The sequence below is a fragment of the Pistacia vera genome, unplaced genomic scaffold (assembly GCF_008641045.1).
Source record: "Pistacia vera cultivar Batoury unplaced genomic scaffold, PisVer_v2 Contig646, whole genome shotgun sequence".
Taxonomy (NCBI): Eukaryota; Viridiplantae; Streptophyta; class Magnoliopsida; order Sapindales; family Anacardiaceae; genus Pistacia; species Pistacia vera.
This window is the reverse complement of record NW_022196497.1, coordinates 199,598-271,686: the sequence shown is the minus strand read 5'-3', so window position 1 is coordinate 271,686 and position 72,089 is coordinate 199,598. Positions and strand designations below refer to the sequence as shown.

The 72,089-nt window shown below is 37.8% G+C and overlaps 1 pseudogene; it reads left to right on the top strand.

Annotated features, from left to right (window-relative positions):
• Positions 1–33,720: 33,720 nt before the first annotated feature.
• On the top strand, positions 33,721–65,473 carry LOC116111614 (annotated as a pseudogene).
• The last annotated feature ends 6,616 nt before the right edge of the window (positions 65,474–72,089 follow it).

Sequence of the window (72,089 nt, the reverse complement as noted above, 5' to 3'; positions counted from 1 at the left end):
CACATTGTTGATGCCACCATTGCTGGCTCTCATCACCTTAAGGCAGACATTAGAAGCCTTGAAGCCCCCGTGGAAGCCTTTTGAGGCCTTGTGGTTGTTAGGAAACACTTAAAGTCTTATAAGTAGCGCCAATAGAAGCCACTGTCTAACCTCACAGCACTGCCAAGGCTCGATGTGGCCTTTCTGGCACTAAGAGGTGAGATGATGAGCTTCTAGGCCCAAATGGGACTTTGGTTGTGCAAGAGTTTTTATTGAAGAATCAAGAAGTCCAAGCTTTGCAAGGTGTGCACTAATCGGCCCAATCACTTAAGGAAGTCCACAAGCTTGTCCATGGAGTGCTAAAGATCCAAGACATTTCTCAAGGCCTTTTATTGCCTCAAACTGTGGGCACAGTGTAAAGAGGTTTATTTGGCCCAAGCCCAATGATGAGATGTTATTTATTTTTATTTTTTTTGGGTAAGTAAGCTTTTATAAAAAGGGGAAAGAATGTACAAAAGGCCTAAAAGTCGGCCAACCTACCTCAGGACAAGCCCTGGGTTAGGAGCAAATGAATGATACTATCTAAGTCTACCCCTAATCTTCTATTTTTCCCATTCCGCTTGTCAAAGGAATGGAACCAAGCAGAGATTAAAGAATACAATGAATCCCACCTACCACAGGACATGCCTTGGGTTAGGTTCAAAAGTATCAGAGCACAAAACCCATATGCGTAAGCATTATAAAGAAGAATTCCATAAAAATAAAAATTAACAAGGTAAGGCCCGTTAATGACACAAAGACAAAGCAATAGATCAACACCCCAAGTCTTCCAATTGTCAAAGTAGCCTCTTCTTGTACAATCACCCGTCGGGATGTCATAACCAAATCCCCTTACACGACAAAAAACCCATCACATAAATACAAACCATATAATTACCTCTCATGGGATGTTTTAAAAATAGACATGGGGAGACCCCATTTCTCGGCAAGTCTTCTATTGTAGGTATTCTTAATGATCTTACTAAGGTCCATAGCCCTCTCCCTCACCACATTCTTGATAGAGTTGTAGAGAGTATGTGCATCCTTGCTTTCCCCACCAAAAATCTGGCTATTCCTCTCTCTCCAAATAGAGTAAACGGTTGCTCCCAAACTTAGCTTCCCTAAAGAGTACTTTAGCTTTTTCTTCCTCCACCTACTAGCTATGTGCTCAACATAAACGTTCAAAGGTCGGGTGACATACCCAAGAGAAGAGAGCTCAAGGATTGGGTTCCAATCCTTTGGGTGAAAGGACAAGCAAAAAAGAGATGATCGATCGTTTCTTGCCCATGATTACAAAAACAGCACGCATTGCTAGAAGCTATTCCATACCTCATTAGTTTGTCCCTGGTCTGAAGCCAATCCTTACAAGCCATCCACGTGATCATGGAGTGTCGTGGAATAGCTTTTGGGAACCATACAAGGTGATGCCACTCCACTTGGTGTTGGTGCACACGAGTAACCTCTCAAGCCAATTTAATAGAGAACTTATCGGATGTATTAGGCTTCCAAACAACCACATCCTCGCCGTCCTTTGGATCAAAGTTGATAGAATCCTTCATGTCCATCAAAGCCCAAGAATTAGCCGTTGGCCATCTCCACCTTGTCCCATCCAAAATCTCACACACCTTAGCAAGATGATGTAGTCCCGAATCATACACAATGCAGCTGCCATATCTATCCTTGAGAGGGTCTCTTGGGTGCCAATTATCATGCCAAACATAAGTTGCTTGACCATTTCCGATGATGACTTTGATCTGCTCTCTAGCTTCCATTCTAAGCTTCAAAATGCTCTTCCAAGTCCAAGAAGCATGCGAAGGTATAGGAATCTCCCAAAAGCTCTTCCTTGCCAAGTAGGTTGCTTTGATCCACTCAGCCCATCCAAAGCCACTACGTACCTGATTAAGATTCCAAACATGTCTCATCTTGGCTGCCTTATTCCAATCCGTAGCTCTCACAATCCCTAACTCGCCTTCTTCAAACGGGATACAAACCTCTTCCCATGTAACTTTGGCCTTTGAGGTTTTCATGTCACTCCCAGACCATAGGAAAGCCCTTAACTTAGCATCAATTTCATTTAGGATCTTTGAAGGGAGCACGAAAATAGATGACCAATAAACTTGAATGCTAAAAAGAATGGCTTTAATGAGAGTTTCCCGACCAGCATAGGAGAGGAATTTGCTTCGCCAAGATTTAATGCGAGCCAAGATTTTGTCCACCAAAGGTTTGTAATCAGCAAGGGAAAACTTTTTGGTAATGAGAGGGACACCCAAATACTTCATTGGAAGTTTTCCTTCGTGATACCCAATGATCGGCAAAAGAGCTTGCTTGCTCACCTCACCCACCCCGGAGAAGAAAATGTTGCTTTTTGAGGGGTTTGCTTCTAACCTCGCCCAAAAAGTGAAACGATCCAATGCTTTCCTGACAATGCCAAGAGAGTTTTCATCCGCATGGCAAAAGATCATTAAATCATCTGCAAAACAAAGATGGGTTAGGTTTAACTCTTTGCACCTCCAATGGCACTTAAAAGAAGGCTCCTCCGTTGCTCTATTTAGAACTCTTGATAGCACCTCCATGGCAACCACAAAGAGATAGGGAGAGATAGGGTCTCCCTGCCTAAGCCCTCTAGAACTGCTAAAGAATCCGGTTAATTCCCCATTAACGGCTACCGAGTATTTAGCAGTTTTGATGCACTCTTCTACCCACCCAATAAACTTAAAAGGAAACCCGAGAAGCTCTAGAGCTTTAATAACAAAATCCCATCTTACAAAATCATAAGCTTTCATAAGGTCTACCTTCATTGCACACCTAGCCCCTTTTGTCGACTTCCTGTCATAGTGGTGGAGAAGTTCTTGGCTCAAAAGGATATTATCCACAATTTTCCTCCCCCCCATGAAGGCACCTTTGTTGACGAACTGCGGCAAAACTCTTTTAACTCTGTTGGCCATTATCTTGGAGATACATTTGTAGATGGTGTTACAACATGAGATCGGCCGAAACTCACTACAAGATGAGGGGTTTTCACTTCTTTGGGACTAACGCAATAATGGCACAATTCACCTCTCTAAGCATCTTCCCAAACTGGAAGAAATTTTGGATTGCTTTAACAACATCATGACCTACAATATCCCAAGCTTTTTTAAAGAAAAAAACTTCGTAACCATCTGGCCCCGGTGCTTTGTCTTTACTCATTCCAAACATGGTCTCTTGAATCTCTTCTTTGGAAAGCTCACAAATCATGGAGTTGGCCTCTTCCTCCAAAATAACAGGGGTGATAAGTTCCTCCAGGCCCTCATAGGAAACACCCGCACACTTGTCTTCGAAAAGATTTGAGTAGAAAGACACAAACTCCTCTTTGATTCTATCTTGATCACTTGTAACCGAGTCTTCCCCAATTTCCAAGGACACAATCTTCTTTCTATTCCTCCATCCAGCAATCGATTTAAAGAAGTAAGAAGTGTTAGCATCCCCTTCCCGTAACCATTTAACCCTAGACTTTTGCTTGGCTAATGATTCTTCGGCTTTTGAAAGCTTGACCATCTTTTCCACCTTAAGTTTCTCCTCTTGCAAAAGAGCACCATCAACCGGATCCACAACAAGCCTTTCTTAGACATGGGCTAGATCATCTCTTACAAATTTCACTCTTTCCGAAATGTTCCAGAACTCCTTTCTATTTAAATTATTGCTACTAATAAGATTTCTTAACTCTTTTTGTTTAATGGGGGAATTAAGCCCCCTAACATTCCACGCGACAACTTTAACCATGGCTATGAGGTTGCTTCGGTGGAGTTCTCGCCTACTTCGCAAGTTTCTTCCTTTTACTCTTAGAAAGACTTCCCTTTTCCTTCTCCAACTTTCCTTTTCATCCACGTGTACCAGGTTCCCAAACGGTTGATAAATTGGAGAGCTAGTTCCCACGTCATTGTCCCCAAATGTATTCAAGAAAACAACATTGGTAGTTGGAGTTCTCTCCTCTCTATCCTCATTGGCATTTGCAGCTTCCTCCCCCAAAACCACTCTACCCAACTTTGTTTCACTTTCCAGCCCTTCCTCAATGCCATTCCCGCTCTTCCTCTCCTCCCCATTGGCAACATCTCTCTTTTCCTCACACTCTTCGGATAGCACCACAAATTGGTTCACACTCTCACAAGGTTTAGGGGCCTCACCTTCCTTTTTTCCCTCTACCCTTTGCTGACTTACTTCTCGAGGGACACTTATATTCTTCTTGCTAGCAACTTGTCTCCGTTCTTGCACATGAGGAGAAGTCGGCTTTTTAGGTAACAAGGGTTCTGTTTCCTTAGGAGCCCAATGACAGTTTCTTTGGACATGCCCAAATGTTTTGCACCAAGCACAGGTAAATGGCTTCCATGCATACTCCACCTTAACTATTGCAATCTCACCACTCGGCATCTCTAACTCAAATTTCTCCTTAAACTCGGCCGAAGAATCCATCTCAATGCACACTTTAGCAAACTCAAGCCTTTCGCCCGACTCGGTAATATTGTCCATATAAAGAGGGGTGCCTATTACACTTGCTATATGGCTTAAACCCTTGGGGGTCCATAACTCAAGAGGAATACCATAGAATTTCGCCCATATGGGTACCCTAGTAATCCCATTCATGCTTAATGACAAATTAGGAGTCCATAACTTCAAAAAGAAAGGTTGTCCTCCTATGAACCATGGACCACCGTCTAGCACATCCATTTTAGTAACCTCATCTAGGAGCTTGAGCAAATAGCCCCCATGCCCATATGAAGTGACCCCCACAACTCCAAAACGACTCCAATTTCTATTAACCTAGCTCTTTACTTGGTAAAACGGCAATTTCCTCCCGAGGAAAAACCCGACTAGGCAATTACTCCATTTGTCTATTCCTAAAGCCACAATTTCAGTAGGGATTGAAATTCTAAACTTACCACCTTCCTTGCTCATATTTGGTTTGACATATTCAAGGGAAATATCAGACCTCTTTGAGACAAGAACACTTGTCCAAGCTCCTTTTTCCTCCCCTTTCACTTGTTTTTGATCACCACAACCATTTGGCTTCTCAATTCTATTCACTCCATCCACCACTTTGCTTGGGAGAGGGGGGTAATCCTTAGAAATCTCATCAACCTTCGCTACCACATTTTCAGAAAATCTCCCCTTTCCATCAGAGCAGCTCCTTAGCTTCGGTTTGAACTCACTTTCAGCTAATGGCACATCATTCTGACCTGATTTTTCTATAGCAATAGGTGGCCTTACAACCTCACGGCCCTTATCCACACCATGGCAGATTGTGTGCTTCCCATTTTCGCCTACCCTAGAAGAAACACGGGTACCCTCCAAAACACTCTTGGATTCAGCACAAACAACTCTTCTATCCACCCAAAAAATTTCACCTTCTTGAAATTCGGAATTCCCTCCATTAATAGGTTTCACCAACCGGACTTGGACAAACTCTCTATTAGAAATGGTGGCCCCTTTCCAGACTCTAGTAGGCACCAAAGCACCATTCTTAGCACTTTCAATTTTCTTTTCTTCAATGTTTGGATACTGCTCACTCAAAACACAACTTTTCCCACATTCAACAGCCCCCATGGGTGGCAAGGAGCAGAGGTAGCAGAAAAAATTGAATTTTTTTTCTTTCACCTGATGACGTGGCACCACGGGTGGCGTGGCACACGTAAGGGGATGAGGGATGACAAGGCAGTGAGGTGGCATGACAAGTGTAAGGATAGGATGATGTGGGGATTTGTTAGATAAGGGATAAAGGCAATCACAATAACCAATAGGAAGAGATGAGGTGGAAAGAAAATCACTTATGGAACTTGCTATTAACCAGTCCAAAGGAAATGGATAAAGCAAAATCCACCAAGCCAATAGGAGAAAAGGAGAATCTTAGCCAAAGATAAAAGGGGAAAGAATTCAAACAAACAACCACACTCACATTCTTGAAAAGGAAACAAGGAGCAGCCACACCGGAAAAGCTCCAGCCAATAAGATGAACCAAACTCTGGCAGCACAAAAACAAGCTCCGGTGACAAGCACAACTAGCCCCAAAGCAACACCCTAGCAACAACATGTAACACCTACTGAAAACTAGTACAATGCATGCAATTAACAATGGAAAATTTGGCCCAAAAAGTTTCTTTTCATTACAATTCACATGTCTTTTATACACAAAAGTTACTGTTTACAAAAGTGCATTTCAAAAGACAAAATAGGGGAACAGTGTAGCTATTCCTCTTCGCGCGCCGACGCCCCTCCAACCGCATCAACACCTAGAACCTGCATCCACAAAGGAAAATAACGGGGTGAGCACAAATAATGCTCAGTAAGTAAAACTCTCTAACTGTCTGTCCCCGTGTGTGACTCTTAATTCTTTCCTTGTCAATTCTGTTTCATTTTTTTGTTTTATGTCTGTTTCTATTTTTTGTTTATAACATCATGGCCTCATCTTACGGAGGTACGGCCGAATGGCGTTCACACAGCACCATCTCATCTATGGCTATCGGGTGGAATTACACAGTACAACCGTTCTTAGTGACTACCGAGTGAGGATCAAAAGCACCAACTCGGTTCCTCCTAACTATCGGGTGGAGATCACCTAGCACCTACCCGTTCCCATGAATTTGGGTAACGATCACCAAGCATTTACCCGTCTCTAGTCACTATCGGTGATGATCACAAAGATCAACCCGCTTCTACTAGCCATTGGATGATCACAAAGCATCAACCTACATATCTCTTAACTAATCGGGTAGTGGTCACAAAGCATCTACCCATTTCTATACTCATGGGTGACAATCACAAAGCATCAACCATCTCTAAGGCTATTCGGATGATGTTCACAAAGCATCAATCCGATTCCCATAAGGTCGGGTGATGATCACAAGCATCATCCCAACTATACTACTCTTCTAACTCATTCTATGTTGCATTTTTCATGTCTCTACCTTAGAGTAATTTTACCCACTAAGCTCTCTACCATAGGGTATTTCTAAACACAAAGTTTCCTACTCTTCCTTAGGTCACTCTTCAATGCATATACAATGCACATGGAGTTCATCTCTACTAATGCACTTGTGAAATGCCAACATGCAAAGTTGCAAGAATTAAGGTTCATACTCACACTCAATTCTCTATTAGACATTTCATCAAACAACTCATGTGCACCATAAAACTCTATCATAGCCATGAATCTAAAACTTCTCCTAACCATCCAAATGGGAAAAACCCCTTCACAAGTCATAATAACCTGTCAAAAAACACTTCCAAAAGGGTTCCATAACACCCCTTCAAATCCATCTCAACTATGCCAAACAACAACCCATTTTCATATTTGCAAAGTAATAACATTCACAAAGCATAGAAGTTTCTATTTAATCCTTCATACATGCCTATTACATGTATATCACATACATACATCAAATCTATCAAAACCTAATCAAGAAATTTCATAAATCTCAACTTGGGTTGGGTTTTACTTACTTGCTATGGAGAGACTTCACCAAATCCTCTTTCCACTTGGTTTCTTGACTATTTCTCTACTCTTAACCAAAGAATGAAAACCCTCAAATTTCAATATGGGTTAAAACTCCCAAACACACAATTAAGTAGAGATTCTTACCTTAGAAAGCCTTAGGTTGCTTTTTATACCCCCAATCACTCAAAATCCCTTGGAAAACCTTGATCAAGAGAGAAGAGAAGTTGAGAGGAAGAAGAATGGAGTGCTGCGTTTGAGGAGAAGAAATGAGGGGTTTTGTTAATTCTAATCCCTTTTAATGAAATGTATAACAAAGCATTCCCATATTGCCCTTACTCTTCTTTGGGAATTCCATCTATACCTTTGGTTCTTACAAACTCACCCCCATGTCACACATTCTCCATGAAAATCCTTACAATTAACTCCCCCACTTTTCCTGCTAAAAAGGGGTAGAAAGGTCAAATTGTCCTTAGGGAAGAAAATGTCTAAAACTCAACCAACATTTTATTGGCCTGTCGCCGCGGCGAAGAAACATTTGTCGCCGCGGCGAAACTGTCCAGAGAGTTTCACCCTTGGTTCAACCCATCTTCGCGCGGCGAAGATTCTTCTCGCCCCGGCGAAGCCTGGTACACTCAAATTCTTCTATTTCAACCAAGATTCAGGGCAACAATCAAATAACACTCAAACAACAATATAACAACAACCAACTCGTTAAGGGCGAAAGAGGAAACAATAACAACGTACCTCAAGCGGGGCGTTACACAACAACAGCAAGGACGTCCAGTCTCCCAAACAGAACTAAAAGTCTTCAGCTCGGCAGGATGAAACTCAGGCCAAGCAAGCCCAACTCCGGCCAACACACTCCTAACACCAACCTACACCACACAATCGCACCCAAACCAACTAGACTTTCCTCCCAAAACACACCCACTCCAGACGTTGCAACACCTCTCACCACTCAAGCAACAACAAAACAACCAGAAAAACCTAGAAGAAAAACGAAAAAAAAAAAGACGAAAAAGATGGAGGATGGTGGTAGATAAGAAGGAGTGTTTACTGGTAAAGGTGGGGATGGGTGATGAAGGTGGAGAGAGGAGAGGTGGGGGGAGGGGAAAAGGATGGAAGGTGGGCTGTTTCACTAATCCTAGAGAGAAGAGAGAGCATTTTATCTCACTGTTCTCATTCCTTTGCTTTGGCGTGAATTGTTGTTGTTCTTTATGAGATGTTATTTGATTCAAGTAGATGAAGGTTAGCTAAGAATTAGTTGATAGAGACATAGATCATAAAATTAAGGGAGTGGTTGTACTATTGCATTAATAGGTATGACCTTATATTTTGAATTTGTGTGGGGAATTAAGCCCTTAAATTATGTGTAATATTTGCAATATTTGTAAAGGCATTCCCTTTATTTGTATGCCTATATAAAGGCAACTCTCCCATTTTTGAAAGGTTAGAGTTAATGAATAGATGAATGGTATTTCAATGGAAGTTGAATCTTCTTGTATTCCCTTTATCCAAGTTTCGGCTAAGCTTGGTGGTGGATAAATTCAAGCTGGTGGAGTCTCCTTAAAGTTTGAATGTCCCTTGGCCATTTATCCTATTAAGTTATTTTCATTTTGGTTCCCATTTTCCCATTCTCAGTTTTGCTTTATGAGTGTGAAATCTTTGCTTCAATTTTTGAAGTGTCTTGATTGGTGATTTGGGATTCTTAGCATTCTAGAATTGATGATTTAAGGTGTTAAAAGAGATGAGAGTGCTTGATTGTCTTGGCCGAATTAGTGTTGAGTTGGTTGAATTTTGTGTGTTTTGATGTTAGATTGTTGTGTGTATGAATGAAATGAGATGAAATAGGAATTGAAAACTTAATTTCGTATCATGAGATATGGCTCACAAAGCCAGTAAGGCCAAATACGACCTCCTTGGTCCAAATAAAATGATAATAACAAATTTTTGTGATTCCAGTTAGTTTTAAATAAAATTTTAATGAAACGAGGGTTAATTTAGTTGAGCTAGGTGCTTGACCAGCAGGTGAGGAGTTGAGCCAACAACTACCTCTATCAACATGCATGACCCAACATATGAGCTTGACTGTGAGGGAAGTGTTGGCGTTACAGACCGACTAGGCACGCTCAAGCCTATTGGGTTATAAGAGGGGGTAATCCTCCATTCAACAAGGCCTTATTGGGTGAGAAGTTAGGTCCACCTCAAATTCTATCATAGTATCAGAGCTCAGGTTCAGTTGAGCTGAGTGCTTGACCAGCGAGTGAGGAGTTAAAGCTGACAACACCTCTAATAATAGGTATGACCCAACATATGGGCTTGACCTTGAGGGGAAGTGTTGGAGGCCCACACCGACTAGGCAGCTCAAGCCTACGGTTTATAAAAGGAGTAATCCCTATTTAATAAGACCTTATTGGATGAGGAGTCAAGCCCACCTCAAATTCTATCAGATCCTATTTACAAAACTAGTGGATGCTTCATACAATTACCTGAAATGCGTGAGGGTTACGGAAACTTTCCCATTAAAGTATCAATAAGTCTATTTTGATAATACCAGATGCAAAATTATGATTGAAAGATAATAAAATTAATGGGAAATATTAAGATCTCCTAAATTAGAGTATATCCGCCTTTCATACAAATTTTTTAAGAAAAAAAAAAAATAAGATTTGAGTAAATATGGTGATTCAACAAGTCATCATGCTCTTATTTTGATGATAACAAACTAATTTATCCAAAGCATGATGACTAGTGTTCAAGTGTTGTAAGAACAGTGAAGTTTCCCAAAGCAACGCAAAAGCTTATCAATGGAGAGAAAGGACAAGATTAGGTTAGAACATTCAGCATTTCAAGAAGTTTAGTCTAGGTATAATTTCCTTGTAGGTCTTTTTTTTTTTTTTTTGGGTAAAGCACGAGTCTTAGTTTTGAATTGAATATTTTCTCATGAAAGCTCATCAAGTTATTTTGGGTTTATATTTGTGTGCCTAAACTTTATATTTTCTAAACCGTTTCTCTGCTATATCAAACTCACCGAATCCAATCTGGCTATCCCTTTCCTTCAATGCGCGAGCCTACCAGTGTCGGAACCCGCAGTCCAGTACCATTGAGTCTATAGGACGAAGTGGAAAGACTGGAGTCATAGCCTCGTTCGTAGGTGGGAAAACCTGTATCTTTCTTTCTTCATAGGTCGAAAAGTCTCATATGAGAGTGGACTTTGTACCCAAAGACCATGACGGATGTTGAAAACTTATAGTTAACTAATGAGATAGCATTGAATCCTTCAATCTTGAAAACTCGTCAAAGTTGATTATGGGTTTATATTGTGCATAAAACATTATTCTTGAAACAGGGTTAAAAGTGCTTTTAAAGTTTTTTCTAACATTTCATTTAATCCCAAAGGTTTAAAAATTTCACTTTAGCACATCTTGTCAAACAGATGTGTATCTGGATTACTGGCGGAATAGAGTAAAAAGCAACCTATGTGTTGCTCTATTATTTGATTGATGGATAACCCACAAGATCAACCAAATAGCATATCCGATAAATTGGATGACCGTTGTGAGCTGTAGCGACTAGTTGCCATGTCTACACAACTAACCGATCCTCTATACGTTTAACCAGATCTGAAGAGTTGCTTCAACTAATTTTTGGCATAATGCCTATTTTTTTAGAACCTTATATATATAGCATATTTCAATCGTTTAAGATGAACTTTGTCAATCCTAAACTGGATATATACAAATTAAAAGTGTTTCAATCATTCTTTTAATTTTCATTTGGGTTATGAATTAGTCATGCATTTGCATTTATGTTGGTTTTCAATCAATCTATTTTGACACATCAAAACACATGAAGACTGAACAATTTACGCAACTATAAAACCCTTTCAAATTACCACTTATTTTATTTGTCTTAAAGAACTTATCTCAAATATGTTACCGATTGATTCCCATTTGAAATTTTGTAATAAAATCTTAATTTGAACGAAATGGGGTGAGAAAGAAGAGCAAGAATAACTGTGTTGCAACTATTACTATTCTTTTTATTTGAGTTTTATTTCTGTTCATAAGCGAAGGATTTTGCACCTTTTTCAATGGTTAAAAATGAAAATGATAGATGCAATCCATAACAGCGCGACACCTACTCAATCTGTAAAATTTAGAATTAGTTTTAAACACCCAATTCACCTCTTTCTTGATTAGGCTATCGATCCTTTCAAAATCATCATGACTTCAAGTTGAATCTAATGATGAATGCACCATCCAAAAAAAAAAAAAGAATTTTCAACAAATTGAAACAAAATACTCAGGAAACATAGATAATGAAATGTTATCTACCGCCAGAGAGGTGCATTTTGCACAAACCAACTCTATATTTTAAGTTTGAGTTTCAAAAGATTTGAAAACAAATCAAGAAGTTAAGAATTGATTGAAAATTAAAATTAGGAGGGCGTTAAGAAATTACTTGTGATTTTAAAACTAAAAAAGAGTTAGACTTTGTAATCGTACTTGTGCTAGCATAAAAGTAATGGTTGTGTTAGATTAAGGAAAATTCATATATTAAGAATAAGTCTGATAGCCCTTGTTATTTTTTTTTTTTTTTTTAAATATAAAAGAAAAAGAAAAAAGAAAGAGAGTCAAAGTTATTGTAAAGGGAGTGGCGACCCTTTCACTGAAATTCTTTTCTTTATTATTATAAAAAAATTTACTATATTTATCTTGTCGAAATTGTTCTCATAAATTATTTTTCTTTCATTGCAAATATAAAAAAATTAAAGCATTTATAATATAGTGTTTTCTACCTTAAACTTAAGTGGATTTTAAACAACAACAAAGATTGGCTCACAACAATCTATAAAATTTGCTTTCACAATTCTGACCTGTCAGTTTGCAATTGGGTGACCGAACTCATAGAGAGATGAGTTGAAAATTGCGAACTGCCATGTTGGGATTGTAAAAGAAAATTTGTGAGGTTAGGTTGTAAATATAATATTTTATTAAACAAATATGATGAAGAGACTAGTCAAGTTTGAAAATTTTCCATTTTAATTAATTGCAAACAACATATATTGGTTAGGCATATGCCTTAGATGCTAGTTGTTTTTTGATGATAAACATTTGAATAATGGATAAAAGAATCTTATTCATGATAAACCATACAATGTATCAAATTACTCGATAACTAAATCAACACAATGTCTAAGGCTCTTGGACTCAGATTAATGTAATGAACTACTTATATGAGGTGGTTATATAGTGGAGACATAGTTCTTTATATAAGCCTGAAAGTTGTTCACAACCATAAATAAGGTTGAGCATTTTATTTGGTTATGGTTATTGTGTTTTTTGCCTTAGTGGGGGATGATGAGTCTCGAGTCATTAAAGTGAAGACTTTAGGGTAAAAACACTTGTGTCTTTAAAAATACATTGAATCCAACTCTATGTCAAATAGATGCGCCTTTGTTCTTGATTTCAAGTATTCCTATGTTTAATGGGTTTTTAACTCATAGGCTAGACTATACGCCCTAGTTAGTTTTGTGTTAAAAATATTAGGTTAATCCCGAACGTCTTACGGTAATACCTTGATTTAGTGAATGCGAACCCTAGAGACTGAATTGATTGCATGATGGTCTTTGTATGAACCAAAGTGCATTATCTTTTACCTATCCCCATTAGTGCTTTGATCCATCTAAACGCAAGGTAAAAAGGTTGGGATGAAGAGTTTGTTGCTCTAAATCTGCTTTTGAGCAACAAACTCTTCATCCCAACCTTTTTACCTTGCGTTTAGATGGATCAAAGCACTAAATCTGCTTTTGGATGTTTAAAGAAAGTAAGGTTAGTGAGAGAAAATGCTATCTCTTCTCTCTAGAATTAGTGAAACAGCCCACCTTCCATCCTTTTTCCACCCCACCCACCACTCCTCAGTCCACCTTCATCACCCATCCTCCACCTTTACCAGTAAACACCTCCTTCTCATCTAACCAGCCATCTTCCATCTTTTTTGTTTTTTTTTTTTCGTTTTTCTTCTGAGCTTTTCTGGTCAATTTAGTTGCTGTTTGAGTGGGGAGAGGTTGTTGTTTGGAGTGGGTGTTTTTTGGAGTGGAGAAAGTCTGGTCGGTTTGGGTGCGATTTTGTGGTGTTGGGAGTGTTGTTGGCCGGAGTTGGGCTTGCTTGGCCTGAGTTTCATCCTACTGAGCTGAAGCTTTGTGGTTTTGTTTGGGAGAGTTGGACGTCCATGCTTGTTGTTGTTGCTAGGGTGGTTCTTTGGGGCTGGTTGTGTTGTCATCGGAGATTGTAATTCTGCTACCGGAGTTTCATTTTTCTTGTTGGCCGGAGCTTGTAGCTGTGCTGCCGGAGTTTGGTTCATCTTGTTGGCTGGAGCTTCTCTGGTGTGGCTGGTCTTGGTTTCCTTTTCAAGAATGTGAGTGTGGTTGTTGGTTTGAATTCTTTCCCCTATTGGCTAAGATTCTCCTTTTCTCCTATTGGCTTGGTGGATTTGCTTTATCCATTTCCTTTGGACTGGTTAATAGCAAGTTCCATAAGTGATTTTCCTTTCCACCTCACCTCTTTCTATTGGTTATTGTGATTGCCTTTTTCCCTTATCTTACAAATCCCCACATCATCCTTTCTTTACACTGGTCATGCCAATTCGGTTTCAACCCATGAACAAATTTATCTCTCCTTAAGACCAAAGTACTAACAATTCGTGGTGCAAATCTGGCAAGGGCATTGAATCTCACTAAATACTCTTTAACTGTACTGGATCCCAGCTGCAAACCAATAAACTCTTGGACCTTCTCATGAACTCGGTCCTCTGTTCTATACCTGGCCTCAAGCTCTCGCCTGAATTCTTCCCAGGTCATTACTGTAACATCATGAGTATCTTCTATTAATTCCCACCAAATTCGGGCATCACCCCGAAATAAGAAACTCACATACCGGATCTTCTCCCGGTCCATCATGGGGAATAAACCTGTTGTACGCTCTACAGACCTAAACCATTCTTCTGCTATTATTGGGTCTGTAGTACCCTTAAACTCTGAGGGTTGATGTTGACTGAGAAGACCATAAATTGGTTCAACTCTATTCTGTACTGGTGTAACGCCCCACTTGAGGTACGTAGTTATTGTTTCTTCTTTTGCTCTTATTTGAGTTGGTTTCTTGGTATTATTGTTTGGTTGACCTTTGATTGAGTGTATGTTGAAGACTTGCCCTGAAATTGGTTGAAAATAGAAGAAGTTCAATGTTCCAAGCTTCGCCAGGGCGAAGAAGAATCTTCGCCGCGGCGAAGAGGTGTTGAAGCCACGGGAAAGCTACTGGACAGTTTCGCCGCGACGACAGAAGTTTCCTCGCCGCGGCGACAGGCCGACCAAAATGTTTGTTAAGTTTTAGATATTTTCTCCCCTAAGGGCAATTTGACCATTCTACCCCTAATTAGCAGGAAAAGTGGGGAGTAAAATGTAAGGAATTTTCATGGAGAATATGTTGATATGGGGGTGTGTTTGTAATGAATCAAAGGAATTAAGACATTGCAAACCCTTCATTCTTCTTCTCCAATGCCACTTTCCTCTCTTGCTTCCTCTCAATTTCTCTTTCTTTTGATCAAGGAGTTTTAAAGGGCTTTTCGAGTGATTTGGGGTAGAAAATCAACCTAAGCCATCCTAAGGTAAGGATTCTTGCCTTGGTTGTGAAGTCTTCTGAGTTTTTGTATATATTTGAGTATTGAGGGTTTTTGTTCTTTTATTTAAGAGTAGAGAAAAAGTCAAGCAAACCAAGTGAAATAAAGAGTTAGTGAAGTCTCTCCATAACAAGGTAAGTAAACCCTAACCCAAATTGAGATTTGGGAATTTTCTTGATTAGGGTTTTGATAGCACTTATGTATGTATGTTATATACATGTTATATGCCATGTTATTGAGGCCTAAATAGAGATTTCTAGTGCTTTGTGGTTGTTTATACATTGCAAATATAAGAAGTGGCATGTGGGTTGGAAAGGTAGTTTGAGATTGAATTAAAGGATATTGAGAAATCCTTTTTGNTTCATGCCCAATATGACATCAAAGTAGGGCATATCAAACACTATTAGATCCACTACTAATTCTCGTCCATGGATCACTACTAACTCTCCTGATAACATCTCATGGGTCACAACACTAACCCCATTGGGTAACTCTATCTTAATAGGTTGGTTCACTCTAGTATGTTTCAAACCTAACCTCTCTATCATCCCATAAGATATAAAAGAATGAGTGGCTCCAGATCAATTAAAGCATATAAAGGAATAGCATGGAATAATAACTGACCAGTTACAACTGATGGACTAGCCATTGCTTCACCTTGTGCCACTGTAAACACTCTGGCACTAGTACCTCTAGAACTCTAAACTATTGATGGGAGAGGAGCTTTACAATCCCTCCTCAAGTGCCCTGGCTGTCGGCACCGAAAACACACGTTCTAGTCTCTCAAACACTCTCCTGAATGGTTCCTCCCACCTTTAAGACAAGTGGGAAACCCTTCTGTCCGAGGTTGTTTACTCCTCCAATCCCTTATATTCTGTCTAAGCTAAAACTTCTTTTTATTACTCTTCATTTCTTTGCTCTTTCCACCCTCAACTTTTTCTCTCTGCGAGGCTGAAGGTGGTTCACTCGATCCTTCTATGGAGGGACTTACGAGGGTGATCTTGTTCTCAAATATCTCCGCCCTCATTGCTCGTCTCAAGGCCTCAATATAGGTTTGCGGGGGATCGACACCAGCCATTATGCCCCGGGCTATCTTCGGTTTCAACCCATGAACAAATTTATCTCTCCTCAAGACCAGAGTACTAACAATTCGTGGTGCAAATCTGGCAAGGGCATTGAATCTCACTAAATACTCTTTAACTGTACTGGATCCCGGCTGCAAACCAATAAACTCTTGGACCTTCTCATGAACTCGGTCCTCTGTTCTATACTTGGCCTCAAACTCTCGCCTGAATTCTTCCCAGGTCATTACTGTAACATCATGAGTATCTTCTATTAATTCCCACCAAATTCGGGCATCACCCCGAAATAAGAAACTCGCATACCGGATCTTCTCCCGGTCCGTCATGGGGAATAAACCTGTTGTACGCTCTACGGACCTAAACCATTCTTCTGCTATTACTGGATCTGTAGTACCCTTAAACTCTGAGGGTTGATGTTGACTGAGAAGACCATAAATTGGTTCAACTTTATTCTATACTGGTGTAACGCCCCACTTGAGGTACGTAGTTATTGTTTCTTCTTTTGCTCTTATTTGAGTTGGTTTCTTGTTATTATTGTTTGGTTGACCTTTGATTGAGTGTATGTTGAAGACTTGCCCTGAAATTGGTTGAAAATAGAAGAAGTTCAATGTTCCAAGCTTCGCCGGGGCGAAGAAGAATCTTCGCCGCGGCGAAGAGGTGTTGAAGCCACGGGGAAGCTACTGGACAGTTTCGCCGCGGCAACAGAAGTTTCCTCGCCGCGGCGACAGGCCGACCAAAATGTTTGTTAAGTTTTAAATATTTTCTCCTCTAAGGGCAATTTCACCATTCTACCCCTAATTAGCAGGAAAAGTGGGGAGTAAAATGTAAGGAATTTTCATGGAGAATATGTTGATATGGGAGTGTGTTTGTAATGAATCAAAGGAATTAAGACATTGCAAACCCTTCATTCTTCTTCTCCAACGCCACTCTTCTCTCTTGCTTCCTCTCAATTTCTCTTTCTTTTGATCAAGGAGTTTTAAAGGGCTCTTGGAGTGATTTGGGGTAGAAAATCAACCTAAGGCATCCTAAGGTAAGTATTCTTGCCTTGGTTGTGAAGTCTTGTGAGTTTTTGTATATATTTGAGTATTGAGGGTTTTTGTTCTTTTATTTAAGAGTAGAGAAAAAGTCAAGCAAACCAAGTGAAAGGAAGAGTTAGTGAAGTCTCTCCATAACAAGGTAAGTAAACCCTAACCCAAATTGAGATTTGGGAATTTTCTTGATTAGGGTTTAGATAGCACTTATGTATGTATGTTATGTACATGTTATATGCCATGTTATTGAGGCTTAAATAGAGATTTCTAGTGCTTTGTGGTTGTTTATACATTGCAAATATAAGAAGTGGCATGTGGGTTGGAAAGGTAGTTTGAGATTGAATTAAAGGATATTGAGAAATCCTTTTTGGAAGTGTCTTTCTTTGGCAGGAATTGTGGCTATGTGAGGGGGTTTCTCCCCATTTTGGATGGTTAGAGAAAGATTTAGAATTATTGTTATAGTAGAGTTTTATGATGCACTTGAGTTGTTTGATGAAATGCCTAATAGAGGTTTGAGTATGAGTAGTGAACCTTAATTCTTGCAACATTGCATGTTGGCATTTCATAAGTGATTATGGAGATGAACATCCATATGCATTATTTGTGCATTGAGAAGTGACCTAAGAAAGAGTAGGAAACTTTGTGTATGCACTTGCTCTATATGAGTAGAGAACTTTCTGGAGCAACTACTTAAGGGTAGAGAGAAGAGAAGTGCTAGAATAGAGTAATGAGAAGAGGATTAGAAAAGGGTGGATGCTTTGTGATCATCCCCGAAAGTTATGAGAATCGGGTTGATGCTTTGTGATCCCACCCGAATAGCCATTAGAAATGGGTTGATGCTTGTGATCATCACCGATAGTTAGTAGAAACGGGTGGATGTTTGTGATCATCACCTGGTTAGTTATGAGAAAAGGGTGGATGCTTTGTGATCATCACCCGACATTTATTAGAAGGGGGTGGCTTTGTGATCATCACCGACAGTGATTAGGAAGGGTTAATGCTTGGTGATCGTTACCCGAAAGTAATGAGGAACGGGTAGGTGCTATGTGGTCTCACCGAAGTTACGAAAACGGGTAGGTGCTTCGTGATCCCCACTCGATAGTCACTAAGAACGGGTTGGTGCTATGTGAATTCACCCGATAGTCATGAAGAGTGAGATGGTGCTGTGTGAACGCCATCCGACCGTACCTCCGGTAAGATGAGGCCATGACGTTTAGTAGGAAACAACAGAAAGTGTGAGGAAAGAATTAAGAGAATACATACGGGGATAGATAGATAGAGGGTTTTACTTACTGAGCATTATTTTGTGCTCACCCCGTTATTTTCCTTTGTGGATGCAGGATCTAGGTAATGATGCAGTCAGGGGGCGTCGGTAAGCGAGGAGCATAGCTACACGTGTCCCTGTTTTGTCTTTAACGGCACTTTTGAAATGGCGTTCTTGTGTATAAAAGACATATGACTTAATGAAAAGAAGTTTTTAGGCAATTTTCTATTGTTATTATGCATGCATTATATTAGTTTACAGTAGTTGTTACAACTGGGGGAGGTACTGGTTGTTCTCTTCCAAATTAGTAGTCGGTGGTACCTACATGGGGATCTGAACTCTCCCTGGCTTTCTGCCATAACTTGTTATACAATTCCCGAATTCTAGCTTCACCAAGGGAGGAGGCATTGATTCTGGGGGTTAGAAGGTTTCCCTCATTCATCACACCTTTACCACGATTCGGGTTCTATGCCCATCTACAAAACACCACATTTGATCAATTTGAGAACACTCACAGTAAGGAAAGAATTAACTCACACAGTCGGCTATCAGACATCGTAGCGATGAGAAGAGTACAATGTCAAATCCCAAAATCTCTGCTTGATACCAAAAATGTAATAACTGTTTGATACTATTATACTCAAAAAATACGTATAATGAAATACGAGTACTAATAAAAATAGTTAGGCCCAAATTTTCTTTTATTTATACATATCTTTTACAAAGTCAGTATCCTTTACAAAAGTTCACAAAGTGTGGTGGACAGTGTAACTACTTCGCCTGGCCCGCCGACATCAATCCAACTACATCCTCATCTAGAACCTGCAAAAACATAGTAAAACAATAGGGTGAGCAAAATAATGCTCAGTAAGTAATCCTCTACTCGTCTATCCCGTAACTCTTTCTCTTAATTCTTTCCTTACGCTATTCTCTTCTCATTCTGTTCTCTTTCTATTTCTGTTCATACTATTTTCTATATACTCTCTGGTGTGTTCACGGTATCTTACCGGAGGCACGGTTGGGGGACTCAACCGTGACTCTACTCATTTTCTCTTTTTGTCTTTTCTATTTCTCTGTTTTCCCATTCTACTCATGGGAATGTCACAGCCTCATCTTACCGGAGGCACGACGGGAACTCTCCCGCTCTACGTGACTTTTACTTATTCTGTACTGATCGAATTCGGTTATGCATGGATTCGGAACCTTTGGCCATGTGAGTGTACATTCTTTCTCTCTATCTTCGAATGTCACGTCCCTTCTTACTGGATGCACGGCTGGAACTCATGTTCCACTCTTCGTGACGGTCCACCTCATCTGACCAGAGGATGGGGATCACAAAGCACCCACTCTTGGACTTACATCATCTCATGGGTTCCCCATATACAACCTACTCTATTCTCTTCTTAAGAGTAATTTAAGCACAAAGGTCTCTACTCTTTTATCAGCTATACTCATAGTGTAGAAATTCTCTACTTATTCTCAAGCTACTTCTTAATGCACAATTAATGCTATGGTGATTTATACTCATTAGCACTTAGGAAATGCCAATATGCAATGTTGCAAGAATTAAGGTTCATAACTCATTCTGATACTTCTTTAGGCATTTCCTCAAACAACTCATGTGCATACAAAAACTCTTCTCTAACTACAATTCTCTTTCTCTTTGTAACCATTCAAAATGGGAAGAAATTCCCTTTCTATGGACATAACTCCTATCATAGAAGAACACTTCCAAATTATACTCAATCTCCCCCAAATTCATCTCAACTCATCACATATTAACACTTCACATAAAGAGAGCATATCCAACACCCAACATAAATACTCATCTCAACTTATTTCTAACAAACAAAGATATATCTCTACTCCATTTCTCAACAAGCATCATTTATACATCCATAAAGAAATCTCTACTCAAGGATTTAGATTCTTAAACTTTAGCTTGAGTTGGATTTACTACCTTGTGATGTGTGTGATCCACTAGCACTTCTCTTTCTTTTGGTAGATGCCTTTTCTCTACACTTGTAAACAAAACACAATAAGACCTTAACACCTTTATAGCTAAATTTCACATCTAGAATAAAGGTTCTTACTTAGGATGCCTTAAATCACCTCTCTACCCAAAACTACTCAAAGCCCTTTAAAATCCTTGAAGGATTAGATGGAAGTAGAGAGAAAATGGTGAATGAGTATGGCGGTGGAAGAAGAAGAATGAAAGGGGTTTCTAAGACTTAACCTATTTACTCATATTTTACACCTTCTTTCCCAATTACCCTTACTCTTCTTAGGAATTCACCTTTGCCCTTCTTCTTTTTGCAAATGCACCCTCATTTAAAACTATTTATGCATTTCCTTGATTTCACTCCCACTTTTCCTACTAATTAGGGGTAGAATGGTCATTGTGCCCCAAAGGAGAATTCTCTAGAACTTATTAAATTTTTCAACTGACCCATCGCCGGGCGGAAGAACTTCCTGTCGCCCGGCGAAAACTTACAGAAACGACTCACAACTCTAAACAACGTCGCCGCGGCGAAGACGAATTTCACAAAATTCACCAAGTCTCACCAAAATCAAGGCAAACACTTAACCAATCAACTCATCAATCCAACTAAGGGCCAACAATGGAAAATAACAACATGCAAGCTCAAATGAGAAACAATCAATAAACATTTAAGCAATACAACACAATTGAACTCATACCTCAAGTGGGGCATTACAGGTTTTGAGGGTGATGCTGTTCGCTTGTGGATTCCCATAGCCAAGAATGGGGTGATCCCTCCTCTAGGGTTATATGTGCTCGAATAAGGATCATACTTCCTTTGCGGTTGTCCAGGAAAACCATATGCTGCATCATTTGCTCAAGGGCTCCTCTGAAGAGTTGGGCACAATACAGTTGGATGCCCTACTACCGAACAAATTCCACAAGCCTTCACTGTTTGCATGTTACCTACAGCCATTTGACGAACAAGAGAGTTAGACTCAATTTGTTGTTCTAGGGAAGACATATTTACCTCATATCACGCCTAGATGGAAGGTCAAGCCTACTTCCAAACTGTTGAGAATTGGCCGCCATATTTGCAATCAAGTTTTCACGGCCTCAGGAGTCTATCCCAAAAGCTTCTCCACTTGCATCATCAATCATGCTCCTACAGTGTATGTAAGGCCCTCATAGAAATACGGGTAAGAGTTGCTCACAATCTGATGATGGAGGCAGCTTGCACACAATTTCTAAAGCGTTCCCAGTATTCATGTAGGGACTCTCCGTTATGCTGCCTTACACCGCAAATTTCTTTCTGGACATTGGCTGCCCTTGAAGCTAGGAAATATTTCTCCAGAAATAATCTCTTCATCTCGTTCCATGGGTTATAGTTCCGAAGGGTAGATAATAAAGCCAATCCTTAGCCGAATCCTTCAAAGAAAACGAGAAAGCTTAATTTAATTTGCTCCTCGGTCACCCCCGTAGGTTTCATACTCGTGCAAACCACATGAAGCTCCTTTAGATGCTTGTGAGGATCTTCACCTGCAAGACCATGAAAAGTGGGCAAGAGATGTATTAGTCTAGATTTTAATTCAAAAGTAGTGGCAACATCTAAAACAGAAACGTTATGCATAAAGGTGCTTGATTCAATCAGGGGCAGCAAGCTCTTTCAAAGTCCGATTTCCAGCCATGACGCTCCTCTTCTAAATCAAAATTGCTTTCCTCAGAATCTGTCTGAGCTTCCTTCCTTAACCTGCGCAAAATGCTCTCAATTTCTATGTCGAATGTAAATCACCAAGATGAGAGGACCTGGTCATAAACAACAGAATTTATAAAAGGAATAAATGACAAATAATGAAAACCAACCAGAAAACTAAAAAAAAAAAAATAATGAATTTTTTTTTATATGACCAGAAGCACAAAAACGCCAAAAACCCTATCAAAACAATCGAATTTGGCCTCAAGAGGGGGGGCTAGAATCTTTTTGTGTAGCTCAAAATTTCGTTTTCTTCGAAATGGATACTGCAGCACTCCTAACTCAACCAAAATTTCCTTATCAAAGTACACTGTTCATCCGGAAAAGTACTACATTCACGGTTTTTTTTTTTTTTTTTTTTTGAAAATAAAAAAAATCACAAAAACGCAATAAAAAATCACAAAAACACAAAAACAAAAAATCAACTAGAATCATCCCCGCCAACGGGGCCAAAATCTGGTGTGTTGTCGTAGGCAACCAAGATTAAAAACCTTCCAACCTAACTACTGAATTGTAAATAGGGTAAGCAAGGTCGATCCCACGAAGAGTGTCTAGCGAATTTTCGATGATGTGAATAAGGCTGGGGTTTTGAGTAAAACAAAACAATCTTAGCAAAACAAAAAACATCTAGCAAAAACAAAAACATCTAGCCAAAAACAAAAAACAAAAACAATTCAATTCGAAATCAATTAATATAACAAAAATGGTCTCTGTCAACATCCACCACGGAATCTTACAACTGATCATGATGCAAAAGTAAATCAATCCTTACTTTGAATATTCACCGTTGGAACTATTTCCTATCTCTCCTTAATTGTAATTAATTAGGAAACAAGCGATCTTAATTAATCTTACCATTAAACAGCCCTAGAGAGCACTAAAGATTTAATCTAATGGCAACCTTAAGAATTAGAGAGATCGATGAAGCTAAAGAACACAAACTCAAGCGGTTGTATTTAATTTAGTCGAGTGTTCCTTTTAAGATTAAATTCCTGACCAGCAAATTAATAACCCTAATTGCTTCACAAGTTAGAGGGATCAAACAATTACGGATTTGATGTCTAACTTAGCAGCAGAGTAGATTGTAAAATAATAACCTAGTCGGCCACCTAGCAATTAAATGAAACAATCATGAAAATAAGCATAAGGAACATACAATATCAAAGCATAAAATTGAACACTGAAATAAAACAGATTAGATTCATAGTTATTGATTCTGAGGACCCGTTTCTTCGACCAATTATAAAAATTAGCCTCTCATGGCCATCACGAAAATTCCAAAGGAAAAAGTTACAGAGAAGACAAGAGAGAGGCGTGTGTCCCCCAAACCTAATATGACTCCTTAAAAAATATCTAAATTCTAATTCTAATTCTACTCAATCTCCTCAAAATATTCTAATATCCTAAAGTAACATTTATCCTAATCTAATTAATGGAAATAAAATAATGAAGTCCTAAAATAAAATAGGAAAGTGGTGTTTTCCAGCTGTAATTTGCGTGCAATAGGTCTTCAAACTTCTTGTAATAATCTGCCTATTTGAATTGCATGACAAGGTGGAATGTTCCAGAACGTCGGCAAGCAGGTGCGTCAAATTCAAGCTCGATTACAACCTTGATTCAGCGAGTATCTCTCTAAACTCAAAACATGGAAGTTGTAGATATCTTTCTTAGCGTTCGAAACGATTTCAATCATCTCAATCAGAGCTCGGACGAGAGAGTTATGCCCAGATTACGAAACAATGTCGAAACTATTTGAATCACTTAATTGTTCAGTTTTGCAATAACGCCTCCATTTGCATCCTAAATCAAAATAGAATAATAATGCATACATTTAGGCAGCAAATAAGTATAAAAGACTAGCATTAAGGGGGGCAAATAAGACATTTTGCATTCTCATCACTAAGCAAGCCAATAAGGGGCGTTTGAAGGTTTTCTTCCAACCTGAGATTGGGTTTGGGGCACAATATGTAAGGAGAGGTTTCCCACACAAAGGAAATCAAAATTGCAGCCTAGAGGGATGGACCTTTTCAAGTCTTCGAGCGGATCAATGATCCTGCCTACAAGCTAGATTTGCCTAGCGACTACGGTAATGTTAGTGCAACTTTTAATGTTGCTGATTTATCTTTGTTTGATGTAGGTGATTCGAGGAGGACGAATCCTTTCAAAGAGGAAGGGAATTATGGAGATTGAGGTGCAGACCAAGTTGATGTTCCCAAATATTCCCAAGATCCTTTGCAAGGAATTGGTGGTCCAATGACTAGGGCAAAGACAAAGAGGATGAAAGAGGCTTTGCAAGGCTTGATCACGGAAGTGCAATACAAAGAGGCTGTACTAGAAGACTCTAAGACGAAATTCAAAGATTTAAAAGCTTCACCAAGGATGATCTATTATCTTTTTACGCAAGGGGTAGATTTGAAAGATCAAGTTGGATGCGAGGATTAATTTATAACTCAATTTTCGTTTTTTAATCTTGGGCTTTTTTCTTTGTTTTAATTATCATTAGATTCTTTGGTCTTTTATTTACTTAAGGCTTATTTAGGCCCAATTCGCTTTTACTTAAGCCCAACCTGTTTTTTTCAATTAGCCAGGGCTTTTTTTTAGGGTTTGCTGCTTATAAAAAAGGGCAGCCGTGTTAGTTTTGGGGGACATATTATTGTCAATTGAAGTTTACTTTCAGAAAGCAATTTGCTTGCCTTCTTGTTTTCTTGAATGAAAGCTTGAATCTCCACTTATCAAAGGGAGTGATCAACCTTTGTGGCATCTCAAAATTAGGGTTTTAAGGACTTGGTTTCCTTAAGATTCTAATTCGATCATCCTCAACACGTTCCTAGCAAACTAACTTATTCCTATTCGATTGAGTTCGTGGGTTCCTAGGGTAATTCGCCTAGAGTGTCTACATCAAAATGTTTGCCACATATTGAGTTTGCATATAATAGGACCGTTCATTCTACTTCTTCATTTTCTCATTTTGAAATTGTTCATGGCTTTAATCCTTTAACACCTATGGATATTTTACCTTTGCCTCCTAATGAGCATGCTAATCTTGATGGTAAGAAAAAGGTATATTTTGTGAAGGATTTACATGCCAAACTTCGGGCCAACATTGAAAGGAAGAACGAGCAATATGCTAAGTGGTGTGTTGTCGTAGGCAACCAAGATTAAAAACCTTCCTAACCTAACTACTGAACTGTAAATAGGGTAAGCAAGGGTCGATCCTACGAAGAGTGTCTAGCCGAATTTTTGATGATGTGAATAAGGCTGGGGCTTTTTTGAGTAAAACAGAAAACAATCTTAGCCAAAAACAAAAAACAAAAACAATTCAATTCGAAATCAATTAATATAACGAAACTTGGTCTCCGTCAACATCCACCATCGAAATCTTACAACTGATCATTGATGCAAAAGTAAATCAATTCTTACTTTGAATATTCACCGTTGGAACTATTTTCCTATCTCTCCTAAATTGTAATTAATTAGGAAACAAGCGATCTTAATTAATCTTACCATTAAACAGCCCTAGAGAAGCACTAAAGATTTAATCTAATGGCAACCTTAAGAATTAGAGAGATCGATGAAGCTAAAGAACACAAACTCAAGCGGTTGTATTTAATTTAGTCGAGTGTTCCTTTTAAGATTACTAATTCCTGACGCAGCAAATTAATAACCCTAATTGCTTCACAAGTTAGAGGGATCAAACAATTACGGATTTGATGTCTAACTTAGCAGTAGATTGTAATAAATAATAACCTAGTCGGCCACCTAGCAATTAAATGAAACAATCATGAAACTAAGCATAAAGGAACATACAATACTCAAAGCATAAAATTGAACACTGAAATAAAACAGATTAGATCTCATAGTTATTGATTCTGAGGACTCCGTTTCCTTCGACCAAGTTATAAAAATTAGCCTCTCATGGCCATCACGAAAATTCCAAAGGAAAAATTACAGAGAAGACAAGAGAGAGGCGTGTGTCCCCCCAAACCTAATCTGATCTCCTTAAAAAATATCTAAATTCTAATTCTAATTCTACTCAATCTCCTCAAAATATTATAATATCCTAAAGTAACATTTATCCTAATCTAATTAATTGGAAATAAAATAATGAAGTCCCAAAATAAAATAGGAAAGTGGTGTTTTCCAGCTGTAATTTGCGTGCAATAGGTCTTCAAAAATTCTTGTAATAATCTGCCTATTTGAATTACATGACGAGGCAGAATGTTCCAGAACGTCGGCAGTGCAGGTGCGTCAAATTCAAGCTCGATTACAACCTTGATGCATCAAGTATCTCTCCAAACTCAAAACATGAAAGTTGTAAATATCTTTCTTAGCATTCCGAAACGTTTTCAATCATCTCAATCAGAGCTCGGACGAGAGAGTTATGCCTAGATTATGAAACAATGTTGAAACTGTCTGAATTCACTTAATTAGTTCCGTTTTGCAATTAACGCCTCCATTTGCATCCTAAATCAAAATAGAATAATAATGAGTACATTTAGGCAGCAAATAAGTATAAAAGACTAGACATTAAGGGGGGCAAATAAGACATTTTGCATTCTCATCACTAAGTAAGCCAATAAGGGGCGTTTGAAGGTTTTCTTCCAACCTGAGATTGGGTTTGGGGCATACATGCGTAAGGAGAGGTTTCCCACACAAAGGAAATCAAAATTGCAGCCTAGAGGAGATGGACCTTTTCAAGTCTTGGAGCGAATCAATGATAATGCCTACAAGCTAGATTTGCCTAGCGACTATGGTAATGTTAGTGCAACTTTTAATGTTGCTGATTTATCTTTGTTTGATGTAGGTGATTCGAGGACGAATCCTTTCGAAGAGGAAGGGAATAATGGAGATCGAGGTGCTGACCAAGTTGATGTTCCCTAATATTCCCAAGATCCTTTGTAAGGAATTGGCGGTCCAATAACTAGGGCAAAGACAAAGAGGATATGAAAGAGGCTTTGCAAGGCTTGATCACGGAAGTGCAATACCAAGAGGCTGTACTAGAAGACTCTAAGACTAAATTCAGAGATTTCAAAGCTTCACCAAGGATGATCTATTATCTTTTTACGCAAGGGGTAGATTCGGAAGATAAAGTTGGATGCTAGGATTAATTTATGACTCAATTTTCGTTTTTTAATCTTGGGCTTTTTTCTTTATGTTTTAATTATCATTAGATTCTTTGGTCTTTTATTTATTTAAGGCTTATTTAGGCCCAATTCGCTTTTACTTAAGCCCAACCCGTTTTTTTCAATTAGCTAGGGCTTTCTTTTAGGGTTTGCTGCTTATGAAAAAGGGCAGCCGTGTTATTTTTGGGGGACATATTATTATCAATTAAAGTTTACTTTCAGAGAGCAATTTGCTTGCCTTCTTGTTTTCTTGAATGAATGCTTGAATCTCCACTTATCAAAGGGAGTGCTTAAAAGAAGGTTCCTCCGTTGCAAAACAAAGATGGGTTAGGTTTAACTCTTTGCACCTCCAATGGTGCTTAAAAGAAGGTTCCTCCATTGCTCTATTTAGAAGTCTTGATAGCACCTCCATGGCAATCACAAAGAGATAGGGAGAGAGAGGGTCTCCCTGCCTAGGCCCTCTAAAACTGCTAAAGAATCCGGTTAATTCCCCGTTAACGGCTATAGAGTATTTAGGAGTTTTGATGCACTCCTCTACCCACCCAATAAACTTAAAAGGAAACCCGAGGAGCTCTAGAGCTTTAATAACGAAATCCCATTTTACAGAATCATAAACTTTCGTAAGGTCTACCTTCATTACACATCTAGCCCCTTTGGCCGACTTCCTGTCATAGTGGTGGAGAAGTTCTTGGCTCAAAAGGATATTATCCATGATTTTCCTCCCCCCCCCCCCCCCCCCCCCCCCCCCCCCCCCCCCCCCAACGAAGGCAGGAACCTTGGGCTTTGTTGCAAAACTGCAACAAAACTCTTTTAACTCTATTGGCCATAATCTTGGAGATGCATTTGTAGATGGTGTTACAACATGAGATCGGCCGAAACTCACTACAAGATGAGAGGTTTTCATTCTTTGGGACTAACGCAATAATGGCACAATTCACCTCTCTAAGCATCTTCCTAGACTTGAAGAAATTTTGGATTGCTTTAAATCATGACCTACAATATCCCAAGCTTTTTTAAAGAAAAAAGCTCCACAACCATCTGGCCCCGGTGCTTTGTCTTTACTCATTCCAAACATGGTCTCTTGAATCTCTTCTTTGGAAACCTTACAAATCATGGAGTTGGCCTCCTCCTCCAAAATAACAGGGGTGATAAGTTCCTCCATGCCGTCATAGGAAATACCCGCACACTTTTCTTCGAAAAGATTTGAGTAGAAAGACACAAACTCCTCTTTGATTCTATCTTGATCACTTGTAACCAAGTCTTCCCCAATTTCCAAGGACACATCTTATTTCTATTCCTCTATCCAGCAATCGATTTAAAGAAGTAAGAAGTGTTAGCATCCCCTTCCCGTAACCATTTAACCCTAGACTTTTGCTTGGCTAATGATTCTTCGGCTTTTGAAAGCTTGACCATCTTTTCCACCTTAACTTTCTCCTCTTGGAAAAGAGCACCATCAACCGGATCAACAACAAGCCTTTCTTGGACATGGGCTAGATCATCTCTTGCAAATTTCACTCTTTCCGAAATGTTCCAGAACTCCTTTCTATTTAGTCTCTTCAGCTCAACCTTCAATGCTTTTAGCTTAGAGACTAGCCTGTACACAGGGTTACCCTCCACCTCCACACTCCATACTCTCTCCGCCATAGGTAAAAATCCTCATGCTGTGCCCAAAAGTTGAAAAACTTGAAAGGGGATTTCTTACCTTGAAAGTTCAGCCCACTATCAACCACCATTGGACAATGGTCTGATATGCCCGGAGTAAGGAAGGATGCAAAAGAGTTGGGAAACCTGCTGCTCCAATGCTCATTACACATCACCCATTCAAGTTTGCACCAAATCCTCCTATTGAGCTCTCCTCTGTTATTCCAAGTGAAGAATGACCCAATGGAATTAAGATCATCAATATCAGCTTCCTTACACATGTCATTAAACTCTTCACATTGCGAATTCCATTTATTAGAACCTCCCTTCTTTTCCCCCGCAAATCTAACCGCATTAAAGTCGCCCATAATAACCCATGGCTCACGGTGGCTAACATTGGCATGGTGGATAAGCTCCTTCCATAGCTCCTTCCTTTCCCCTACACTATTCATCCCATAGACAATAGAACAAAAGAGCATGGAATTATCTTTCAAAATTCTAACCTTACAAAGAATTGCTTGAGCCAAAGTTTGGATAACCTGCACATGCAAAATATCTCCATCCCAACCCACCCAAATTCTCCCCCTTTCACAAAAACAATAGTTCTCAACCATTGCCCAATTGCGGAACACCATTTTCCTAACAACATCCATATTATTCTCCCTAACTCTAGTCTCCAAAACAGCACATAAACTTAAATTATTGCTACTAATAAGATTCCTTACCTCTTTTTGTTTAATGGGGGAATTAAGTCCCCTAAAATTCCACGCAGCAACTTTAACCATGGCTATGAGGTAGCTTCGGCGGAATTCTCGTCTTCTTTGCAAGTTTCCTCCTTTTACTCTTAGAAAGACTTCCCTTTTCCTTCTCTTATCCTTCGTTTTCATCCACGCGTACGAGGTTCCCAAACGGTTGATAAATTGGAGAGCTAGTTCCCATGTCACTGTCCTCAAATGTATTCAGGAAGACAACATTGGTAGTTGGAGTTCTCTCCTCTCTATCCTCATTGGCATCGCAGCTTCCTCCCCCAAAACTGCACTACCCAACTTTATTTCGCTTTCCAGCCCTTCCTCAATACCATTCCCGCTCTTCCTCTCCTCCCCATCGATAACATCTCTCTTTTCCTCACCCTCTTCGGATAGCACCACAAATTGGTTCACACTCTCACAAGGTTTAGGGGCCTCACCTTCCTATTTTCCCTGTACCCTTTGCTGACTTACTTCTCGAGGGACACTTATATTCTTCTTGCTAGTAACTTGTCTCCATTCTTGCACATGAGGAGAAGTCAGCTTTTTTGGTAACAACGGTTCGGTTTCCTTAGGAGCCCAATGACAGTTTCTTTGGACATGCCTAAACGTTTTGCACCAAGCACAAGTAAATGGCTTCCATGCATACTCCACCTTAACTAATGCAATCTCACCACTCGGCATCTCTAGCTCAAATTCCTCCTCAAACTCGGCCGAAGAGTCCATCTCAATGCACACTTTAGCAAACTCAAGTCTTTCGCCCGACTCGGTAATATTGTCCATATAAAGAGGGGTGCCTAGTACACTTGCTATATGGCTTAAACCTTTGGGGGTCCATAACTCAAGAGGGATACCATAGAATTTCGCCCATGTGGGTACCCTAGTAATCCCATTCATGCCCAACGACAAATTAGGAGTCCATAACTTCAAAAAGAAAGGCTGCCCTCCTATGAACTATAGACCACCCTCTAGCACATCCATTTTAGTAACCTCATCTGGGAACTTGAGCAAATAGGCCCCATGCCCATATGAAGTGACCCCCACAGCTCAAAAACGACTCCAATTTCTATCAACATAGCTCTTTACTTGGTTAAACGGTAATTTCTTCCCAAGGAAAAACCCAACTAAACAATTACTCCATTTGTCTATTCCTAAAGCCGCAATTTCAGTAGGGATTGAAATTCTAAACTTACCACCTTCCTTGCTCATATTTGGTTTGACATATTCAAGGGAAATATCATACCTCTTTGAGACAAGAACACTTGTCCAAGCTCCTTTTTCCTCCCTTTTCACCTGTTTTTGATCACCACAACCATTTGGCTTCTCAATTCTATTCACTCTATCCACCACTTTGCTTGGGAGAGGGGGGTAATCCTTAGAAATCTCATCAACCTTTGCTGCCACATTTTCATAAAATCTCCCCTTTCCATCAGAGCAGCTCCCTAGCATCGAATTGAACTCACTTTTAACTAATGGCGCATCATTCCAGCCTGATTTTTCTATAGTAGTAGGTGGCCTTACAACCTCACAGCCCTTATCCACACCATTACAGATTGTGTGCTGCCCATTTTCACCTACCCTAGAAGAAACATGGGTACCCTCCAAAGCACTCTTGGATTCAGCACAAACAGCTCCTCTATCAACCTAAATAATTTCACCTTCTGCAAATTCGAAATTCCCTCCATTAATAGGTTTCACCAACCGGACTTGGACAAACTCTCTATTAGAAATGGTAGCCCCTTTCAAGAATCTAGTAGGCACCAAAGCACCATTCCTAACACTTTCAATTTTCTTTTCTTCAATGTTTGGATACTGCTCACTCAAACCACAACTTTTCCCACATTCAACAGCCCCCATGGGTGTCAAGGAGGAGAGGTAGCAGAAAAAATTGAATTCTTTTTTTTTTCTCACCTGATGACGTGGCACCTCAGGTGGCGTGGCACCTAGGGTGACGTGGCACACGTGAGGGGATGAGGGATGACAAGGCAGTGAGGTGGCATGACAAGTGTAAGGATAGGATGATGTGGGGATTTGTTAGATAAGGGATAAAGGCAATCACAATAACCAATAGGAAGAGGTGAGGTGGAAAGAAAATCACTTATGGAACTTGCTATTAACCAGTCCAAAGGAAATGGATAAAGCAAAATCCACCAAGCCAATAGGAGAAAAGGAGAATCTTAGCCAAAGATAAAAGGGGAAAGAATTCAAACAATCAACCACACTCACATTCTTGAAAAGGAAACAAGGACCAGCCACACCAGAAATGCTCCAGCCAACAAGATGAACCAAACTCTAGTAGCACAGCTACAAGCTTCGGCCAACAAGAAAAACCAAACTCCGACAGCAAAACTACAAGCTCCGATGACAAGCACAACCGGCCCCAAAGCAACACCCCAACAATAACAACAAGCAAGGACGTCCAACTCTCCCAAAAAAAACAAAAATGCTTCACCTCAGTAAGATGAAACTCAGGCCAAGCAAGCCCAAATCTGGCCAGCAACACTCCCAACAGCAACCTACACCACACAATCGCACCCAAACCAACCAAACTTTCCTCCCCAAAACACGCCCACTCCAAACAGTTGCAACAACCTCTCACCACTCAAGCAGCAACAAACAAACCAAAAAAACTCAGAAGAAAAATGAAAAAAAAAAACGAAAAAGATGAAAGATGGTGGTTAGATGAGAATGAGGTGTTTACTAGTAAAGGTGGAGGATGGGTGATGAAGGTGGAGAGAGGATAGGTGGGTGGAGGGGAAAAAGGATGGAAGGTGGGCTGTTTCACTAATCCTAGAGAGAAGAGAGAGCATTTTCTCTCACTAATCCTTCAACTTTGCCACTCTTTGCTCCACTTGTTGTTCCTTCATTACTAATGTTGTTCCTTCATGTGCAGAGAATAAATTTTATTATGATCTTTACTAACCCTCATTTGTGTTTTATTGATTGACATTTCAATATTGATTTGGTTTAGTTACTCAGAAGGAGTTTACTAATTGAAGGGGAGTAAATTTTTTTTTTTTTTCCCTTTTATGTCTTGCATATCACTCGACTTTAATGTTTATATCCTTTGATGAGATATTGTTTTTGTCTCATGTTGGATGATTTATGATTTTTGAGATAGGTTAATGTTTCAAAAGATTGTGCATTGTTCATAAGTTTGACAAAGGGGGAGACTGTAAGTTATTTGTTAACTTATGAATCTAGATTGGTAACTCTAAGTCACGGTATGTTCACCTCATTTTGTCATAGCACAACCCTTTATTTATATTTCCAGTGTGACCACCTTGTGTTAAAGTGACCACCTTCTAACTAGTTGTTTATCTGCTGTATCGAGTGAGCACCTCTGAGTCATAGTGATCACAATGCATTTGGCAGATATAATTGGGTAACACGTGTTTATTTCTAAAATTCAATGAGCTGTCTTCTTCTCTTATGAGATATTTATGTGGTCCATAACACTTGTCAATTTGATATTCAATGTGCTAGAAAGTTTTATTCTCTTTGATAGGTGGCATCAAGATAACGGAATATAACTTTAATAAAGTTGAAATTCATAAAGTTATTGTTAGCCACCTGTCCCTTGCATTGGCTAATTTTTTACTTAAAATTACCTTCATTCAAGTACCTAGAATGTGTCCTTGCTTTCTACATTCTGAAGTATGAAGCTTGTTGAGCTTTTTCAATTGGAGTGTGTCTTCGTTACTGTACCTTGAGAAGAGCTCAAGGCTAATAAGTTGGTTAGATGTTTTTGGAGCTAGCTATGGTTGTACATTGTTTAACCAAAGGGTAGAGATTGAAGCGTTGCAAAACAGGGGTCTTCTTGCAACTGAGGCTTAATCGTTAACTTTGTAATTGAACTATAAAGTAAACCTAGTGGACTAGCTTCAATCTGGACTTGGTCCCATGGGTGTAGGCATTTTGCTGAACCATGTAAAAATCTGGTGTTGTTTTACTTTGGTTCAATTTGATTGATATTTGTTTATGTTTTTAAGAACTCTTAAAATCAACTTAACGACCCTTTCTACTTATGTTTAATTCACCTAATAAAGGAATTAAAACCCTCAGATTTGAAGTTATTATGGATTTTGAATGCAGGGGTGGGGCCATAAAGTTTTTGGGGATGAAGTGACACCATGACAATTGGCTAAAAGACACTGAGAATTATGTGGTAAAAGGTTGCTTTGCAATGACGGAGTTGGGACATGGAACTAATGTATGTATGTCAAGGTTGTTAATTGATTTGTGGAATCTTACTATGTTCTTAATTTTTGACCTTTGTGTTGGGTTTGTTATTTTTAGGTTAAAGGAATTGAAACAATTACCACTTATGATTCAAACACTAGAGAGTTTGTTATAAACACTCCTTGTGTGTCAGCTCAAAAATATTGGACTGGTGGAGTAGCCAATGTAAGAAATTTTTCTTTCTTTAAGATTTGGTAGTCAATTTTCGTTGTTCAATTTGATTCCCATGCCATGGGTAGAAATTGTACTTGCAGCATCTGTGTTTACATAGTTTTTGTTGTTTTGCCTGTTTAGCATGCAACATAGACTGTGGTCTTTTCGCAGCTTGAAATTAATGGGAAAAATCAAGGGGTTCATGCTTTCATTTGCCAGATCAGGGATGCAGATGGTGAAATTTGTCCTAATATCTGGATAGCTGATTGTGGTCATAAAATTGGGTTGAATGGTGTTGATAATGGTCGAATTTGGTAAGAGTTATAAGACCTTTTGTAGCTAAACTGCTCTACTTTATGTTTAAATGACCTTAAAAAATTATGCTGTCTATAGTTAAGATGCAACTCAAAAGTTTTGGAATTTTTTCAGGTTTGATAATGTCTGAATCCCCAAGGAGAATTTGTTGAATTCAATTGTTGATGTTTCACCTGTTAGTAAATTGATTATACAACGCAATGGAAAAACAAAAAAATTGTTCATCGGTTACTATTATTACCAAGATCAAGGTCTGATGAATATATATTTTACATGCTTATAATCAAAACAACAAAAAATCCATACAAGGATTCAGATTTACTTACGAACATAGGAGGCTCCTTCGATGTCTCTGAAATCGATTTCGTTACCGATTTGAGAATGGAATTGAACTCACGTCGTCCACACGAAAATAGTACAACAATAACCAAGAATTAATTTTGCTAGAATTAATTCTTGGCTTCAAGTCTAAGTCAACTTTTGAAAGAAAATTGAGAGAAAAGAAAAATCTTTTTCTTCCCAAAAGGGGAGTGGGACGGCAACTTATATTTTGGTTAGTGAAAACCTAATTTTGCTTTATTTAAATAATAAAGCAAATATCCTCTCTATCCGTCAAGTTTAACAACAACCCAAACTTTAGGTAGAATTGCATATTAACCCAATTTAATTATTTAGTTTAAATATTAATATAAATATTAAAATTCACTCTAATAATTAAATTTATAATTTTGCTAAATGATTCCAGTAATGAAATTGGACATAGGCAACGACCTCAGTAAATTTAATTACACGGCAAAATTACCAATATGCCTATTCATCTAAAAGACTAAGATACCCTTCCAAAATGTCATCATCCTTAAACTGTCTTCTAAGTGTGTGACTCGTAGGCACCATATCATATTGGCAGTGAGTAGTATCACGATTAACATCAATTAATCGTCTCACTACATATAGACCAAAATTGGCCTCTAGCAAGGTAGCATGGCCACCCAACAGATAGAGATTCAGCAAAACTACAACCTGTGAAAAGCATGGTTACCATGCAATCAAATCCTTTCATCAGACGTTATCTTATCAAGGCTGAGGTAAAGAAATAGTGTCATCCTCAGATGTCCTCGATATCTTTGTATTCAGTCACTAGACCAATGACCAAAATAATAAATTGGATTCAGCAACAACTCAATTCCACCGTGGCCACAGATTTATTGTCATTGCCATTTACTAAATTGCGCAGTGAGATAACTTCTCCCATACCCGAGAGTGATGAATCCTTTTTCTGTCTACCATAGTCTTGATACATTTCTCGATGTAGCCAATAACTACTGTTCTAATAGTCCTAAATAAAACTATGTGGGCTAGTGTCAAACCATACCAATTAGTGCACAAGGCGCTCCTGTGATCTCAAGTCTAAGGATCACATGCACCACCATCCGTTAGAAGATTTATTCCATAGACAATGGTGTTACCATCAATATGGAATCCTCTGGTGGGTCTGTCCGGTGAACTTGCCTACACCAAGCACCCATGTGTTGCACTAGGCTGTCGACAGACAACCTTGACAAGTGAGATCAGTCACTGTCTTTCGACAGGGTTGTTTAACACTATGATAGTCTTACTGTATTATCTGTGTCCTTGGTCAGAATAATACTAGGGCTATGGACATTTCTAGAATGGCCACCATATATGATCATAAGGTTCTCACTATAATGATTTGAAACACTTGATACCCTCACATAGTTCTACCATCCTAAGGACATATATCAATATATAGAATTATGATTTACAGGATATAGAGGAATATGTCTTTTACTGATAAATAAACATTTACTGATAAATAAACATTCTTACCAAGAGTCAATATTACAATAATTGATTAGCTCTAGGGCACCTACTCTAATAATCTCCAACTTGCACTATAGCCAATTATTCACGTATTTAATATCGAATGACCCTAAGTGCCATTATGTTTCTATTATAACAGAAACTTCAACAGTGGGTTAGTAGGTATTCTGCAAATCTACAAATCCCCTCTCTGATTGATTTCTTAGATCAAATTAAATCAACTAAGTATATGTTTGGATCACTGGTGAGACCGTGTTCCTTAACCATAGGAATGGCTCTATTCTTGTCGTAGTAGATCTTTACTGGATCAGTAATGCTTGGAACCTCATCAAGTTCCGTAATGAACTTCTTGATCCAAACCACCTCCACGACTGCATTAGATAATGCAATATACTTAGCATCAACTGTGTTGCCTTATACCACAAATTTCTTTCCGAATGTTTGCTGCCCTCGAAGCTGGGAAGTATTTCTCCAAAAATAATCTCTTCATCTCGTTCCATGTGGTTATAGTTCCGGAGGGTAGATAATAGAGCCAATCCTTAGCCGCATCCTTCAAAGAAAACAGGAAGGCTCTTAATTTGATTTGCTCCTCGGTCACCCCCGTAGGTTTCATACTCGTGCAAACCACATGAAGCTTCTTTAGATGCTTGTGAGAGTCTTCACCTGCAAGACCATGAAAAGTGGGCAAGAGATGTATTAGTCCAGATTTCAATTCAAAAGTAGTAGCAGCATCAAAAACAGGAAAAGTTATGCATAAAGGTGCTTGATTCAAATAAGGGGCAGCAAGCTCTTTCAAAGTCCGATTTCCAGCCATGACGTCTTCCTCTTCTAAATCAGAATTGCTTTCCTCAAAATCTCTCCGAACTTCCTTTCTTAACCTGCGCAAAGTGGTCTCTATTTCAGGATCGAATGTTAAATCACCAAGATGAGAGGACCTGGTCATAAAACAAAAAATCCCATAAAAGAAAAAGGAAAAATAATGAAAACCGACTAAAAAAAATAAAAATAAAAAAAATAAAAATTGACCAGAAACACAAAAACAACCAAAAACCCTATCAAACAACGTTTTTTGGCCTCGAGAGGGTGGGGCTAGTGAATCCTTAATTTACTAGTCCTATGCAGAATTTTGTTTTCTTCGAAACGGGTACTCGCACCGCTCCTAATTCCACCAAAATTCCTGCCGTGAATAGTACTGCCAAAATATTTTTTTTTCTGGAAAATAAAACTAAAATAACAAGAACAAAATAAAAATCACAACAAACACAAAAACAAAAAAAAAAATCAACTAGAATCACTCCCCGGCAACGACGCCAAAATCTGGCGTGCTGTCGTAGGCACCCAGAATTAAAACCTTCCGAACCTAACTACTGAACTGTAAATAGGGTAAGCAAGGGTCGATCCCACGAAGAGTGTCTAGCCGAGTTTGATGTTATGTGAACAAAGCTGGGGGGTTTTGTGTAAAACAGAAAACGTTCTTAGCAAAAACCAAAAAAAAAACAAAAACAGTTCAATTCGAAATCAATTAATATAACGAAACTTGGTCTCCGTCAACATCCACCATCGGAATCTCACAACTGATCATTGATGCAAAAATAATCAATTCATACATTGAATATTCACCGTTGGAACTATTTTCCTATCTCTCCTTAATTTTAATTAATTAGGAAACAAGCGCTCTTAATTAATCTTACCACTAAACAACCCTAGACAAGCGCTCAAGATTTAATCTAGTGGCAGCCTTAAGAATTAGAGAGATCGATGAAGCTAAACAACACAAACACAAGCGGTTGTATTTAATTTAGTTGAATGTTCTTCATAAGGTTATTAATTCCTGACGCAGCAAATTACTAACCCTAATTGCTTCACAAGTTGGAGGGATCAAACAATTACGGATTTGATATCAAACTTAGCGGTAGATTTCAACAAATAATACACTAGTAGGCCTCCTAGTAATTAAATGCATCAATCATGAAAATATGCACAGAATAACATTCAATACTCAAACACGAAAATTGAACACTAAAATAACATAGATTAGATCTCACAGTTGGTTGATTCCGAGGTCTCCGTTTCCGACGACCAAGTTACAAAAGTTTTTTAGCCGCTCATGGCCATCAACCAAAACTCAAAAAGAAAGAAAAATTCCAGAGAAGAGAAGAGAGAGGCGTGGTCCCTCCAAACCTAATCTGATCTCCCTTTCCAAAAATCTAATTCAAGTGTTTGAATTCAACTCAATCTCCTAAAATATTCTAATATCCTAAAATCAATTATCCTAATCTGATTCTAATTAATTGAAAATACAATAAAATCTTAAAAGTAAAAACAGGAAAGTGATGTGTCCAGCTGTAACTCGTGTGCCACATGTCTTCAAATCTTCCAATAATAAACTGCCCCTTGGACGTGCATTACAAGGCAGAATGTTCCAGAACATTGGCAGTGCAGATGTGTCAACTTCAAGACCAATTAGAACCTTGATTCAGCAAGTATCTCTCCAAACTCAAAACATAAAAGTTGTAGATATATTTCTTAGCGTTCTACATAATTTTGAATCATCTCAATCGGAGCTCAGATGAGAGAATTATGCCCAAAATACGAAACAATGTCAAAACTGTCCGAATTCACTTAATTAGTTCCGTTTTGCAATTAACGCTCCCATTAGCTTCCTAAGTCAAAATAGAATAAAAATCAGTACATTTTAGGCAGAAAATAGGTATAAAAGACTAGGCATTAAGGGGGCTAAATATGACATTTTGCATTCTCATCAACTGCATTAGATAATGCAATATACTTAGCATCAACTATAGAATCTATTATTGTACTTTGCTTCGAGCTCTTCCAGCTCACTGCAACTCTGTTGAGACAAAAATACAAACCCGGATTGCAAGCGATAGTCATCCTTATCTATTTGGAAACTAGCATCAATGTCTCCTCTTACGGTGAGCTCATCCTCCCCTCTATAAACGAAGAACATATCCTTAGTCCTTTTCAGGTACTTAAGGATGCTCTTGACAGCTCTAGTGACACTCACCTAGATTTGATTGATATCTACTGCAAGTGCTTAATGCACATGAGACATCAATGCGAGTGCACAACATGAAATACATGATGGATCCAATTGCTAACACATATGGGATCCTCTTCATTTTATCTCTCTCATCGTATGTTTTTGGACACATATCTTTAGAGAGATAGACACCATGTGACATCGGAAGAAATCTCATCTTAGATTCTTTCATATTAAATCTTTTCAGTACCTTCTATATATACATACTCTGACTTAGGGCAAGCAACCTACGTGATCTATCACGATAGATCTTTATTCTAAGGAGGTAGGCTGTTTCTCCTAAGTCCTTCATGGAGAAACACTTGATAACCAAATCTTTACCAACTGCAAGTTCGGTATATCATTCCCGATCAGAAGTATGTCATCGGCATACAACACCAAGAATTCCACTATGCTCCTACTTACTTTCTTGTAAACATAGTGATCATCTTCATTCTTGATGAAACTGAAGTCTTTTACAACTTCATCAAAATGAATGTTCCAACTCCTTGAAGCTTGTTTGAGTCCATAAATGGACCTCTGCAACTTGCACATCTTATCAACTTGTTCTTTAAGAATGAAACCATCGGGCTGTGTCATTTACACATCCTCTTCAAGGTTTCTCTTCAAAAAAAAGTTTTTTTGACATCCATCTACCAAATCTCATAGTCATGATATGCAGCAATCGCAAGCATAATCTGGATAAACTTAATCATGGCAACTGATGAAAAGGTTTCTTCAGAGTCAATACCATGAAATTGTTTGAAACCTTTGGCAACCAATCATGCCTTATAGGTATGCACATTGCCATCCATGTTAGTCTTCTTCTTGAAGACCCATTTAAATTATGGGTTTTACCCCTTCAGGTGGATCCACCAAAGACCGTACCTGGTCTTGGTACATAGAGTCCATCTCAGATTTCATGGCTTCAAGCTATTTAATGAAATCTAGATTAGGAACCATATCTCTTGGGCTCATGACGTACTCTTCCAAACCTACGTAGCTTCTGTGCTACTTAAGGTGGTTCACTTTGATCCATAGATTATGGAGTAACCTCCTCACAATGTTTAACCACTTCTTGTGGCACATCATCTCATCTTTCATCTAATGTATCTTTTGGTTCTAGAACTTCATCAAGTTCTACTTTTCTCCTATTAGTACCTCTTAGAAAAAAAAAAATTCTCTAAGAAGACACCAATACGAGTGACAAAAATTTTGCACTCTTCTGGATGGTAGAAATAGTATCCTTTGGTCTCCTTAGGATACCCCACCAAAATACATTTATTAGATTACAGGCCTAGCTTGTTCGAAGTCAATTTCTTGACATAAGCTTCTCAACCCCAAATCTTCAGATAAGACAAATTGGGCTTTCGCCTACTCCATAGTTTATATAGAGTTTCATCTACAGACTTTGATGGCACATAGTAAAGTACGTGAGTCACAGTCTCTAGGGCATAACACCAGAATGATGTGGGCAAATCACTAAAACTCATCATGGACCTAACCATTTCAAGTAAAGTCTTATTCCTCATTTCAAACACACCATTATGCTGGGTTATATACGAAGAGGTCAGTTTTGATACTGTCCCACATTCTTTCAAATGTGTTTAACTCAACTTGCCACACTTGGCATAGTTGTTATTTTGAGAATATATGTATTGTCTATTTTGAAAACATACAAAATCATTATGAAATAGTTCCATAAAGAATATTATTTATACTAAAAGACAACAACCCATTAGTAATAAAAGCAACATTCTCATTTGTCTAGAGTGGGCACAGAAACATCATTTCTAGAAACTGAGGGAAAATCATAATAATCCATTAGTTCCATAACAATCCCGTAGGAAACGTCAGACAACTAGATCCTGCATCCAATGCAGCATCATGTGCTTCATTCCTAACTAGTTGGTCCACCTCTCTCTCGATGAGCAATCTACTTTGTCGTAGTCCCTGCACATTAGTACAAATGTAAGTACCATATCCTGCATCAATAACCCAAGATGTTGAAGGGGAGAAGTTAATCTCAATCATGAACATACCTGACGAAGAAGTAGCATTCTTCTTCCTTTTTGCTAGGAAGGTAATGGAGATTGAGGTGCTGACCAAGTTGATGTTCCCAACTATTCCTAAGATCCTTTGCAAGGAATTGACAGTCCAATGACTAGGGCAAAGACAAAGAGGATGAAAGAGGCTTTGCAAGGCTTGATCACGGAAGTGCAATACAAAGAGGTTGTACTAGAAGACTCTAAGACTAAATTCAAAGATTTCAAAGCTTCACCAAGGATGATCTATTATCTTTTTACGCAAGGGGTAGATTTAGAAGATCAAGTTGGATGCGAGGATTAATTTATGACTCAATTTTCATTTTTTAATCTTGGGCTTTTTTCTTTATGTTTTAATTATCATTAGATTCTTTGGTCTTTTATTTATTTAAGGTTTATTTAGGGCCAATTCACTTTTACTTAAGCCTAACCTGTTTTTTTCAATTAGCTAGGTTTTTTTTAGGGTTTGCTACTTATAAAAAGGGGTAGCCATGTTATTTTTGGGGGACATATTATTGTCAATTAAAGTTTACTTTCAGAAAGCAATTTGCTTGCCTTCTTGTTTTCTTGAATGAATGCTTGAATCTTGACTTATCAAAGGGAGTGATCAACCTTTGTGGCGTCCCAAAATTAGGGTTTTAAGGACTTAGTTTCCTTAGGGTTCTAATTCGATCATCCTCAACACATTCCTAGCAAACTAGCTTGTTCCTATTCCATTGAGTTCGTGGGTTCCTAGGGTAATTCGCCTAGAGGGTCTACATCATTTGGTATCAGAGCCAGGTCACTGGAAACGGGTTATTTATCTCCATCACTCTTTGTTTGCGTTCTTGATTAAAAAAAAATAAAAATTAATTTTCTTGTGCTTTATTTTTCTGCGTTCAATCCATCTTTGTTGTGCAAAAAAAAAAAAAAAAAAAAAAAAAAAAAAAAAAAAAAAAAAAAAGGAAAAAAAAAGGACAACAAAGTGGCAATTTCAAGTTGTTAAATTTCCCATTCCCTTCCTTTTTGCTAAGTATCCTATTTTTGTTGAATTAAATTTCCAATTCTTGTTTTTTTGCTTGAGTTTCTTATTTTTTTTGAATTAGTTTCCTTTATTATGTTCTAGTTTCCTTTTTATTTTGTTCTAGTTTCCCTTTATTTCTTTTTCTAGTGATTGTTTCAACTATATACAAGGTTATTTTGTGTCTTTTGCCTTCTTAATCAATTAGTGTCAATTCTAGTGATTTCTTTCACATGTCTTTTGCTTCCTTTTAGAGTTTTCTTATTTTTTCATGGTTCATTAGAGTCATCTTGGGTCTTTTTTTCGGTTCACTATTTGCGTCAACTAAGTTTTAAAGTTCTGATTTTTGTGATTGTCACCATCTAACCGGTTGCTTCTTAAGATTTGTGAATTCTTTGATTCTGTTAAGAACATAAAGGGGGTTGGCTTTGAGTGGTAAAAGGCGAGATCATCATCAAGAAAAAGCCAAAATAGTGTGAAACACGAGTGATAACAATCTGATTTGAGTGCAAACACGTGCGGGAGTGTGTGAGGAACAACACCTTTTATTTTATTTAATTTTACAGGTTGAAACCATGAGTAAGGAAGGAGGAGAACCACAAGAGGTCGACATGAAATTCTTCATCAAGGCTGTTAATGACCAATTTAAATTGTTGAATGCGAGATTGAATGATTTGGAGTCCCCTTCCGCTTCTAAATCACATAGAAGACATGAGTTCGACGAAGAAGACGAAGCTGATTCCGAAACGGAGAAAACAAGTTATAAACGGGCCAAGAAGGTTGAATCCAAAGGAGATAACAATATAGGCAGTATAAAGATGGCAATTCTGACTTTTCAAGGAAAGAAATACTTGGAGTGGGAAAGAAAGGTTGAGCACTTATTTGATTGTCATAATTACTCCGAGGAGAAGAAAGTAAAGCTAGCAGCCGTGGAGTTTACAGATTATGCAGGTATATAGTAGGATCAATTGGTGATCAATAGGTGCAGGAATGGTGAGAGGCCAATTCGGTCATGGGAAGAGATGAAATTGGTGGTGTGCAAGAGATTTATACTGAGCCATTACTATAGAGATTTGTATAGGAAGTTGCAAGGGCTGGTTCAAGGTTCCATGAGTGTAAAGGATTATTATAAGGAGATGAAAATCACCATCATTAGAGCAAACATAGAAGAAGACAGAGAAGCAACAATGGTTAGATTCATTGTCGGATTGAACAAGGAGATTGCTGATGTGGTTGAGTTGCAACATTACGTAGAGATGGAGGAGCTACTACACAAAGCCGTTAAAGTGGAGAAGCAAATCAAGTCCAAGAGGTTCAGATCCGATTTGTCCTTTAGCTCTCCATGGAAATCAAATTGGAAGGACAACAAAGTTGCCTTTAGAACAAAAGAAGAAGCAAAGTCACATAATTCGATTGATGTTCCTAAAGGTAAACTTGAAACTAAAACTCTTACTAAGTCATGTGATATTAAGTGTTTTAGGTGCCAAGGATTCGGACATATTGCTTCCGAATACCCAAACAAAAAGGTTATGGTTGTACGAGCAAATGGAGAAGTTGAAAGTGCTAGTTCAAGTGACGATGAGATGCCACCATTGGAGGATTGTTCTGATGTTGAAGTGGAAGAACCTGTGCATGGTGATTTACTTGTCACAAGGAGAGCCCTAAGTATATAGCCTAAGGATGAAGGAGATGAGGAGCAATGTGAGCATATTTTTCACATAAGATGCCACGTGAAAGATAAGGTATGTACGTTGATTATTGATAGTGGGATTTGTACTAATGTTGCTAGTACTTTGTTGGTAGAAAAGTTGAATTTGAAGTGAGAGAAGCATCCTAAACCGTACAAGCTACAATGGCTGAATGATTGTGGAGAAATGAAGGTAAACAAGCAAGTTCGGGTTCCTTTTTCAACTGGCAAGTATGAGGATGAGGTTCTTTGTGATGTGACACTGATGTATGCTGGTCATATATTACTTGGCCGACCATGGCAGTTTGATAGGAGGGTGTCGCATGATGGGTACAAAAATCGTTATTCTTTTGTAATGAATAATCGAAAAGTTGTACTAGCCCCTCTTAAACCTTTGCAAGTTTATGAGGACCAGATTAGGATAGCAAGAGAGTGCAAAATGAGAGAGAAGAAAAAGTGTGAGCAAGAAGAAAATAGAAAGAGAGCAAGTGAGGTCGAGAGGAAAAATGGAGAGAAAAGTGAGCAAGAAGGAGAGAAACATAAAAGAATGAGTGTAGTTGCTGAAAAACGTGAGGTTAAGAGTGTAATGATGGCGAGGCAAGAAGTACTTGTACTTATGTACAAGGATGTTTATCTTTCTACTAACGACCTTAACTTATCTTTGCCTAGTGTTGTCGTGTCTTTATTGCAGGAATTTGAGGACCTATTTCCTGAGGAGATTTCCCATGTATTACCTCCTTTAAGAGGAATTGAGCATCAAATAGACTTCATACCTGGTTCCGCCATACCAAATCGACCTACTTATAGAGCTAATCCCGAGGAAACAAAGGAGATACAAAGGCAAGTGGATGAGCTATTGAAAAAGGGTTTTGTAAGGGAGAGTCTCAACCCATGTTCGGTTCCTGTCCTCTTAGTCCCAAAAAAAGATGGAACATGGCGCATGTGTGTGGATTGTCGGGCTATTAACAAGATAACGGTAAAGTATAGACATCATATCCCCAGATTAGATGATATGCTTGATGAATTGCATGGCTCTAAATTGTTTTCTAAAATTGATTTAAAGAATGGCTATTATAAGATTCACATGAAAGAGGGAGATGAATGGAAAACTGCATTTGAAACTAAATATGGATTGTATGAGTGGTTAGTAATGCCTTTCAGCTTAACTAATGCACCTAGTACATTCATGAAGTTAATGAACCATGTCTTGCATGCTTTCATGGGAAAATTTGTGGTAGTTTACTTTGATGATATTTTAGTTTATAGCAAAAATTTGGATGAACATGTGAAACACTTGCATGCTGTGTTTAGGGTGTTGAGAGAGCACCAATTGTACGTTAATCTTAAGAAGAGCACATTTTGCATGGAATCTGTTGTGTTTCTTGGATTTATTGTTAGTTCGCAGGGTATTAGTGTTAATGAAGAAAAGGTAAAGGCAATAAGGGACTGGCCTACACCTAAGAATGCGAATGAGGTGAGAAGTTTCTATGGTTCAGCAAGTTTTTATCGAAGTTTTGTTAAAGATTTTAGTTCTATTGCTGCACCTTTGAATGAACTTGTTAAAAAGAATGTTGTTTTTAAGTGGGATGATGTGCATGACCGGGCTTTCAAAACTTTGAAAGATAAGTTAACTAATGCACCTTTGTTGTGTTTGCCTAACTTTGATAAAGCTTTTAAGATAGAATGTGATGCATCTAGGATTGGAATATGGGCTGTTCTGATGCAGGATTCCAAACCAATTGCTTATTTTAGTGAAAAGCTAAGTGGGGTAGTGTTGAATTATCCTACTTATGTCTCCTAACCTAGGGCTTGTCTAGAGGTAGGTTGGTCGACTTTTAGGCCTTTTGTACATTCTTTCCCCTTTCTATAAAAGCTTACTTACCCAAAAAAAAAAAAAAAAAAAAAAATTATACTACTTACGACAAAGAGCTTTATGCGTTAGTGAGAACTCTTCAAACATGGCAGCATTACTTGTGGTCGAGGGAATTCATCATTCATTCCGATCATGAGAGCTTGAAGTTCTTGAAGACCTAAGGTAAGCTTAATAAAAGACATGCTAAGTGGTTGGAGTTCATAGAAACGTTTCCTTATGTAATCAAATACAAACATGGGAAGGAAAACATTGTGGCTAATGCATTGTCTAAGAGGTACGTATTACTTACTTCATAGCAAACTAAATTACTTGGTTTTGAATTGCTTAAGGATTTGAATGAAAATGATTCTGATTTCAGCCAAGTATGGAATGCATGTGATAAGTGTGCGTTTGGTGATTTTTATAGGCATGAAGGATTTCTATTCAAGAAAGATAAATTATGTGTGCCTATTTGTTCTATTCGTGAGTTGCTTGTTAGGGAAATCATAGGGGAGGTTTGATGGGTCACTTTGGTGTTCTAAAGACTTTAGATATATTACGGGAGCATTTTTATTGGCCTCATATGAAGCATGATGTGCAATCTATTTGTGATAAGTGCATTACATGTAGGCAAGTAAAATCTAAAGTTAGACCGCATGTCTTGTATACCCCTTTACCTATACCTAATCAACCTTGGATTGATATATCTATGGATTTTGTTTTAGGATTACCAAGGACTCAAAGTGGCAAGGATAGCATATTTGTTGTTGTTGATAGGTTCAGTAAAATTGCTCATTTTATTGCATGTTCTAAAACCAACGACGCAACAAATATTATTGATTTGTTCTTTAAAGAAGTGGTTCGTTTGCATGGGTTGCCTAAGACAATTGTTAGTGATAGAGATGTTAAGTTCCTAAGTCATTTTTTGAGTGCTTTATGGAATAAATTAGGAACCAAACTGTTATTCTCTACTGTTGCACATCCTCAAACGGATGACAATCACTACTTTGTTGCATGTTATCATTCAAAAGAACTTAAGGCAGTGGGAGAAATGTTTGCCACATATTGAGTTTGCATATAATAGGATTGTTCATTCTACTTCTTCATTTTCTCCTTTTGAAATTGTTTATGGCTTTAATCCTTTAACACCTATGGATATTTTACCTTTGCCTCCTAATGAGCATGCTAATCTTGATGGTAAGAAAAAGGCAGATTTTGTGAAGGATTTACAAGCCAAAGTTTGGGCCAACATTGAAAGGAAGAATGAGCAATATGCTAAGCAAGCCAATAAGGGGCGTTTGAAGGTTGTCTTCCAACCTGGAGATTGGGTTTGGGTGCACATGTGTAAGGAGAGGTTTCCCACACAAAGGAAATCAAAATTACAGCCTAGAGGAGATATAAAGAATGGAAGCTAAGTCCATATTTGGCACTAAAATCATAGTAATGGTGTCATTGATACAAGTACAATGTATCTTGTCGTTTCTGCTTTAGCATCATGTCTATGCTTCATGTATACATACCTAGTCTGATGGATAGAACTATCAACAGGCTCTGGTGACAAAGCCTACTCAATTGTGTATAATCTATCACTTGACTTAAGTAAATTGTTTATACTTCTATAGCAGTCAACAAAATTCTCACAATTCCATTGTTTCCCAGTTAGATGATTTGTCACAGTGATGATGGGTTCATATTGCTCATTTTAATGAATCTACAAGTGTAGAATAAGTAAAAGTTATTATAATGTTTATTATTATTATTTAATAAGGACTTTTATTAAAGAATCGCCCCCACTATTTTCCTCAAGCCAATAGCCCTTACTATTAACTGTAAGTAAACGGTCCCGTATACGCAGCGGAAACAAAACAAATATAATATAGAGATCGTTTACATGAGCCAAGATCAAGGGTATAATTTTAAAATTCATATTAAATAAAATCTGCAGAAAAATAAATATGAGTTTAAAGAAAACAAACGCACGTTAGAGGCTCCTCCAAATTTGTCGACAAATGTTTTGCTACCGATCCAAGTGTAGGATCGAACCTGCATAGTCCACACGAAGACAATCTCAAAAAGAATCAAAGAGGGATTTGCTAGATCCTTTTTGGCTTCAAGATTAAGAAGAAAGCAAATCAATTGAATTGATTTTGGGCCAAAAGGTGTTGTTGCCGTGGGAGTGTTTATCAAAGGGGCTGTTGTGTGTGTTTTTTTTTTAAAAGAGAAATCAATTCATTAAAAACAATTAACACACACTTTTCCTTTTATATTTAATCAAGTTGCCCTAATCCCATATGGAATAAGCTTGAGCTCCAACCCAAACGCCCCATGTTGCCAAACACTCCCAATTTGATATTTTTATTTTTTCCTATCATTATCTCAATCAAAATCAATTAATACATATTTAAATATATATTAACATTTAACAATAATGACAACATATTTAAATATGTGCGAACACACATTTAAACGTAATTTCACTCATTTAATTTTTCTAACAAATTAAATAAAGGCTACGACCTCAGCAAATTTAATTGCACTGTGAAATTACCAAAATACCCTTTTGCCTTAAAAGATGAAAACGCCCTTCTTTCTTCTTGGATCTTAAATTATCTTCTATGTGTGTGACCCATAGGCTCCTCATCATATCAGCAGTGTATAGTATCGCGATTAACACCAATTAATCGTCTCACTAATACACAAACCAAGATTGGCCCCTAGCAAGGCATCATGGCCACTCGATAGATTCAAATTCAGCAAAGTAGTTACCTGTCAATGATATGATTACCGTGCAATTCGATCCTTTCATCATACGTTATATCGACAAGACGAAGGCAAAAAAATAGTGTCAACTTTCGGTTACTCTCGATATTATTTATTCAGTTTCTGGACCAATGACCCGTATTATAAACTGGATAGAGCAACAACTCAATCCCACTGTGGCCACAGTTTTAGTGTCATTGCCATATACTGAATTGCGTCGTGAGATAACTTTCTCCTGTACTCGAGAGTGATGAATCCTATGTCAATCCACCGTAGTCTTGATACACTCCTTGATGCAGCCAATCACCACCGTATTGATAGCTCTGAAAAGAACTGCGTTAGGCTAGTGTCAAACTACACCAATCGGTGCACAAGGTGCTCCGGTGATCTCAAGTCTAAGAATCACATGCACCACCATTCGTTAGATGATTTGTTCCATAGACACTGGGGTTACCATCCATATGGAATCCTCTGGTGGGTCAGTCCAGTGAACTTGCTGCGGTGTGATCGCCTATAGCAAGCACCCATGTGTTGCACTAGGTTGTCACCAAACAACCTTGACAAGTGAGATCAGGCATTGCCTTTCGACCGGGTCGTTCAACACTATGATAGCCTTACCGTATTATCTGTGCCCTTACTTCAGAATAATACTGGGGCTACGGACGTTTCTAGAATGGCCACCATATGTGCTCATAGGGTTCTCAATATCAAGATTTGAAACACTTGATACCCTCGTCATGGTTCTACCATTCTAAGGACATATATCAATACATATTGCAATAATAATGATTTACGTGATATAGTATAAAATGTCTTTTATTGATTAATGAACATTATTACAAAGAGTCAATTCCATAATAATTGATTGGCTCTAGGGCACCTACTCCAACATTAACTTGGGAAAGCCCGTTGGCTTTCCTAGTGAATTGAGATCCCATCTTGCCCATTTCAAACCTTTGCTTTGGCGAACAAGCCAAAATGGGTTGATTAGGTAGGCCAACAAACACAGTTCACACCACTTGATAGCTTTAACTACCAACCTCAAATGTAAAGTAAGCCAACAAACCAATCACACAATACAATGACTGAAGCCATTGTCTTCAAGTGTGATTCTCGATATTAGTAGAGTGGACACTACATGTCGCCACGTACATACAGTAAGTATACTTCTCTACTTTGCCTATGATATGCCTATCAACCTTCGCTTTGGCGGACAAGCAAAACATATAATTTAAGTTGACCCATCACCACTAAGGAAAACTCCAATGAAATTTAACCTCCCACTGGTATAAGTGTTCCCTTTGCTTTGGCGAAAAAGGTTTCGATGAACAGTGATTTGATTAAACCCATGGTGATGGAAGGTATGCGTTTGACTTAATATACTTTATTTGAGGGTTTTTATTTTATGTCTCACTAATTTTATCTTTATCAGCATGTTATAGTCAAAACATGCACCCTTAGCATGCATACTAAGCATTTAAGGAAACATGTCGATACATGGCCTAACTAAAACTGATTTCCTCGAGCCTAGAGGGATTGGTAGGTCGCATAGGAATCCTATAATAATATCATGAGTCTTCAAGTATGATCGCTTCATCCTTGCTCCATCTTCAAGTACATTACAAATTACATCACACTAAATTTACAATGAAATTAAAACTATACTAATTTTACATCAATAAATTTAGAAACCGCGAGTTATATTCAAGGGGAATAAAATGAGAAGAGAATGTACATCAAGAAGGGAGGAGAAAGGTAGAGCACACATGCCCTATTTAAAAATAATTTACAACCATACATACCCAAAATTAAATTAAAATACTCACAATAGGTCTAAGGCTCATGTACCGGGCATCATGCAATTTGTCAAACAAGAATTATTGCATACATTCAAAACAATCAATTTTGAATTAGGTGGGTGGAGTTACAAAATTACCCTCTTGAATTTGCAGAATTATGTATTGGTCTAGCACTTTTAAAATGGTGTACTTAAGTCTCATCACGTAACAACATGAAATAAGACATATAGCAGCATTCATGCCATGACATAGTTTTATTATATCGCGGCAAGGCGAAGGAAATGAATATGCGTCATGACAAAGTTTTATTACGCCGAGGCGCAAATCCAACAACTCGTGCTCTAACAACACCTTCACATTGTGGCATAGTTTTATTACGCCGCGGCAAAGACCACACAATTTACGATCTGACGTGCTACATGCCATGAAGAAGTTTTACTACGCTACGGCTCAAATTGCGGAGTACGTGATCTTACTACACTTTCACGCTACAACAAAGTTTTATTACGCCGCAGTTCAAATCACACAATTTCACAATTGCACAATGTCATCTCGCCGCAGTGAAGTTTCATTTTTTCGGGGCCTATATGCGTGTTCCAATCGCTTACCCCATGATCCCGTTGTGGCGAAGTTTTATTTCACCGCGGCGTACGCTATTTTTTCAGGCTTTATAAAGCTCGACATCGTGGAGAACAAATCTATGCCGTGGTGCAAATCGTAATTCCAGAACTGTTCATGCGTTAAAACACGAAAATGAACTAATACACATTCATCAACAAATTCAGTATATCAATTAATCAATTTAAGCAATTGAATAGATTGAAAAACCTAAACATGCAATTCTAGCAATCAATATAGGTAATCAATCAATTCAATTTAATTAAAACATATATTATCAAAACCCTACGTTTTGATACCACTGTTAGTAAATCGGTGATACAACGCAATGAAAAAACAAAAAAAAATTGTTCATCGATTACTATTATTGCCAAGATCAGGTCTAATGAATATATGTTTTACATGCATATAATCAAAACAACACAAAATCCATACAAGGATTCAGATTTACTTACGAACATAGGAGGCTCCTTCAATGTCTCTGAAATCAATTTAGCTACCGATTCAAGAATGGAATCAAACTCACATCGTCCACACGAAAACAGTACAACAATAACCAAGAATTAATTTTGTTAGAATCAATTCTCAGCTTCAAGGCTTAGTCGACTTTTGAAGGGAAAATTAAGAAAAAAAAAATTTCTTCTCAAAATGGGATCCATACAAGGATTCAGATTTACTTACGAAAATAGAAGGCTCCTTCAATGTCTCTGAAATCGATTTAGCTACCGATTCAAGAATGGAATCGAACTCACGTTGTCCACATGAAAACAGTACAACAATAACCAAGAATTAATTTTGCTAGAATCAATTCTCGGCTTCAAGGCTTAGTCGACTTTTGAAGGGAAAATTGAGAAAAAAGAAGAATATTTTTCTTCTCAAAATGGGAGTGGGACGGCAGCTTATAGTTTGGTTAGTGAAAACCTAATTTTGCTTTATTTAAATAATAAAGCAAATATCCCCTCTACCCCTCAAGTTTAGCATCAACTCAAACTTTAGGTAGAATTGCATATTAACCCAATTTCATTATTTAGTTTAAATATTAATAGTAACTCTAATAATAAAATTTATATTTTTGCTAAATTATTCTGATAATGAAATTGGACATAGGCAATAACCTCAGTAAATTTAATTACACGGCAAATTTACCAATATGCCCATTCATCTAAAAGATGAATATACCCTTCCAAAATGTCATCATCCTTAAACTGTCTTCGAAATGTGTGACCTGTAGGTTCCCTATCATATTGGCAGTGAGTAGTGTCGCAATTAACATCAGTTATACACAGACCAAGATTGTCCTCTAGCAAGGCATCATGGCCACCTAACAGATAGAGATTCAAGGAAATTACAACTGTGAACAGTATGGTGGAACCGTGACGAGGGTATCAAGTGTTTCAAATCTTGATAGTGAGAACCCTATGATCACATATGGTGTCCATTCTAGAAATGTTTGTAGCCCCAGTATTATTCTGACCAAGGACACAGATAATATGGTAAGGCTATCATAGTGTTGAACAACCTTGTCGAAAGACAGTGATTGATCTCACTTGTCAAGGTTGTTTGCCGACAACCTGGTACAACACATGGGTGCTTATTGTAGGCAAGTTCATTGGACAGACCCACCAGAGGATTCCATATGGATGGTAACCTCAATGCCTATGGAATAAATCATCTAACGAATGGTGGTACATGTACCCTTAGACTTGACAACATAGTTTTATTCAGAGCTATCAGTGCGGCAGTGATTGCTTGTATCGAGGAGTGTATCAAGACTATGGTGGATCAATGAAGGATTCATCACTCCCGAGTACAGGAGAAGTTATCTCACTGCACAATTCAGTAAATGGCAATGACACTAAATCTGTGGCCACAATGGGATTGAGTTGTTGCTCAATCCAATTTATTTATCCGGTCATTGGTCCAGTAATTGAATACAACGATATCGAGAATAACTGAGGTTGATACTATTTCTATACCTTAGCCTCGATGAGATAACATACGATGAAAGGATTTGATTGCACGGTAACTATATCGTTGATAGGTAGCTATTTCGCTTAATTAAAATCTATCGGGTGGCCATGATGCCTCGCTAGGGGCCAATCTTGGTCTGTGTGTAAAGAAACAATCAATTGGTGTTAATTGTGATACTACTCATTGCCGATATGATAAGGAGCCTATGGGTCACACAGTTAGAAGATAATTTAAGAATCAATTTGTGAAATGGGTATTTTCATCTTTTAGGATGAAAGGGTATTTTGGTAATTTCACAATGCAATTAAATTAGCTGAGAATGTTGCCTATATTTAATTTTAATATTAAAATTAAAATTAGTGAGATTGTATTTAAATATATGTGCGTATATATTAAATGGATTATTATTATTAATTAAATGTTAATACATATTATTATATATTTATTGATTGATTTTTAATTATAATAATAATTAATTAAAATTTAAAATACCAATTAAAGGGTGTTTGGTTGCAAGGGTGAATTAGGGTTGGAGCCCATGGTTATTCCTTATTGGAATAGTGTTTTAATTGTTACACTATATAAGTACAACTTAAAATTAAAACCACATAACATTATTCAATTAAAAAACACTAGTCACCCTTTTACTCTCTCTCTCTCTCTCACATCCCCACTCATTGATTGAAGGGAAATATTTTTCTCTTCTTGATTCTTTGAAAAACTTGATTTTGGAGCCATCCCGTTGTTCTAGCAAAATAACGGTTGGTTCTTCGGATTGTCTTCGTGTGGATCAACATACGTGCGGTTCTATATTGAATCAATATCGAAATAAAATCAGAGACACTTGAAGGAGACTCTAAATGTACGTAAGATTCCTGATCCTTTGAATGGATTAATTTTATTTTATACAGATTTTTTATTTTTAACATGTAAGCAATTTAATCAATACCCGAATCTTGGCTTAATAATAATTGATTTCCAATTTATTTTAATTTTTTTGTTGCCTACTAGAGATCAATTACTAATAGTGGTATCAAAGCCTTACATATTAGATTATATTGCTTAATTGATGTTTGATAACATGTGTATTTGTTTGATAACATGTTATTGCATGAATTGAATGTTTTTAAATTCTGAAAAATTCTATATATTGCATGTTTTAAATGATTAATTTATTAAACAATGTGTTGATGAATGATTTTTTGGTTGGTTGATGTTCTAGTCATGTGCTGATGCATTCGATTAACTGATATGCGGTGAGATGCAAAAAAGTAAATATCGCTGTGGCAAAATAAAATGTCGCCGCGGCAAGAAACATTCTGGAATTTCTAGAGTTCTTTGGAAGTTAAATCTCGCTGCGGCAAAATAAAACTTCACCGTAGCGATTATATGTTATTTGAACTTCGCCGCGGCAAAGAATTTTCTTTGCCGCGACAAGAAAGCTACTGCACCATTTTGTGTTTTTTACGCAAAGACCAAACTGCAGTTTGTTAGAACCTTCAAAGCCAATAACTATTATGCACAATTAAGAGGGTAATTTCATAATTTCACCCACCCAATTCAAAATTGATTGTTTAGAATGTATGTAATGTTCTCGTTTGATAATTGCATGGTGCCAGATACATGAGCCTTAGAGCTATTGTTTATTTTTAATTTTGGGCTTGGTTGTAATATTTTTTTTAAATAAATAGGACCTGTGTGTTCTTTCTCTCTCTCTCATATCTCCATGTATTTCTTCTTCTCATCTCACTCCCCTCGTATGTAACGCGAGGTTTCTATTTTATTGATGTAAATATTAGAATAGGCTTTTATTTATTATAAAATCTTTTGTAATGATCGTGATGAAGAACTAAGAAGCAATGAAGAGGAATAACTTGAAGACCCAAGTTTTATCTTTTAAACCCTAGGTTGACCTACCGATTCCTCTAGGCTAGAGGAAATCGGTTTTAGTGGGCCATGTACCTGCACGTTTAATTTTTGTTTCGAATGCATGCTAAGGTTGAATGTTTAATAACATACAAATCAATGACATTCTAACAAAGATAATAAATTAGTGAGACGTAAAATAAAAACCCTTAAATAAAATATATTAAGTCACTTGAAATGCCTTCCATCATCATGACTTTAATCAAACCACTATTCATTGGAACCTTATTCGTCAAAGCGAAGGATACACTTCTACTAGGGAGAGGTTAAAGCTCATTGGAGTTTTCCTTAATAGTGATGGTTCGACTTAAAATGATGTGTTTTGCCTGTTCGCCAAAGCGAAGGTTGATAAGCACGTCATAGGCATAGTAGAAAAGTACACTTGTTGCGTGTGCGTGGTGACATTTAGTGTCCACTCTACTGATTTTGAGAATTACACTTGAGGACAATGGCTTCAGTCATCGTACTGTATGATTGGCTTGTTGGCTTACTTCGCATTTAAAGTTGGTAGTGGGAGCTATCAACTAGTGTGGATTAAGTTTGTTGGCTTATCTAATCAACCCATTTTTTGTTGTTTGACAAAGCGAAGGTTTGAAATGGGCCAGATGGGATCTCAATCCACTAGGAAAGCCAACAGGCTTTCCCGAGTTAATAGTGAGGGCTATTGGCTTGAGGAAAATAGTAGGAGCATTTTTAATAAACGACCTTATTAAATAATAATAAACATGATAATGACTTTTACTTTTCTATATTTGTAGATTCACTAAAATGAGCAATACCAACCTGTGATCGATAATCGAAAAGGAAAACAGGCTGGATGGATCCAATTTCTCGGACTGGTATCGAAATCTTCGAGTTGTATTGAAATCCAAAAAGAAATTATATATCCTTGACAGGCGTTATATGGCTGAGCCTGATCCTGATGCCACTCAGGAAGTAAAGGATACTTACCAAAAGTTCCTTGATGATGCTGATAATGTTCAATGCATTATGCTAGCATCGATGACACTTGATCTACAAAAGCAGCATGAGAATATAGATGTTGTTGCCATAATTCTGCACCTAAAGGAGCTTTTCGAAGGAAAGGCTCAACATGAGAGGTATAAGGTGTTGAGTTCATTGTTTAGGAGTCGTATCACTGAGAGAGCCCTAGTTGGTCCTCAGGTATTCAAGATGATTGGGCATCTAGAGAGGCTTAAAACTTTGGGGTTTGGTGTGGATGCAGACTTACAAGTGGATTTAATTCTACAGTCACTACCTGATTCCTTTTCATCACTCATAATGAATTTCAATATGAACACGACGGTGAAACCCTGTCAAAGCCTCTGAACATGTAATAGCCACTACTACTCAAAACTTTGTAAAGAAATACATATAAAATAACATAAGGAAATTGGGCCCAAATTTTTCTTTTATTAAACATATATACATACTCTTTACAAATTTGTACATTTTTACACAAAATGCATAACATATACAAAAGTTATCAAAACATCAGGGACAGTGTAGCCACTCCTCCTCGCACGCCGACATCCATCCGACAGTGTCCTCACCTAGGTCCTGCAAAACATGGGAAAAACAACGGGGTGAGCACTAAAACAATGCTCAGTAAGTAAATCCTCTACTCATACTAGCCCCGTAACTCTCTTTCTCTAATTCTTTCCTTACAACTCCCCGTTCAATAACTCTTTGGGTACGTCTTTCTTTTCCTCTTTCTCTTTCTCTTAGAAACTCTTTTCTCATAACTCTTTCATAAATCACGACCCCATCTCACCGGGGGCACGGCCGGGACTCACTCCCACTCTACGTGATCTCTACTCATTCTAGCCGATCGGACTCGGTTATGCATGGATTCGGAACCCTTGGCCATGTGAGTCTATAATCTCTCTCTCTCGGGTACTCGGGTATAGCCCTCATCCGCATGCACTCTCACGGACTACACCACTTCTCTAGCTGATACTCATGCCGCTCTCTCAATGCGGCGTACATGCGGGAATACTCTACCCATTACTCACGGGTTCCCCATCGCACAACCTACTCTATTCTCTTTCTCTTAAGAGAGTAGCATATACTCATATTCTATACTATATCTCAAGCTATATCTTACTGCTTAAGTGCATAAACAAAGGTGTAGAGCTAGCTCATGCTCCCTAATGCACTAATGAAATGCCAACTACAAGATTTCCTCAAAACCGTCATTCTGCACCGGTCACACTAAAACGGCCATAACTTATGCTATACACCTCGGATTACTACGGTTCTGGTCTCGTTTCAAAGCTTAGAAACAGGGCTACAACTTCTCTGTTTTGGTCTCAGCCCAGTTCGAACCGTAAGATACTCAAAAATTACTCTGAACGTTACGGCAGTGACAGGGCAGATTTCACTTAGGCATTTCCTCAAACATCTCATGTGCATAAAAACACCCTACGAAAATTACTACTAAACTTCATTTTTCTAGCCATCCAAATTGGGGAAAAACTCCCTCAATTACTCATAATCCCTGTCAAGAAAAACACTCCCAAAAAGGATTACAAAACATCTCTCAAACTTCATCTCAAACTCCATTCTCAATACACATATCAACAACACTTCTCATATATAATCAATCCCAACTACTAAGACTAAGCACACATCTCATCTCAATTTTCAGTAGATATATCATGTACATACATAATTAAAATAAGTCTCTACTCAAAGCTTAGTCATAACTCAACTTGGTTGGATTTACTTACCTTGTGCAAAGATGGCTTCCTTAGCACTTTTCCTTCCCTTTGTTGGCTTGTCTCTTCTCTACAACTCAAAACAACCACAAGGGCAGCAACAACACAATAAGACCTCACTATAAATACAAGAAAACTCACATCTAAAGCATGAATTCTTACCTTAGAAAGCTTTAGATGAAATTTCTACTCAAAAAGCTTCTTAAAACCCTTAGAACTCTTGGAAAATTGGGTGAAGAAATTGAGAGAATAAGGGCAATGGAAGAGGCGGTGGAATGAAGATGAATGAGGGCTTTCTCTACACTTTACTCTTTTTAGTTCATATTAAAAGCTTCATTTCCCATTTTGCCCTTGTCCTTTCTTGGAAATTCCATCTATATCCTTTGATTCTTTACAACTACACCCCCATACAACCACAATCTCTACTAAAATTCCTTTCATTTTACTCCCCACTTTTCCTACTAATTAGGGGTAAAATGGTCATTGTGTCCCAAAAGGAGAATTTTCTAGAAAACTCAAGAATCTTTATTTTAGGCTCTTCGCCGCGGCGAAGAATTTTTTGTCGCCTCGGCGAAATTGGGCAGAACCTACCCGAATGCCACTTCTCCTCCTCGCCGCGGCGAAGTTTCTTCTTCGCCCCGGCGAAATTTGAATTTTCAACTTCACCAAAACTCAACCCATTTCAAGGCAACAATTCAACCAACTCAACATACAACTCAATTTAAGTTAAAACAATAAACTTTTAGCTAATACGACAAATCTTAAATACGTACCTCAAGTGGGATATTACAGAACATGCTTAAGACTGCGAAGCAAGACATGAAAAAGTCTAAGCATATTTTACTAGTTGCTGCTAGCAAAGGAAAGGGTAAGGGTAAGGGAAAGGCCAAGGCCAATCCCAAGCCGAAGCCTAAGCCTAAGCCCAAAGGATAAGATACTCTCAAGTCTGAGGGTGGTATTGGGAAAGGTGGGAAGGTAGTGTGCTTCTATTGTGGCAACAACTAGAGGAAGCATTACAAGGTTTTCCTCGCGAACAAGAAGAAGTCAAACGCTTCGACTTTAGGTATGTACATGATTGAGATTAACTTCTCTCCTTCAACATCTTAGGTCATTGACACAGGATCTGGTACTCAAATTCATACTGATGTCCAGGGACTGAGGCAAAGTGATTGCTCGCTAAATGAGAAGTGGACCTACGAGTTGCAAATAGAGCACATGTGGCTGCATTATCTATAGGGGCTCATTGTTTATCTTTGCCTACGGGCTTAATATTAGAACTCAAAGATTGTTATTTTTCACCTACGATTTCTAGAAACATTATTTCAGTATCCGTTTTGGATAATATAGGATATCATTTTGAGATTTCTAATGGATTGTTGTCCTTTAGTTTGAATGGTATTCTATTTGGAATTCAAGGTTATATAACAAATTATACGTTCTTGATTTAAACAATAAGGATATTCTCAATGTTGAAACTAAGAAATCTATACATAACGATCAAAATCAAATATAACTCTGGCAAAACTTCAAAAGGATGGAGTTTTGGACCCTTTTGACTTCCATTCATTTGAGTTATGCGAGTCATGCCTTTTAGGCAAGATGATCAAGTAGATTTTCACAGGACAAAGTGAAAGGGCTACTGAACTGTTAGGCATCATCCATAGTGATGTATGCGGTCCACTAACAGTTAAAGCCAGAGGTGGATATTCATACTTCATCACATTTATTAATGATTTCAGTAGATATGGTTATGTCTACCTTATGAGACATAAATCTGATGCCTTTGATAAATTCAAAAAATTCAAGAATGAAGTACATAATATGTTGGACAAAAGTATTAAGACTTTTCGGTCAGATCGAGGAGGTGAATACTTGAGTTCAAGGTTTTCTGAATACCAGAAGGAATATGGGATAACATCACAACTCACCCCTCTGTATACAGCCCTCCGTATACACCCCAACACAATGAAGTGTCTGAGAGGAGGAATTGGACCTTACTTGACATGGTTAGGTCCATGATGAGTTTTAGTGATCTACCTGCATCATTTTGGGGTTATGCCCTAGAGACTGTGACTCACATACTAAATTGTGTGCCGTCAAAGTCTGTAGATAAGACTCCATATGAATTATGGAGTGGACAAAAGCCCAACTTGTCTTATCTAAAGATTTGGGATTGTGAAGCTTATGTCAAGAAATTGACTTCAAACAAGTTGGGCCGGAAATCTGACAAATGTATTTTTGTGAGGTATCCTAGGTAGACCAAAAGTACTATTTCTGTCATCCAAAAGAGTGCAAAATTTTTGTCACTCGTACTGGTGTCTTCTTAGAAAATGAATTTTTCTTAAGAAGTACTAGTGGGAGAAAAGTAGAACTCAATAAAGTTTTAGAACCACAAAATGCATTAGACGAAGGATGGGAGGATGTGCCACAAGAAGTGGTTGAACATCGTGAGGAGGTCACTCCACAATTTGTGGATCAAAGTGAACCACATTAAGTAGCATAGGAGCTATGTAGGTCTGGGAGAGTACATCATCAGCCCGAGAGATATGGTTTTCTCATAACTCAACATGGTGACGTATTGGTCTACCAAGACAATGAACCTGGAACCTATGAAGATGCTATACCGGATCTATATTCTATTAAATGGCTTGAAGCCATGAAATCTGAGATAGACTCCATGTACCAGAACCAAGTATGGTCTTTGGTGGATCCACCTGAAAAGGTAAAACCCATAACGTGTAAATGGGTTTTCAAGAAGAAGACTGACATGGATGGCAAGGTACATACTTATAAGGCACAACTGGTTGCCAAAGGTTTCAAACAAATTCATGGTATTGACAATGAAGAAACCTTTTCGTTGGTTGCCATGATTAAGTCCATTTGGATTATGCTTGCAATTGTCGCATATCATGACTATGAAATTTTGCAAGTGGATGTCAAAACAGCTTTCCTAAACGGAAACCTTGAATATGTGACACAACCCGATGGTTTCGTTCTTGATGGACAAGTTGATAAGGTATGAAAGTTGCAGAGGTCCATTTATGGACTCAAGCGAGCTTCAACGAGTTGGAACATTAGTTTTGATGAAACCATAAAAGAATTTAGTTTTATCAAGAACGAAGATGAGCCCTATGTTTACAAAAAGGTAAGTGAGAGCGTAGTGGTATTCTTGGTGCTCTATGTTGATGACATACTTCTGATCGGGAATGATAAACCGAACTTGCAGTCGGTAAAGACTTGGTTATCCAAGTGCTTCTCCATGAAGGACTTAGGAGAAACAACCTACATCCTCAGAATAAAGATCTACTACGATAGATCGCGTAGGTTGCATGGCCTAAGTCAGAGTACATACATTGACAAGGTACTAAAAAGATTCAGTATGGAAAAACCCAAGGAAGGATTTCTTCCGATGTCACATGGTGTCTATCTCTCCAAGGATATGTGTCCTAAAACACACAATGAGAGAGATAGAATGAAAAGGATCCCATATGCGTCAGCAATTGGATCCATCATGTATGCCATGTTGTGTACTCAGATTGATGTCTCATGTGCATTAAGCACTTGTAGTAGATATCAAACGGATCTAGGTGAGCGTCATTGGATAGCTGTCAAGAACATCCTTAATACTTGAAAAGGACTACGGATATGTTCTTGGTTTATGGAGGGGAAGATAAGCTCACTGTAAGAGGATACATTGATTCTAGTTTTCAAACAAATAAAGATGAGTATCGCTCACAATTCGGGTTTGTATTTTGTCTCAATAGGAGTGTAATGAGCTGGAAGACTCCAAGTGAAGCATTATAGCGGACTTTACAATGGAGGTTGAGTATATCGCATTATCTGATGCGGCCAAGGAGGCAATCTGGATTAAGAAGTTTGTCATCGAACTTGATGTGGTCTCCACGATTGTTGATCCAATAGATGTCTATTGCGACAACAATGGAGCAATAGCTCAAGCAAAGGAACCACGGTCTCACCAGAAGTCCAAACACATACTCAAACGATTTCATCTCATCAGAGAAATGGTTGAGAGGAAAGATGTGCAGATTAGTAAAGTGCATACTGATGACAATCTCGCCAATCCACTGAGGAAGCCTCTATCATAGTAGAAGTATGAAAAACACTTAAGGTCATTCAGGTATTAAATACATGAATGATTGGCTATAGTGCAAGTGGGAGATTGTTAGAATAGGTGCCTTGAAGCCAATCAATTATTGTAAAATGGACTCTTTGTAATAATGTTTATTTATCAATAAAAGTCATATTCTTATATATTGTGAAAATCATAGTTATATGTAATGGTATATGTACTTTGGATGGTAAAACCGTGACAAGGGTATCAAGTGTTTCAAATCTTGATAGTAAGAACCCTATAATCACATATGGTGGCCATTCTAGAAATGTCCATAGCCCCAGTATTATTCTAACCAAAAACAAAGATAATACGGTAAGGCGATCATAGTGTTGAATGACCCTGTCGTAAGATAGTGATTGATCTCACTTGTCAAGATTGTTTGCCGACAACCTGGTGCAACACATGGGTGCTTGCTGTAGGCAAGTTCACTGGACGGACCCACTAGAGGATTCCATATGGATGGTAACCACAGTGTCTATGGAATAAATCCTCTAACGAATAGTGAAGCATGTGGTCCTTAGACTTGAGAGCGCCTTGTGCACTGATTGGTGTCGTTTGACACTAGCCTAACGTAGTTCTATTTAGAGCTATCAATACAATAGTGATTGGCTGCATTGAGGAGTGTACCAAAACTATGGTAGATCGACAAAGGATTCATCACTCCTAGGTATAAGAGAAGTTATCTCACTGCGCAATTCAGTAAATGGCAGCAATGGGATTGAGTTGTTGCTCAATCCAATTTATTTATCTAGTCATTAGTCCAATAACTGAATACAAAGATATCGAGAATAATTGAGGTTGGCACTATTTATGTACCTCAGCCTCGTTGTGATAACGTATTATGAAATGATTTGATTGCACGGTAACCATATCGTTGATAGGTAGCAATTTCGTTGAACCTGAATCTATCGGGTGGCCATCATGCCTTGCTAGGGGCCAACCTTGGTTTGTGTGTAATGAAACAATTAATTGGTGTTAATCGCAATACTACTCACTGCCGATATGATAAGGAGCCTACAAATCACACACTTAGAAGATAATTTAAGAATCAATTTGTGAAATGGGTATTTTCATCTTTTAGGACGAAAAGGTATGTTTGTAATTTGATAGTGCAATTAAATTTGCTGAGATTGTTGCTTGTATTTAATTTTAATGTTAAAATTAAAATTAGTGAGATTATATTTAAATATATGTGTGCATATATTAAATTGATTATTATTATTAATTAACTGTTAATATACATTATTATATACATATTAATTGATTTTTAATTATAATAATAATTAATTAAAATTTAAAATACCAATTAAAGGATGTTTGGTTGCAAGGTGAATTAGGGTTTGAGCCCATGGCAATTCCTTATTGGAATAGGGTTTTAATTGTTGCACTATATAAGTGCAACTTAAAATTAAAACCATATAATGTTATTAAATTAAAAAAACCCTAGCCACTCTTTCACTCTCTGTCTCACGTCCCCACTCATTGGTTGAAGGGAAATATTTTTCTATGCTAGATTCTTTGAAAAACTTGATTCTTGAAGCCATCTTGTTGTTCTAGCAAAACAACGGTCAGTTCTTCGGATTGTCTTCATGTGGATCAACGTACGTGCGATTCTATATTGATGGGTAGTGAAATAATATTAGAGACACTTGAAGGAGCCTCCAAACGTGCGTAAAATTCATGATCCTTTGAATGGATTAATTTGATTTATACAAAAATTTTGTTTTTAACATGTAAGCAATTTAATCGATACCCAGATCTTGGCGTAATAGTAATTGATTTCCGATTTATTTTAATTTTTCCGCTGCCTACTAGAGATCAATTACTAACACCATCCATATGGAATCCTCTGGTGGGTTTGTCTAGTGAAATTGCCTACAGCAAGCACCTATGTGTTGCACCAAGTTGTCACAAACAACCTTGACAAGTGAGATCAATCACTGTCTTTCGATAGAGTCGTTCAACACTATGATGGTCTTACCGTATTATCTATGTCCTTGGTCAAAATAACACTGGGGCTACAAACGTTTCTAGAATAGCCATCATATGTGATCATAGGGTTCTCACTATCAAGATTTGAAACACTTGATACCTTTGTCACGGTTCTATCATCCTAAGGACATATATCAATACATACAATTATAATTTACACGATATAGAAGAATATGCCTTTTATTGATAAATAAATGTTCTTATAAAGAGTCAATATTATGATAATTGATTGGCTCTAGGAGACCTACTCTCTAGGACACCTACTTTAACATCACCTGATGGAGAATATCTTAGTGCAATCAGAGACCCAGATTAGGAAATTACCTTACTGATGGATGGCATCTTGTTATCTTCTTCTAGCTTAATTTATATGATAAGATGACTTTCTAAACTCTTATATATTTGTGTTATTTTTAGAGATTCTTAGCTTTCATGGCCCCTTTAACATCTGGTCATGTAAATATAGCATCAGCAGCAATGTACATATCAAAGGTAATAATGGATTTTAAATATGGTCTCCCTTCAGTTGCAAAACTTTTGTAGTTGTATATAATTTTTGGGCCAAGGATGCAGGTAATCCTGAGAAACTTAATGAACTATTGGAAATTAACATTCTTCTCTTTTTAGATTTGCTTATCAATAGCTATAAGGTATGCACTATCAAGGCGGGCATTCTCTATTACACCAAATGGACTTGAAATCCTGTTGCTCGATTATCCAAGTCATCAACAGCGACTATTGCCTCTCCTTGCAAAGATGCAAGCATCTCGATAACTTGTATTGTGAAAATTAAATTTTATTCTAACTTTGGGATTAAACTTTTCTCCCTTCTCTTCCCTTACATTTATAGTATCTGATATGAACTGAGTATATATGTTACTGTATTTGCCAATGTTGACACATCTACAAAATTTTCCCAATGTTGACACATCTACAAAATTTTCCCAATGCTGACACATCTACAAAATTTTCCCAATGCTGACACATCTACAAAATTTTCCCAATTGACTCTCATCTGTTTGCAAAGTAAGTAGGGAGTTTGATTCTACTAAAAGTGTCTATATTTTTCACTTAGTAATGCTAATATATTTATCCTGATTGCTTCGATAATATGTGGTATTTGAATAGAAGTAATTATACTGGACATATCTATTGATGATCTTATCTAATAAACTGGTGTTGTTATTTCTGCTGCTATCCTCCCCCTTTCCTCCTTGCAACATATATGCCATCAGTTATGCTGCAAACTACATAAAGATGCTATATGTGAATAGGACACCTCAGTCAAATAAAACCATTCATGTTATTTCAAGTGCATTCAAGGCTACTTTTACCTGGCACAATCAGCGAACACTACAGGTCAGGAACTTCAACTACGCATCGATTATTTACCTTCATGTTAAGTGGTCTGATTCAGACTCTTGTTCTTTTAGGAATGCCGTGAAGCATGTGAAGGACAAGGCCTGAAGACTAAAAATCATGTTGGTCATTTGAAAAGTGAATTTGATGTGCAATCTACTTTTGAAGGGGACAACAATGTCTTGATGTAGCAGGTTAATTTCTATGGCATTCTCTCTTATAAATTATGACAAAGAATTGCAAACATTTTTTGTTGGAGACAGGAATAGGTTGTTAAACAATCCAAAGAAATAATAATAAAAAAGAGGAGGCTAGGGTTTCATTGATACTGCACAATTCAATTGAATACTAAAAGTATGATTTAACCTAAATACAAAGATATATATATAGGCTAAACAAAGGAAATAATGAAAAGACAGATCTACCCTTAATAAACAATAAAACAAAATAACCCATATTTCTTAACATCTCCCCTCAAACTCACGATGCGGCGGCTACAAGCATCGAGAGTTTGCCAACTAGAAAACGAAAACGGGAAATAGAATGCGACTTTGTAAAGAAATCTGCAATCTGCAAAGAAGAAGAAACAAAGGGCAAGGTAATGGTGCCATGCTTGAGATGATGACGAGTAAGGTGACAATCGATCTCAATGTGCTTAGTTCGTTCATGAAAAACCGAGTTGTGATCTGAATAGAACTCTGGTTGTCACAATACATAGGAGTGGGATGAGAAAAAGGAACGCCCATATCTGCAAGTAACCAACGTAACCAAAGTAGATGCCATAGCACGATATTCTGCTTCGGTTGAAGATTGAGAAATAATGGATTGTTTCTTGCTCTTCCAAGAAATAAGAGAATCACCCAAAAAGATACAGAAACCAGTAACAGACTTGCGATCCATGGGATCACTGTCATGATCAGCATCAGAGTATGCACGCAGCTCCAAGGAAGAGGTGGATGGAAGTAAAAGACTCTGAAAGACTGTACCCCGAAGATACCGCAAAATACGAAGAACAGCTGCCCAATGAACTGTAGTAGTAGAAGCAACAAACTGACTAACAACATGAACAGCATATGCAATATCTGGACGAGTAATAGTGAGATATAACAAACTCCCAACAACAGTACGGTATAAAGTAGGATCTGACAAAGGTAAACCATCAGAAGAAGAATACTTTGCATTAACCTCAATCGGAGTATCGACAGTCTTATTATCAGTAAGTCTAGCCCGCTCAAGAATATCTGCAACATATTTCGACTGAGAGAGAAGATAACCTCAATGTGAGTAGGCTACCTCAATACCCAAGAAATATCGTAGAGAACCCAAATCCTTCATTTCAAACTATTGAGCTAACTCTGTCTTCAAAAATGAAATACCATTAATATCATCACTAGTAATAATCATGTCATCAACATATAAAGACAGAATGATACGACCTGCATCAGTGCACTTAACAAAAAGAGCAGAATCATGACTACTAGAAGCAAATCCAAGGGAAGAGATCACAATAAAAAATTTCTCAAACCAAGCACGAGGTGCTTGTTTAAGACCATATAACACTTTCTTCAACTTGCAAACATACCCAGAATCATGTGAAACACCAGGAGGGGGCGCCATATAAACTTCTTCTTGAAGATCTCCATTCAAGAAGGCATTTTTAACATCAAGTTGAGAGATATGCCACTAACAAACCGAAGCTACTGCAATAAGAGTACGAATAGTAGTCATTTTTGCAACAGGAGCAAATGTCTCCTCATAATCCATACCATACTGTTGAGAGTACCCTTTTGCAACCAACCTAGCTTTGTATCGCTCAATAGATCCATCAGAATTAGTCTTGATCTTATACACCCAACGACAACCAACAACAACCAACAACAGTCTTACCAGGAGGTAGAGGAACCAAATCCCAAGTACCTGTCTTATGCAAAGCAGAAAGTTCCTTATCCATGGCTTGCTGCCAAAGAGGATCAAGAATTGCCTCTTTATAGGAAGAGGACTTAGAGAGACAATGAATAGAAGCTAAAAAAGAAGCAAAAGATGAAGAATAACAAGAATAAGCAAAATCTGGTAACTTTGTGGACTTACGAATGCATATGGATTGACGTAGAGGTGGATCCACAATCTCAAACGAAGCTTGAGTGACCATAGGAGAAGAGGGAGCTTCAGGTGTGCTGGAGAGTAAAGTGTCAGTACCTGCAGAATGATCAGTACTAGGAACCTGAGATGACAAACTATCAGAATCCTCAGAAAAAGGATCTATACGAATTAGATCAGATCTAGTCAAGGTATGAGTAGTGGATGGAATAGAAAAGAAAGGTATATGCTCAAGAAAAACAACATGACGAGACACATAAAGTTTCTGAGTTATTGGATCAAAACAACGATACCCCTTTTTACCTTCACCATAACCAAGAAAGACACAAATAACAGATCGAGAGGACAACTTGCTGCGTTCTACATGAGGACGAAGAACAAAACAAGTACAACCAAAAACTTTAAAGGAAGAATAATCAGGGGCATACCCATACAACTTTTCGAAAGGAGAAAAACCTGAAATATGAGAAGATGGAATTGTATTAATCAAACCTACAGCAGTAAGAACAGCTTCACCCCAAAACACACTAGGAACAGAGGAAGACAATAAGAGAGAACGAGCAGTTTCAACAATGTGCCTATGTTTTCTTTCAGCCACACCATTTTGCTCAGGAGTATCTGTACACGAGGTTTGGTGAACAGTTCCATCTAATGCAAGCAACTCACAAAATTTATTAGAAGTGTATTCCCCACCCAAATCACACCTAAAACATTTGATAATAGCAGAATGTTGAGTTTTGACAAGAGCTCGAAAGGCTGTATATATCTCAAAAAATTCAGAACGATGTTTCATTAAATAAACCCAACAATAACGAGTATGATCATCAATAAAAGAAACATAATATCGAGACCCTCCTTTTGTGGCAACAGGAGAAGGTCCCCATACATCAGAATGAATCAAATCAAATGGAGAAGAAGAAACAGAAATACTTCGATTAAAAGGTAAAGCTGAAAATTTTGCCAGTTTACATCCACTACAATCAGAAATATCACAAGTTTGCAAATTTCCTAAAGCCCCTGTGGATGCCAAAAATCTCAAACGAGAAGACGAAACATGACCTAAACGAGAATGCCATAAATAAAAACTAGAAGAAGAAGGACTCAAACGAAAAGAAGACAAATCAACACTAGTAGCAGCAGCATCAGCACTACTAGTAGCAGCAGCAACTGGCACTTTTAACTCATCCAAAATATATAGTCCCCCCTTCCTACGGCCTGTCCCAATCAGCTTCTGAGACTGTAGATCCTGCACATAACAAGAAGAAGAGGAAAAGGTGACTAAATTACCAGAATCACATAACTGACCAACAGAAGCAAGATTTAATGTAAGTTTTGGAATATGATAAACATTAGAGAGAGACAAGTGAGGTGTGACAACAGAACCAACACCTGCTAAAGGCATAGGAGTGCCATCAGCAGTCATGACAGGAATAGAAGACGAAGGGGACACAGAAGCAAAAGATGAAGAATCTGGAGACATATGATGTGAAGCACCAGAATCCAAAACCCATACAGAATGTGACATACCTGAAGAACTATGAGGTAACTGACCTACGGAAGAAGAAGCAGACATAGCTTGTGGCTGTAAGGAGAGAAACTTCTGAAATTGCTCAGCCAGAGTACTAGGATCGGTGAAAGGACCTGATGAAACTACTGCTGCAGTATTAGACTGTGGTGGTTTGTAACCCTGAGGTGGTCTATAAGCATTAGATTGTGACTGGTTGCCAGGCTTCCAAGCTTGAGATTGCTGCTGCGATTGATTCTGCTGCCTCAACTTAGGACACTGAGCCTTCCAATGACCTTTTTGCTTACAGAAACTGCACTCGTCGAAGGCAACCCTTGTGTAAGGTTTATTCTGATTATTAAAGACTGGCTTCGAAGGTACTGCTAACACAGAAGGATTAGAAGTAGAAGCAGAAAGAATTCCCTTTTCAGAATGAGACTTAAGACGTATTTCTTCAGCCAATAACTCACTGACAACTGAGTCAACAGAAGGCATTGGAGAACGATGCAAAATTGAACCTCTAAGTCCTTCAAAATCACTACGAAGTGCCGTTAAAAACTGTACCAACCGTTGCTGCTCCCTATGAGCAATATAGGCACCACATGCTTTTAATTCTGCAGATTCTGTAAGAGCCAATTGATCCCAAAGATCTGTCATAGCAGAATAAAACTCATGAACACTCATATTCTTCTGCTGAAGAGCTCGTATGTCATTCTCCAATTGATACTGCTTTGCAAAATTTGACTGAGTAAATAACCTTTGTAGATGATCCCAAACCTCTTTTGCTGTCTCATACTTCGCTAACTGTGTACCTATGGAATGCCCAACAGAATTGTTAATCCAAGTAATAATTTTTGCATTGTTTGCTTCCCAGGAATCTACCAAAGCATCATAACCCTCATCAGTATTCTTAGGTTTCACAGAAGTTCCACTAACATATCCCCACATCTTTTTACCCTTAAGAAAATTTCTCATCACATAACTCCAATACGAATAATTCTTGTCATCTAACCTCACACTTACAGACTGAAGCGAATCGTCTCTTTCAGTAGCCATATTCAAACAACAAAGAAAACCAGAATGCAAAAGAAAGGAAAACAAAATACCAGATTGTCGAAATTGAACGAATACCAACGAAATACCAGATTGCCGAAATTGAACGAATACCAACGAAATACCAGATTGCCGAAATTGAATGAATACCAACGAAATATCAGATTGCAGAAACTGAACGAATACCCTCTCCAAAAATTTAATTGAAATTTTTGGATCCGCGCAAGCTATGTTTAAGATTAAGCCTCGTCTCATGAAATTTTGCTCTGATACCATGTTAAACAATCCAAAGAAATAATAGTAAAAAAGAGGAGGCTAGGGTTTCATTGATACTGCACAATTCAATTGAATACTAAAAGTATGATTTAACCTAAATACAAAGATATATATAGGCTAAACAAAGGAAATAATGAAAAGACAGATCTACCCTTAATAAACAATAAAACAAAATAACTCATATTTCTTAACATAGGTATCAAAGAAAATGTTAAATTCTAACTTACGTTCTTCCTAAGTGACATGAATTGTTTAATAGCCTTCCCAAAAGCGTTGGGGTGTAAGAAGACTTTTGAACTTGATCCTTTATTGAATTAGTTTATATTTCCTCCATGCTTGACCTTTAGTAGATTATAGATTTTAGACTTTTTAGTACTGATAATAGCCTGCTATTTATGTAGATTGCATGTTAATAATCCTCTTGTTTCTTTTAATTGAAAATCTGCATATTGCAATATTCAGTTTTGGTTTCCATGTTAATTCTATAAGCTTTGCGTACAAATTTTAAATTTGTTCTTATCAATGGCTAAATATTAATATGGAACTATATTTATACTCAATTTTACTTTCTTCATAAATCTCACTTCAAAATGGTTGTGCATGTTTTTCCATTCCTGCAGGAAATGAAAATTTGGTACCTACTAACAAAAAGAGCCTTAAGGTGAGATATAACTTGCTCAGAACTGTTTCTTGGCTATTTTTCTTTTCTTAGAGATATATGGTCGGTCAATGTAAGGGGGGTTTTTCTAGTACTGATTTATTTGGATACACTGATTGATATTTACACAATTGTCCTTTCGCGTTCATTAATTGGTGTGGTTGCTGCTATGTATGTTGAAGCAGATCATATACCCTAGTTTTGCATTCTAAATATTGTCATTATTTCGCTGGTGTTTGTGGATCATGTTATTATGTAATCAATGGTATGTATTTCTAAAAATAAGGCCGTATCACTTGGAATACAAACTTGGGATGTATAGTACAACTAGTTATATATTAAATATAGTAGTGACAAATACATTAAATTACCTACACGTATACAAAAGTATAATTTGAAAATAACTCCGAGATCTTGCATTATTTTATGTAGCCAATAGTATGATGACGAAAGCCTCACCGGTGATTAGCTGATTATGAAATTGACTAGTTGCTAAGTTGTATGGGGCTCGGAGTTGTACTATCTATGAAAAATTATGCATTTGATTGTTTGGTAAATCCATGTAGGCGCTTGCAGACAAGACCGTGGAGTTGCTTGGAGTGACAATTTCCAGGTAGGAGCTGTATGGCTTGCATGTTTGCCATACAGCTTGTCCACTTATGCATGTTCATTTCAAGAACTGCTCTACTAGGTATAATTCTTTTGTGTTTGGGTTAATTTTTTACTATTTAACAATCGACAGGAAGGATGCAGACTGGGAAGTTTGTTTTAGCTCTGAATGTTGTACATCTTATTGTTTCTAAGGAAGGGTTTAAGGGCCTATATGCAGTATGACATTGAAATATTTCTGTTTACCTGGGGTTCATTCTTCTTTTATTTTGTTCTTTGTACTTTGGTTTTTTTTTTTTCTTTGTACGGTAACATGTAAAAATGTACCATTCAATAATTATGAGATATTGTTGAATGTATAAATTTATTGTTGAATTGTGATAATTGTTTTTTGTTGAGGAATATTATGAAGAATTTCATTATATTATTCAATTATTTAATTGGTAATAATCAGGAAAATAAACTAATTACAAAATAAAAATATTTACAAAAAAAATTCTTGACAATTTTAAGACTATCAAGGATGAAAAATTATTATTAATAAATTTGATTATTATTATTATTATTCAATTTAATTTTTTTTTTTTTTTTTATTGTTAAAAACTATTGACAGTTTGAAAACTAATAAAGATTGATTAAAATTCGGTCA